This window comes from Carassius carassius, chromosome 9, assembly GCF_963082965.1.
Source record: "Carassius carassius chromosome 9, fCarCar2.1, whole genome shotgun sequence".
NCBI lineage: Eukaryota > Metazoa > Chordata > Actinopteri > Cypriniformes > Cyprinidae > Carassius > Carassius carassius.
Window position 1 is genome coordinate 35,311,776 of NC_081763.1, and position 72,089 is coordinate 35,383,864.

The 72,089-nt window shown below is 39.5% G+C and overlaps 2 protein-coding genes and 1 long non-coding RNA gene across 3 annotated transcripts in view; 2 read left to right on the forward strand and 1 right to left on the reverse strand.

The window, feature by feature from the left end:
* Positions 1-8,614: 8,614 nt before the first annotated feature.
* LOC132149791 (uncharacterized) lies at positions 8,615-9,939 on the reverse strand. The gene is made up of 4 exons (XM_059559189.1): positions 9,778-9,939; positions 9,152-9,475; positions 8,740-9,048; positions 8,615-8,625 (listed from the first exon to the last, which is right to left on the reverse strand). The coding sequence occupies exons 1-4, from the start codon at positions 9,836-9,838 to the stop codon at positions 8,615-8,617; spliced, it is 705 nt and encodes a 234-aa protein (XP_059415172.1). The 5' UTR covers positions 9,839-9,939.
* Positions 9,940-20,235: 10,296 nt separating this feature from the next.
* On the forward strand, positions 20,236-41,122 carry LOC132148697 (uncharacterized). Its single transcript, XR_009434961.1, has 5 exons — positions 20,236-20,329; positions 40,260-40,298; positions 40,616-40,699; positions 40,875-40,903; positions 40,996-41,122. It is a non-coding gene; the product is annotated as an uncharacterized LOC132148697 (long non-coding RNA).
* A 29,395-nt stretch (positions 41,123-70,517) lies between these two features.
* Positions 70,518-72,089, forward strand: part of LOC132149792 (uncharacterized) — a 9,677-nt gene continuing 8,105 nt past the window's right edge. The window contains exons 1-3 of the mRNA XM_059559192.1: positions 70,518-70,813; positions 71,167-71,490; positions 71,594-71,962. Coding sequence (XP_059415175.1) covers positions 70,753-70,813; positions 71,167-71,490; positions 71,594-71,962 — 754 coding nt within the window. The 5' untranslated portion in view covers positions 70,518-70,752. The remainder of the gene's footprint in view (positions 70,814-71,166; positions 71,491-71,593; positions 71,963-72,089) is intronic.

Genomic DNA, 72,089 nt, shown 5'->3' on the forward strand with positions numbered 1-72,089 from the left:
TCAGAATCAGAATGAGCTTTTATTGCCAGGTATGTTCACACATACGAGGAATTTGTTTTCATGACAGAGCTCCGCAGTGCAACATAACAGCGACAGAACAAAACACACAATAAGGAATAAAAAATACAAAAAAATACAAATAGGTGGGTAAGGATTGACAATATACAAATTGACAATGTATGGCAGGTATATTAAAATGAGGAAAAATTTTAACTGTACGCTAAGTATGTGTGTTGGATAAATAAGTGTATGTGTATATAAATATAAATATAAGTAGTGTAGTGTGTTCCATGTATGTACATGTATATTATGTGCAAAAGATTTACGTGTACGCTAAGTATGTGTGTTGGATAAAAAGTGTAGTGTATATAAATATAAATAGTGTAGTGTGTCCCACAGTTATTATCAGCTGTTCATAAGATGGATTGCCTGAGGGAAGAAACTGTTCCTGTGTCTGGTCGTTCTGGTGCTCAGTGCTCTGTAGCGTCGACCAGATGGCAACAGTTCAAAGAGGGAGTGTGCTGGATGTGAGGGGTCCAGAGTGATTTTAACAGCCCTTTTGCTCACTCTGGATAAGTACAGTTCTTGAATAGATGGGAGGGTTGTACCGATAATTCGCTCAGCAGTCCGGACTACCCTCTGTAGTCTTCTGAGGTCAGATTTAGAAGCTGAACCAGACAGTTACTGAAGTGCAGAGGATGGATTCGATGATGGTGGAGTAGAACTGTTTCAGCAGATCCTGTGGCAGGTTAAACTTCCTCAGCTGGCGAAGGAAGTACAACCTCTGCTGGGCCTTTTTCACAATGGAGTCAATATGAATGTCCCACTACAGGTCCTGAGAGATAGTGGTGCCCAGGAACCTGAATGACTCCACTGCAGTCACAGTGCTGTTCATGATGGTGAGTGGGGGGAGTGCAGGGGGGTTTCTCCTGAAGTCCACGATCATCTCCACTGTTTTGAGCGTGTTAAGCTCCAGGTTGTTGAGAGTGCACCAGACAGCCAGCTCTTTAACCTCCTGTCTGTAAGCAGACTCGTCACCGTCCTGAATGAGGCCGATGAGTGTGGTGTCATCTGCAAACTTCAGGAGCTTGACAGAGGGGTACTTAGATGTGCAATCGTTAGTGTACAGGGAGAAGAGCAGTGGGGAGAGAACACAGCCCTGGGGAGCTCCGGTGCTGATTGTACGGGTGCTGGATGTGTATTTTCCTAGTCTCACTAGCTGCTGCCTGTCTGTCAGGAAGCTGTTGATCCACTGACAGACGGAGGTGGGCACGGAGAGCTGAGTTAGTTTGGGCAAGAGGAGGTTTGGGATGATCGTGTTGAAGGCAGAGCTGAAGTCCACAAACAGGATCCTCACATAGGTCCCCGGTCTGTCTAGGTGTTGCAGAACATAATGCAGTCCGATGTTTACTGCATCATCCACAGACCTGTTTGCTCTGTAGGCAAACTGAAGAGGATCTAGCAAGGGTCCAGTGATGTCTTTCAGGTGGGCCAGCACCAGTTTTTCAAATGACTTCATGACTACAGACGTTAGAGCCACAGGCCTGTAGCCATTTAGTCCTGTAATTTTGGATTTCTTTGGGATAGGGATGATGGTGGAGCATTTGAAGCATGAAGGGACTTCGCACAGTTCCAGCGATCTGTTGAAGATCTGTGTGAAGATGGGGGCCAGCTGGTCAGCACAGGATTTCAGACAGGCTGGTGTAACGCAATCTGGGCCTGGTGCTTTTTTCCTTTTCTGCTTCTGGAAGACCTGGCGCACCGCATCCTCGCTGATCTGTATTGCAGGTGTGGATTAGAGGGGGGATGCAGGAGGTGTGAATGGTGAGAGCGCTTGATTGGAGAGGTGTTCAGGGTGGGTTGCAGGAGTTGTGAGTGGTGTGAACAGTTGTTTGGAGAGGCATTCAGGGTTGGTTGCAGGAGTTGTGAATGGTGAGAGTGGTTGATTGGAGAGGTGATCAGGATGGGTTGCAGGAGCTGTGAATGGTGTGAACGGTTGTTTGGAGAGGCATTCAGGGTTGGTTGCAGGAGTTGTGAATGGTGTGAATGGTTGTGTGGGGAGGTGTTCAGGGCAGGTGATGGGTGTTCTTTCAAACCTGCAGTAAAATTCGTTCAGATCGTCTGCCAGTCGTTGATTCTCCACAGTGCTGGGGGGTGGTGTCTTGTAATTGGTGATCTTCTTTAGGCTTTTCCACACTGATGCGGAGTCGTTCAAAGTGAACTGAGTCCTTATTTTTTCAGAATAATTCCTCTTTGCCACTTTGATCTCCTTTTCCAGTGTGTATTTAGCCTGTTTATACAAGACATTGTCCCCCTTCCTGTAAGCATCTTCTTTGGCCTGACGGAGCTGTCTGAGTTTTGCAGTGAACCACGGTTTGTCATTGTTGTAATTTAGTTGAGTCTTGGTAGGAATACACATATCCTCACAGAAACTGATATATGATGTTACGGTCTCTGTGAGTTCATCCAGATCGGTGGCAGCAGCTTCAAAAACACTCCAATCAGTGAGGTCAAAACAAGATTGTAAATCCTGCTCTGCTTCATTAGTCCATCTTTTTACAGTCCTTAATACAGGTTTAGCTGATTTTAGTTTCTGCCTGTAGGTCGGTATAAGATGAACCAGAAGGTGATCAGAACGTCCCAAAGCTGCTCGTGGAACAGAGTGAAATGCATCCTTTATTGTTGTGTAACAGTGATCCAATATATTACTGTCTCTTGTGGGACAAGTAACATGCTGTCTGTATTTTGGCAGTTCACGGGAGAGATTGGCTTTATTAAAGTCCCCAAGAATGATTAAAACAGAGTCTGGGTGTTGTTGTTCTGTCTCTGTGATCTGCTCAGCGAGTTTCTGTAAAGCTGAGCTCACGTGCGCTTGAGGAGGGATGTAAACACTAACCAGAATGAACGAATGAATCTCCCGCGGCGAATAGAACGGCTTGCAGTTAATGAAGAGCGTTTCGAGATTTGAGCAGCACGTCTTCTTTAACACAGTTACATCTGTACACCACCGTTCATTGATGCAAAAGCATGTCCCGCCGCCGCGCGATTTCCCCGTTGATTCTGCGTCGCGATCCGCTCTAAACAGCTGAAAGTCCGGCAGATAGAGCGCGCTGTCCGGTATGGTGTCATTCAGCCAAGTTTCCGTGAAACACAGAGCAGCAGAGTGAGAGAAATCTTTATTTGTCCGAGAGAGCAGAAGCAGTTCGTCCATTTTGTTGGGTAGAGAGCGGACATTTGCCAGATGGATGCTAGGCAACGGCGTTCGAAATCCGCGTTTTCTGAGTCTCACGAGCGCGCCAGCTCTTTTTCCCCGTCTGCGCGTCCTCTTGAATCGTGTGATCAGCGCAGCCGCTCCGCCGACAAGAATGTCCAGCAAAACATCAGAATAGTCGAAAACCGGTGAAATATCGGGAGATGTGTTGCCGAATATCCAGCAATTCGTCCCTGGTGAAACTGATTGCAGGAATATAACTAAAGACAGGACAAACTAACAAAAACACAAAAACAACTGCAGAGCACGTCACGGAGGCAGCCATCCTGTATCGGCGCCACTCGTCGTTTGAGTGCTCAACCTTTAAATACATGACTTGTGCTTGCCGTACCAGTTGCAGCTTGCTTTAGAAAACCTCCACCTTCCCCAGCTCCACCTGTTTAGATCTGCTATGAGTTGATTCATATATGCTATTTGGGGGTTAGTTCATGTATGTTATATTTGCAGCAGTAATATTTCTTACATTCTCACAGCAGCATGTTGTGGTTCTCTTGGCAGTATCATGTCTCTGTACTTGCTCTGCCTCAGCAGCAGGAGCAGCAGCAGCGTAGCAGATCTACTCCGCCAAGACCAAATACATTAACATTGTCATGTACATTACCATGCCAATCCCTCCGAGAGTAGTCATGACAGAAATGTGTTTAAACCATCACTGCATGATAGGGCTGGGGGAAATGACAATACATATCGTGGCAATGATATAAATCTTTATCAAAATCGTTTTCATAGACAAGCCAGTCAGAGTAAGCAAATCTATCCATGCAGCTTTTAGTGGGCAGGAATTATTGGAACATTGGAGTGAAAAAAGAAGCATGGGCAAATATTATAATAATACACTTTTGGCAGGCAGTTTTTTTTTTGTGTGGACATGCTCTGAGACTGAATGGAATGCAGACAAGCATCTGCTGTGATGCCTAACTGTATTTTCAGCATCATTACTCCAGTTTTCTGTCACATGATCCTTCAAAAATCATTCTCAAGCCATATTCGCACGTGATTAGTATTACCTTGTGAACTCCAGTCATTTGTAATAATAGTGCAGGTTGTTTGTGATATTAATTCCCTGCAAATCAGTCATGTCTGTCATTTGTAACATAAAAATTCCCCCGCAAATGACTTACCATATTTTGCCGAATACCAACCTGTGATAGTATTAGACTCGTGCAAATCGGCATCTCTTAGCTTTGGCCAGCATCTTTCTTTCCATCTTGTGTGATTTTCAAAATCACTCAAGGTCCCCAGATAATACTAGTCCAGTGTGAATAGGGCTTAAAATGCTGGTTTATTATCAATGTTGGAAAAAGTTGCGCTGCTTATTTTTTTTATTTGAGGGTGAGTTATCACAACTCTTTCCTGGGCGCTTGTTTTCTGCTAGGGATGGATGAGGACACAATCTGTTGTACTCTTCCTGGTGGTGATTTCCCTTGATCGAGCTTATTAATCTAGTCCTGTGGTTGAACAATTCAGACTTCGAAGTAGAAGTTTATGATCGACCAAAATCTCCTTGTCCAATCCCCTCAGGAATGAGCCATGTTACGCCTGTGCTCATGGTGCCGGGACCCCCTGCATACCGGGGATTATATATATTTATATATATATATATATATATATATACAGAGCTGTTGCTATTAATTCAATTCATATGTATTTGTATATAGATTTTCACAATACACATTGTTACAAAGCAGCTTAACAGAAAATCCATGTGTCTAAATTACAATTTAGAGTGATCTGGTATCAGAACGAATATGCCCAAGTTTGAAGGGTTTGGATTAAACCATTTGCATATATTATGAAGCTGGTTGGCCAAAAATGTGGTGCTTTGGTTCTCCTTGTGTTTTTTTGGTTTCTGTAGGTCAGTCAATTTAATTCAATGGATCTTATTTTTTACAGTAGAATTCTCAATAATTGATAGTGGTAAGTTCACCAAGCATCGAAGATCATCATTTATTGTTTTAAATAATGGAGTGAAATTAAGACTAAACAACCCTAACTGCCTAAATGTTGTGCACCAAGCAATGTACAAAAGCCATATTTTCCATTATAAAGATTCTATTTCTACGGCCAAATCCAACTATTATGCAGATATAATCAACACAGGGGAAGGTAACTCCAGAACCTTGTTCTCCATGGTCAACAACATACTACAAGCACCAGACTCTACTATGTCTCATCTATATTCATCTGCTTATTGTAATTCTTTAATGTCATTTTTTAATTCCAAAGTACAAAAGATTAATCAGCAACTGAATACTAATACCTCTCACAGTCTGTCTTTTTCAGCTTCCTTGACAACACCTTCTTGCCCATTTTCAAGTTTTACGCTTCCTTCTGCTGCTGAAGTATTAGGCATTATTAGAGAATCGAAACCAACCACTTGTGCACTTGATCCTGTTCTTACCATCTTAGTAAAAGCCTGTTTACCCTCTCTTTCTTTTAGAATTACTAATATTATACATTCCTCTCTCACCTCTGGTATTATTCCTTCATCTTTAAAATCAGCTGCAATAACTCCTATACTCAAGAAACCTGGTGCAGACCCCAACAATTTCAATAACTTTCGACCAATATCTAATTTACCCTTTCTTTCCAAAATTCTAGAAAAAAACAATCGCACATCAGGTTAATGCACACATGTCTGACAATAAGCTTTATGAACAATTTCAATCTGGTTTTCGTTCCTGTCATAGTACAGAAACAGCTCTGTTGAAAATCACCAATGATCTATTAATGGCAGCTGATTCTGGACTACTCACTATACTTATTCTCCTTGATCTAAGTGCAGCTTTTGACACTATTTCTCATAACATCCTCATTGACAGATTAGTCTCTATTGGTTTAACTGATACACCCTTGGAGTGGTTTAAATCATATCTTTCTGGCCGCACTCAGTTTATCCAGCTTAAACATTTCAAATCCGAATTATCCCCTGTCACTTCTGGTATTCCCCAGGGCTCTGTCCTGGGGCCCCTTCTGTTTATCATCTATTTGCTACCACTTGGTCATATCTTTCGCAAATACAACATTAGTTTTCATTGCTATGCGGATGACACCCAGCTCTACATGTCCACTAAACCTACCACATCTCTCCCGCCAAGTTCCCTTTCCGATTGCCTAATAGAAATCAAATCCTGGTTCTCTTTCAATTTTCTGAAACTAAACAGTGACAAAACTGAGGTTCTCCTCATTGGCACTAAAACTACATTGACTAAATCTGACAGTTTTTCTCTTATTATTGACAGTTTCTCCTTCCCCTCAGGTAAAGAGTCTGGGTGTGATCCTAGATAGCACACTTTCTTTTCAAGCTCACATTAATAACGTCACTCGATCTGCATTCTTTCACTAACGTAACATCAATCGCCTCAGACCGTCTCTTTCACTCACTAGTACAGCAATTTTCGTTCATACACTGGTCACATCCCGTATTGATTATTGCAATTCCCTTCTTGTTGGTCTTCCTTTCAAAACTTTACATAAACTTCAACTGGTTCAGAACTCTGCTGCCCGAATTATCACTCAAACTCCTTTCATTAACCATATTACTCCTGTACTTCAGCAGCTGCACTGGCTCCCGGTTAAATACCGCATTGATTTTAAGATTTTACTTCTGGCCTTTAAGGCTATCCATAATCTTGCACCTTTGTACCTCACCGACTTACTTCACATTAACACACCGACCCGGACTCTTAGGTCCTCTTCTTCTATAGATCTTACTGTACCTTCTGCCTGTTTGACCACCATGGGGTTTAGAGCCTTCAGTCGCTCAGCCCCTCGTCTCTGGAACTCTCTTCCACCAGATATCCGTAATATTGACTCACTTTCTATTTTTAAATCCCGCCTGAAAACTCATCTCTTTAAGCTGGCATATCACACATGATCAATCTGCTCTTAATTTTGTTTTTTAGTTATGTACCCTGATTTTATGCTCTGTAATTATTGTTTTTTACAATTTCATTGATTTATAAATGTATTGTACTTGTATGTTTTGTGAGGTGACCTTGAGTGTCCAGAAAGGCACCATAAATAAAATGTATTATTATTATTATTATTATTAATAAATATGTGATGAGATTGATGCATAACGGGATAAGTGGTGTCTGGGTTGTCATATTCAGGTTGTTGGGATGCAGTGAAAGAATAGATTATTTACTTCAGGTGACTGATTCAGAGATATTAGAAAATCAATACGATTAATTGTTTTTGTAATGTTGATGGGGGGTCTTGTAGATACAGTAATATGTCATCTGCGTAAATACTGTTTTTTTGTGCTTGAACTCTAATGTACCTGTTTTGGTTAGATGGCTGCTACTAACAGTTCAATCAAATTGTTAAATAGTGAGGGCGAGTCACGAGTCCAACACCTGTGGTACTTTGCCACACATAGTTGTAGAAGCAGACGATGACGAAGAAGATTTGGTTAAAAGTCTTCAATAATACACTCAAGAGGTAAATCTACAAGCAAAGCCTAAATGGTTCAACTGAAGAATTAATGAGAATAGACAATAAAAGTTTGTGACAATATTGTAATTAACAGACATGTGTTGCATCATCAATCTATATGGACTATTAAAACATTTAAAACATTCAGTGTAACAATCAGATGAGTCAAGGATACAAAATTACTTAGAAAATGTGTATTAATATTAGTATTTCTGTAAAAACCATTCATGTATATTAAAGGTGCCTGTCTTGCATTGTTGATCGCTGTATTTAAAATTATATTTAAAACAATCAATACAGTATGGAAAATATCCATATAAACTGTATGCAAATATCCATAATATCACTGGCATGAAGATACATATTGCTGTAATCTGTTATTTGTAAAGCATTTTATTCTGACATCGAGTCCTTCCTTTCTGCAAAATAATTCAACACAAAATCATTTACTGAGCTCTCCTGAGGGCAGATTGTTGCAAATCAATGTGAATCATCTGAAAAACTCACCAGCTCTTCTTGCACAGATGATCTGCAGAAGAATCACAGTAGGAGCAGTGAACACTGCAAACTCAACAATAATCACAATCACTGCAGGAAAGATGAGAGACACAATCAAGAGAAAACAAAAAGACACAAACTGTGAAACTGGGAATTAAATCAAAGCTACGAAGCACTGAACAATATAAAGACGTGTGGTACCTCTGAATAATGATCCAGCAATCATATTGACTTTAGCTTCTGCTGGATCTGTGATCATACATGTTAATTCAGTTCAAACATAATGAACATAGAAAAAACCATCATCATCACATCATACTTGAGCTTCACATTACAGAAATGATAAATATGTAATGGAGCCTGTGAGAATTTCCACTGCTTCATGAGTCTGTCATCTATCATCGTTCAAGATTTTCCTTAGGAATCTTTTATGCTCAGAAATAGCACTGACAACATATGATTACATAAAGCAATTTATACCTTGTATTTTATGCAACCCGTCCCTTCCCCCAGTAAAATTAATTTCTCACCTGAACTCTTGACAGTGTATGTGACTGAGCTCTTGACTTGATCTCTGTGAGTAACTTCACATCTCCACTCTCTGTTGTGATCTTCATTCAGGAGTGTTGTATTCAGAGAGATGATACAGTGATCTGATGAGGATGATATCTGATATCTGGAGTCTGATCTCGTCAGTTTAACACCAGCCTGATTCACCCAGAACAGATGAATTCTCTCAGAATCGACCGAATCATCACAAGAGACTCGATGATATGAATACAGCTGACAGAAGAGAGTCACAGAGAGATCTGCACTGATCTCAGTCTGTGAGGATGAGACTGAAACACAGAATAACACACACATCACACACTCTTCAATCATCATGAGAGATTAAATCAAGAATTTACCCTTTTTAAATGGATCACATAATCATAACATTACCATGAAGAACATGCAGATAAACATGAGCATCAGGTCTTAGTCGTGGTCCACCCACACCAGTCCATTGTTGGCAGATGTAAGATCCATGATCTTCTGTTGAGATGTTCCTGATGTTCAGAGAGCAGTCAGACCCCAGACTCAGTCTCTCATGTCTCTCTGTGTCTTTCTTTCTCCCTAAAGCAATCAGTTCAACTGCTGCTGAATGACTGAATGTGTTATAGCTCCATGTAGTTGATGTACAGTCATGAAGAGCATTATTACAGGACAGACGGACATCTTCACCAGAACTGATGAACACATGATCATCATCCACTCCGCTGACACCTGAAACACAACAACATTGATAATTATTTTATACAGGTGCATCTGAAGAAGTTAAAATGTCAAAAACACATGTTGAAACACAAGAACATGTGACTGATCAGTATACTATTAATTATATTAATGTCAGCATAAAAAGCAGAAGATTCAGATCATACAGTATTTTTGTATCATTTAATACAAACAACACATATTGCATTCAGGAATAATCCAGTGTGTTCTGTATGAAACACAAGAATAAACTGATCATCTTTCTCAGACTGATCACACTGAGTGTCTTGAAGAGAAAACACAGATTTCTTTACCTGTGAGAAGTGAAGAGAGAAAGATCAGTCCCAGCAGACACAGATGACACTCATCAGACATTTTCTCTTTCTCTCAGTCTTTCTCTTCAGTATATGATCTCAACTCTTTCTTTAAACCCTCCCAGCTCCTCCTATGTTTCTTTACTTCCTCTGATCTACAGACTGAGTGTTGAAATGTACTAGAGCTGCTATATAGTGATGCTGTGCCAGTAAGCAAGCAAGTGTTGCTTCACATTTCTCCTGTAGATATTGATGAAATATTTTATTTATTCTATAAACGACATGTGTAGAAGTTGTTTTGATATTATGAAAGCCAGATGTATTTTGAAGGCCTTGTGGTGTAGGTGACTGTAAAAGGATGAGTAATGTTTATGTTGCAAACAAAAAACGTTGGCAGCTGATGTGTAATATGTGTTTCTCTGGGCATGTGGAAAGGGTTAAATAAAAGGTTAATAGACCAGCAAGTAAAATCACACAATTAAAGAAGAATCAAAGAGCTAAAAAAAGAGCTTTCCACCTCAACAGGTTAATCTCCCCTCGAGAGCCGAGCATTGACTGACGCTGGTGTTGTGTTGAGCTCAGGTCCTTCTGCGTTTTCTATAAACTGTCTAACCATAACCATAACCATAATCACTAGCACTGAGAAACGCATGGGAACAGACTTTGACATGACAGCCGTTGTGAAATATTTTCTTCAGTGTGATATCTGCATATTGTCAGCCACACTGACTCAAACCTCATCTGCCCTGAACACAATAGGCTATTCTTCACATAACTGTTAGTTTTACTTCTTTCTTTCAGTCTGCATTTCGTCAAATAGAAATAAAATCATTAAATTATTTGTGATCAAAATTGTTAGTTACTGAAAAGGTTTCCATTATCCAAGACTCACTTGTAGAATGAATTCTGAAACAGTTTTTAAGTATATTGAAATTATTAACATGAGCATCTCAGGAGAAGCGAGTGTTTCTATACATGGATCATAATGTGCTGCTTTTCCCTTTCCAGCCCTGAGAAAACACATCAGATCTAGAATCCTTTATTAACACCACAAACTTCAGCACATCTTCCCTTCAGCCGGTGGATTCGTCATTCCTCCATCCGCTATCGCAACCGCTCGCTCCTTATGTTTGCCTTAAATGCTCATAATTGATGGATGGACATATTCCAGCTAGAACTTTTTTTGTTCTAAAAATGTTCTAAGAACATTACCATTGTTCAAACAATGTTTTTAGCGGGTAGTATTATTTTTGTTCCCAGAAAATTCCCATAGCCTTGGATGGAATATTGTTCCCTCTGCCTGAGACAGAAGGTCCCTCCTCTCCGGAATTGCCCATGGCGAGCCATCGAGGCGAGATATTATTTCAGAGAACCACACTCTGTTCGGCCAATGTGGTGCTATCAGCAAGAGGCAAGACCCTTGTTGGCGAACTCTGGCTAGAACCCCCGGGAGCAGAGAAACTAGAGGAAACGCATACGGGCGCATTTTGGGCCATGTGTGCGCCATTGCATCCAGACCCAGGGGGAGAAGTAGAGGGGACATTGCGCTGTCTGATGGGAGGCGAAGAGTTCCACCTCCGCTTTGTAAAATTTTCTCCAAATCTGTTTCACTACTTCTGGGTGGATTTTTCATTCCCCCGTAGGCAGTGTCTGTCTGGACAGTAAATCTGCTCTCACATTCAAATGCCCTGGAATGTAAACTGCGCTGACTGACAGGAACTTGTCCTGGGCCCAAAGAAAAATCAATCAGAAAATTTAGATTTTCCTGACCTACATGTATGCATTTTAAGATGTCTTAAGGCTCAAAAATTGGATAACAATATATGTTTAAAACTAAGTCAGTGGGCAGTAGTAGCATAAATATTTTTTCCTTCTTTAACTAGTCAACATTTTTGTGCAATGAAAGGTTTAGTTACCCACACATAAAGAGTCATTCATCACCACCTACTGTTTTAACTTTGAGAGCTAAGAGCTAAACTCAATGCTATTTAGACTTTCAGTATGAAAGGTGCAAATGCTGACCAAGGAGAGATACAAAAGTGAAAAATTCCAGATCGATTGGTGAAATACTGGTGAAATATCAGCATTATTGGAATATCTCGTTAGGTTGCACTTACAAAAATATATTTATTCAATAATAGTATTATGTTTGTGGTGTTGTTAAATTGAGCCCACAGTTTTGAGCTTTGACTGATACAGTCTTTTCATTGTTATCTGTGCAAGTGAAGAAATTAAATAATGGGTCAGCCAATATTCATTTTTTATAATTTTAGATAAGTGATTTTATTGAAGGCTACCAGGGTAATTCTAAGTTTATTAAATTAATTTACAGTATGTGCACTCACTTTATTAATCCTATGCCCTGTCCAGGGGCAGCCCTCACCAATTTGGTGCTCTAGGTAAGATTTTAGCTGGTGCCCCTCGATAAGCCCCTCCCCCTCCCTCCTTAGTTACTGTTGCCCCCTTGGACAAACAAACTGAGTCTCCAATTACAATCGTCATGATCGCAGATCACGACATCCCAGATCAACACTGTTAATATATTGCAGAGTATGATTAAATTAATGAACATTTAACCAGTTTAATATGGAGAGACACTGAAATTTAGACCTTTGTTTAGGTGTTTTTGACCTACATTGTACGTGAGAACAGTGTGTTAGCATGGACTTTAACATTATTTTTAGCCAGAGATACCTTGCTGAAATGCAAGATTAATGTCCTGCTTGAGCAGATTAAAACTTTAACTTAATTGGAGTATGACAATATTAAAAGATATTAAAATTAGCATTTTTTTTGAGAATGGGATTGAATGCTTAGGAACATTTTGCTAGTTCTTTTTTTTTTTTAGTTTAGGAAATGTAATAAAATAAATGTCATTGCCTGGAATCAGTGTTAGTACCACAGACACATTGATTTACATTTTCATAGCATAAACATTATCAAACCAATGTGAGCTTCGCATCCCCCAATGTTTCTCTATGGCGCTGAAACCATAGACATAAATATACATATATATATATATATATATATTATGTCTATGGCTGAAACCTACAGATGTCCGAGTTTTGCTCCCTGTGCAACTGATACTCAACTGCCATTGGCTCATCTGTGTTTGAGGGGAGGGGCTTACCGATAGGTCAATCCCACCACCGATCATTCACACAGAAACTGCATAGCTTTACGACATGAAACAAATTACATATGAAATAAGGTGGTTGCACAATAAATAAACTGACATTAACTCATCAAGCAATTTAAATCAGAGAACTTTATCGTCCAAAGGCAGCTGCAATAAAAAAGCAGTCTTTAGGACATTTTATTTGTCCACATGCATCTTCCCATTCTTTTCTCCTCTTCTTATCGCTAGGAAATCAGTGAAGTCTTATATTGCTTCTCTTGTTGCCCTCTGACTGAAAATTATATCCAAAAGCCACACAATGTGGTATCGTATCAGTATTACATTGTCTTCAGTTGTGTATTCTGAGTTGTGTCAGTAAAAAGTGTCAGGAGCTCACTGAGTGAAACCATTTGACGTCATCAACGCAGAATGTACTGTGCACATAAAATAATGGAGCCCCCCATAGTGTTAAAACAATGTACATTTTAGGATTGCACTACATGGATTACGGGGATATGGGACAGTGAAATCATTGCGTTTGTATTTGAGCCTAGTGTGACGTGTCAGTGAGGTAACATAGTCGTTCACATCCTCCCACAAACAGGCTAATATCATCTTTCATTGTATATGTCAATGGCAGAATTGAGGCCTTGAGCTTATATCTTTAAAATCATATAGTGAGCCATTTATATAAAAAAAACAAGTCATCCACGTTGTAACCTTCCAACCGAGAACTCTCAGAAGGACTCATCACAGATACATTTATAACGGAGGACTTCATTGACTTATGGAATTAACCAGACTCAGAAACACAAACCAAGTACAAATACCCAAGTAATTGCATAAATGTTTATAATAATAATTAATTCCTTACATTTATTTAGCGCTTTTCTAGGCACTCAAATCGCTTTACATAGTCAGGGGGTATCTCCTCATCCACCACCATTATATCAAATATGTCACACAAAACCATCAAAACAGTGAATCAACAATTGAAGAGATGCATTTTCTAAGTTGACATAGTGAAAAGGGATATATGGTAGCAAACTTATCTGGTCATTGTCCATACCACAGGTACAGATGACGACAGGAGATTTGTCAAACAAGAAAAGAGCAAGAAAGTCCAGGAGTTCATTTCATATTCATATTCAGTCAATCCAGGCTTCAGTTCAGCTTACATTGCAATGGTGGTATCCTTGTAGCCCTCAACCATCTCAAATCTCAGTTGATCCAAGTCATCCAATGGTGATACTGGCATGACTAATTAGAACCCATTAAGAGCCAGTACAGCATAGGATGGGAGCATCAAGTAGAATAAGAAGGATAACTCCGTAGATGAGGTATCTATAAGAAGTCCTTCTAAATAAAAACATACAGGCTAACATTAACACCAAACATATTACATGAATCAATGTAACCCACCAAAACAATGATCACACTTACTTGGATGAGCTTAAAACCACAGTTTCTCAACCCAGACTCTATACATAAAGTTAGCAGAAGGAGGCCATGCTCCTCTCCAACCAAACAATACTCCTACTATACTTCTTCCTGCCTTTTATCCAGAGAAAGAGTAGTCTGGAGAGCCCCCTAGAGCATGGTAGTGGTACTACTGCTCAAAAACCAAAGTAACTGCTCTAAAGGCTGTTAAAACGTGAGTGTGAACAGCTTTCAGCAGCGTAACTGAGACAGAGCCACGCTGCACTACAACAGTTATAATAAATCACTCTCAATTTGTAAAAGAAATGATTACATGCATGAAAGTATGATTGTTCTATTTCTATTTTGCTTAAATAGTTATAATGTCAACTACAGAAAGTGCATACTTTTAAAAACCGGAAACAAACTTGATGAACAAACAGCATCTAGTCAGGAAGCTGATTTACTTTCCAGTGCTCTGGCATTTTCTCCTTTTTTCTTCATTTTTCCACTCCTGATATGTAATTGAGCTTCCTGATGATGAAAAACACTTTGAGCTTCAACTATTTCCTCAGTTTCATTTTCCTTTCTGCCTCGGGACACATGTGGGTGTCTTATAACTGAGCCGTAACCGCTGCCTGAGTCTTAATGACAGCTTTTAATTTGCTTTACTGGCGGTTCAGAGACCTAAACAACCAGTTACAGCTGGAAACAGCCTCGGTGGAAACACCTCTCTTCACAATAACTGCCACTGCAAACTGATGATGGAGCACAAACTGCAATTAGGAAAACTACAAGCCAAACTACAGCAGCAGCTCCTACACAAGCTTCAACATCTCTCTCTCTCTCACACACACACACACACACACACACACACACACACATATCAGCAGCCTCTCACGTCACTGTTTAACACTTCTTGCCACAACTGATCTGACCACAAGAAAATCAGCCTGCTATTCCATTAGATCAGTGCTAAAACCTCAAAGGATTCAGAAATATCTGTGCATTTGAAATGTTTTCATATAAGGCTTTCAACTGTCACTACAAAGGTAGTCTACATTTCAGGGTTTATGCAAACTTATACGTAGTCTTTACATATGGATATCTGTGAATAATAATGAGAACACATTGGACAGAAAGATTTACTTTTGCAAAAAGACAACCATCGTTTTTCTCCTGATTAAAATAACATGACAATCGATGATGGACTCGTGAAGCAGTTTATCTTTTATCATTTCTGTGATGTGTATGTGTTTCTGTGTTCATTATGTTTGAACTGAACTAACAGATATTTCTTTCAGATCTGGTGATTTCCCTTCATGAGCTGGTAATGTGAGAATGTTAAACTGTCAAGCAAAGCAACAGAGATGAAGAAATAATGAAATGATTAATTCATGATCATATTAATTCATTAATTTGAATAAACCAATGATCTCAGCAAACTTCACCTTTTCTCACAGCTGGGTTACAAGAGCAGATTTATTGGGTTAGGAATTATTATTGCCCAAAAATAATTAGCAAATGTAAAACAAACTTTGTTTGAGTATAAAGATATTTGTCCACACTGCGTGTTAATACAATATAACACAGAGTCTGACTCAAGCCCCGCCCATCCAGACACAAAGGACCAATGGGAGCAACATTTAGTGAGCAGCCAATCAGAATGAACTAATTTCAGCTCCAGCCACTTTATACATCTTCATCAGAGGTTTGTTTTTGTTGATTCATTTCTATTGGCTCTTGAAATCAGATTCCACTTCAGTCATGATCTAATTACTAATCATTTTACTTCTATGAGCCCTAAGAATCCCTCAGATATTTTGCTGTGAATTTAATGTAAATCTAATGTATACAATTATTGACCATAATAAAAGAGAAGATTTGAAAGGAGGACTTGTGGAAGTTAAAGTAAACTGCTCACATACTTTTATTCAGAAGGATGTTGATTTAATTTAAATTAGGGTTCAGATCAGTTCATTAAACAGTCTGGACTCATTCCATAGTTAACTGAAAGCAGCAGCTCGCTTACAGAAGGAAGAGGAAGTGACATCAGAATGAAGCAGATTCACACCTATCAGTCTAAACTGGGCTCAGAGATGAGCTCAGCTCTACTGCGGTCAAGCTGAGTTCTGAGTAACATGAGTGACGTGTTCCCAAACACAGCTGCTATAATTAGTGATGAGAGTCAACCATCTCATCTTAGTGAGAAGGTCTGGACTCTGAATAGATGCAAAACATCACCATTAAACTGTGTATGATACGATGATTCAATAATCACTATTTTCATAATCATTCACAGAAACACAGCACATAAATGACCTTCATATGTTCAATCAAGCAAGTGTGGAGACTGTAGTGAACACTTTGTTCTGAGAGTCTAGAGTTTTGTGAGAAGTTTGTCTGATGTCACTGTTCTGTCACTGAGTGGCACGTTCATCTTTATGCTCATAATGACAAGCCAAAGCATTCATAAAATATATCTTTTTACTACCAATTCAAAAACAGCATCTGTTTAAACAGCTCAGTCTGTGTTACAGCACACAAATCCAGCTCTCTGTGAATCATCAGGCGTCTGAGACTCGTGCTGCTGTGAAATCCACCGGCCGAAGGGAAGATGTGCTGGAGTTTCTAGTGTTAATAAAGGACTCTGGATCTGATGCAGAACAGCAGCATGTTATGATCCACGTGTAGAAGCACTTTAGAGACGCTCGTGTAGTTTTAGAATTAATTTCTTACAAGAGAGTTATGGATAGTGGAAAATAATAATGCAATTATTATTTTTTTCTAGAATTGAATGGCATGCAGGAAACTGCTAATCTTACAGTGAAGTAAAGAATGGCCTATAGATTGGGCTAAGAGCAAATGTGGTTAACACTATGCAGTTTACACTGAAGAAAGGAAAAATGTGACTATTATAACAACTCTAGCATGATTTAAACACTCAGTCGATCAGATCAGAGGAAGTGAACAAACACAGGAAGACCTAACGGTATTTAAAGAAAGAGTTGAGATCATATGATGAAGAGAAAGACTTTCAGGTCAGAACGAGAAAATGTCTGATAATAATGATCTGTGTCTGCTGGGACTGATCTTTCTCTCTTCACTTCTCACAGGTAAAGAAATCTGTGTTTTCTCTTGAAGACACTCAGTGTGATCAGTCTGAGAAAGATGATCAGTTTATTCTTGTGTTTCATACAGAACACACTGCATTATACCTGAACGCACTAAAACTAGACAGTTTCACACTCAAACATCTGATGCTGAGTTAATTTCATATTGAGAGTGTATCATTAAGAACTGTTAGTGTCACTGAAGCAGAACAAACCAAGAAACAAAAGCTTCTTTCAGTCTGACAGAAGAAACTCAAAGCACTGCTGCAAACTAATGAACTGCAGTCGAGTTTAACAGTCCAGAACCTGCTGCTGGGAATAATGAAGAAACTGAGACTGATCTGATCTGAACTAACATTCATCTTTTACAGCTCAAGCTGATTCAACAACAGCACGGACCTCAGTCCACCACACAAACTCAACTACAGCAGCAGTAACTTCTACAGAAGGTACAGTCGAAAAACTGAACTTTCACTGTTGAGAGTTTTACTGAATCATCTCGTGTCCGGATTAAAAAATACATGAAATAATTTAAATGAATGGTTTCAATGAAATAAAGTTAAAATCAAGTGTTAATTGTGAATTTTGAAAGTCAAGTCTTAATGTTCAGTTATTTGGACTCTGAGAGTTTCTGTAATGTTGAAGTGAAGTTTTAGTGGTTATAACTGTGCTGTAGAGTAGAGCTCGTGGTTTGGTTGTAGATGATGACTGTGGTGTTTGTTACTTCATGTTAATTCCAGTTCAGTGATAAACAGTGTTTTATTTGTTCACTGCATGTGATCTATAAGCTGCATATTTCAACTGTAGTCAGTATGATCAGCAGGTTTTGGTATTTTTGCTCTGTGTAGGTCTGTTGACCCGTCCTCCCCATCAATCATAGACGACACTCACTTACAACAGCCGCCCACAACCTGAGCTCCACGCTTCACCACAGTGGAAACAACTGACATGAACATACTAGAATCTGCTCAATATAGCTGAGCTATAGAAGTGACAAAACATTGACTAAGTTCAACTAAAACTAAACTTTTCCTTTTAATTCTAACATTATCAAGTAAAACAAATATACACAAGAAAGAAAAACGTTTTTTTCAGAGAATTTGTCCATTTTACTTCAGTTTATCTAGATCCAACAACTGAATTGTTGATTGTAGGAACTACTTTTTATTTATTGATTGATCTGTTGGAGTAGTTGGGAATGTGTATGTGGAAAATATCTGTTGTTCATGTTTAAAGGCTGTTTCCCAAAAAAAAGACAAAGCGAAGTGTGCTCTGATTGGCCATCTCTCCAGTGCGTTGTGATTGGCTGAATTCCTCAAGTGTGTGATGGAAATGTTACTCCCCTCACCATACTGTGATGCGTCTCCCAGCAGCACAACCAGACAAAAGCAGTAAAACCCATTACAAACTAAGCATTTGCTGCATCCAGTGGGGGACATAATTACTGATTATAATGACTTACACTGTCTTTTTACAAGTTGCGTTGCGTATCTCGCTGCATAAACATAAAACCTTGTCTGCATTTGTGATCTGAGAAACAAGTGCTACTTTACACTGCTCAAAACTCACGTTTGAATCATCAGTAACAAATTCTTTAAATATGAAAAATGTACTTACAGACAATGAGTCAGAAGCACCTGACTGTCCTCGCAAAGTAGAAACTGCCCCACTTTATAGAAACAGCTCTTGTGTCACAGACGTCATTGTATGCTACTGGTTCAGGAAACAGTCCTCCGTAAAATGTGCATTAAACGATTTGAAAAACAGCGGTTTAATTCACAGCTAGCCGTTGATTATCCCGCTTATGCAATGGTCATTTGTCAGCATATTAAAGATGTTAATAATATTCGCACTGCCATATTTGACTGGAACAATAAAAATGATGGTTATTTTCATCAGTTACAACTTGTTAGATGTTATTATGGTTACCAATGTTTTTAGGAAGGACAATAATATAAAACATGATTAACTGACCTGGAAATTCCCTGGGCAGTTAAATTAATTTAATCGACACCTGCCAGCCAATCAGAACTGAGTATTCAGTCAGACCATGGGTTAAATCTGAATATTTGGTTCTGGAACAGTGCTGTAAATACAACTTAACCACTGATTTCTAGTGTCTTCTTTTGGAAGAACAAACAAAGTAGTTTCACTTTCACAGTGAAACACACAGCATCTCCATGGCATAGCAGCGGCGGCAGCAACAATACTACAGCGGGAATCAAAGTTACACCTTCTTTCTTTGCATGAACATCTGGGCAGCATCATGCTAATTTTCCCACACAGTGATGTAGAAATGTGGGGGGGTGTTTAAACAAGGTGTTTTAGGGGGCATGGACAAGTCTTAGCTTTTATAAAGAATATCTCTTTGGGTTTGAGACTTTAGTCTTTGCAACTTTAGGGATCTCATCTATTCACAAACAGCTTGTAACACTCCAAAGAGAAAGGAACAATAATAATTGTGTCATATGACCCCTTTAAGTTATATTTTTGTTCACATATGGTTAAAATGTGTTTACTGTAGTGGTAACCACAGAAATCTACAAATACTATAGCTAAACTATGGTCACTTTAGTAAAACCATGGTTCATATTTATGACGGACTACCAGTGAAAGGGTGTTGCACGTATAAAATGCAACCTTTTTATTCTGACAGTGTATGATTTATACTAACATTACAGAATAGAACATGATCAATATAATCATGCATCAGTATCGAAATATTGATACTTCAGGATTGATTTGCCCATCCCTACTGATTAGCTTGTTCAGGTGTGTTTGACAGTATTATGATGCATCTGATGTTCATCTTCTGCAGCTCCAGTTTCAACACTGAATCCAGTCAGCAGCTCAAACTCTGAGACGACATCGAGCCGGACTACAGCAGCAGCTCCTACACAAGGTTCATCATCTCTCTCACACACCAGCAGTCTTTCTCACAGACGGGTTAATCATCACATCAGATTTGTGATCTATTGTAGCACCTCTCACACACACATTCCAGCTCCAGTGTTAAATGGATCTGATGCACACATTAGGAACAAAGCCTTCAAAAAATATTTATTGTTTTCTTTTATCTATCAGACTCTCAGGGATGTCGTTATCATAACGCCTTGATATGAGTTACGTCTTGTTCAGACTTGAATGACAAACTGGCACCACAAGCTTCAAACAAAAGGGGCTTGAGCACCTGTCCTTTTTCTTCCTCGAGACATAGTGCCCTTTTTCTGGGGAGTTTATATATATATATATATATATATATATATATATATATATATATATATAATTTTATTAATTAATTAATGTGTGTGTGTGTTTCCGTTTGTGCACAGCTTTCCCTATCAAACTAATAAAGAATCTAAATATCAGGTCAGTTCGGGAAATGAGCCACAAAATTGTCAACATACCATAGTTTGACTTGTACTTCGCTGCGCTGGTTTCTAAAGACTGCTGTACAGTAGCGTCATGAGCTCAAATAACGCTAAGAGAGAGCTACGAATGGTCCAGACCAACCTTACGAAAGTATGACTTACAGAAGATATACTGAGCGTACGAACGTGTCGGGAATCGTGCCATAACGTTAGGAGAGAGGTTAAGGAATAGGTTAAGAACTACTTAGCGATAAGAACGTTTTGGGGAACCGGGCCCAGGTCAGTTCGGGAAATGTTGAGACTCTGGCCTCGTTCAGACAGCAGCAGAATACGGTTCTCAGTCCTGTATTTGACACGTTAATACGCTCACATTCACACACAGTTCTTATGGGCCTGAAAACCTCATTGTCTAACGGACAGGGGCGTCGATTACCAGGGCCCCGAAGGAAGAGAGGGCCCTTTAAAAGTCTGGAATATATTTTATTTTACCTGGATATTTTAATTTCCTAATTAAATTTCATAATAAATGTCAGATGAAAGAGCAGAACATACACTTTCAGATGACAATTTGGTTGTACATGTTATCTCAGGTAAAGGCTACTTAAATAAACTGTACACTAACAATGCTGTTTGCATACAACACACCATTATAACAGCGTGATTTTGAAATGTTTAATTTTAAATTAATAAGCTGTAATATCTAAAATTAGCAATAGTAGGCTAATCAGTGTCATAGGTAGCTTGTTATCTCATCGGTAGCTACAGGTGAAACTCAAACAATTAGAATAGTGTGCAAAAGTTAATTTATTTCAGTAATTCTAATATATAATATAGTTAATATATTCATATATTGGTATAATGGTATAACTAATATATTATATAGACTCATTGCATGCAAAGTGAGATATTTCAAGCCTTTATTTATATAATGATGATTATTTATGACTTACAGCTTATGAAACCCCAAATTCAGAATTAGAATATACTGTTGTTATATAATATTGTGAAAAGGTTTTCATAGCTGTAAGCCATAATCATCAAAATAAAAACAAATAAAGGCTTGCAATATCTCACTTTGCATGCAATGAGTCTATATAATATATTAGTTATACTATTATATTGAACAACATTATATTTGTCAGACTTAGTAGAAGCAGATCTTAACATTGTGAAACACATGGCCCTCAGTTTCAGAAATTGTCACATCAGGGAGTGGACTAACAACAGACCCTTCATCCTGTTCCTTGGATTTGAGCTAATATAGTTCAAAACGAAAGCAAACCATGTTTAGCCATTCTGACTGAAAGGTGTTAAGTGACACTAACATCACATGTGTCTTATTATAGTAGGTTATAATTAGGATAAGAGGTTAATATCAAATGTATCCTTCATGTAGAGAAAGATAGTGAAGATGTGATTGAGGATGATGGTGGAAGTGAAGAGAGCAGTGAGTGTTGCTCTGAGCACAGTGTGCAAATGAGAGATGGAGATGGAGCAATTCAGACCATCAAGTCTTGTTTGGTTATTATACAGTGCGCAGTTTGTTGATGTAGGGATTAAGAAAAGTAAAATAGTATGGGGGGGCATGGTGGCCCATCAGGACTGCACAGGGCCCGAGATCTTGTGCAACGCCCCTGATAACGGAACTCACACCTGTACATTTTCAGAACTCACAACTGAGTTCTCGGAACACACGTGCTGTATGAATGGAATGAAACAGAGAGCCGCAGAAGTGAAGCCCTCCCTTCCTTTCAACTGTTTGTCTTGGTCTGGAGGAAACCATAGAAACCATTACAGGAATTCTAATGATTTCCACTACAAACCATCAACCTTAAACCATGAAGTAACATGTAGTGTGTTTTTGGGACATTTTACATTTAATGGTTTTAACAAAAGCCACCAATAGAAGGCGACCAAATAACAGAAGAGACCAACAGACACCATTACAGTTTCCATTAAAACCAATACAATTTTATTATAACCAGTAAAACCATTACAGATGATTTGATGCTTTCTATTTTATTTTATTTTTTTTATTTTTTTTATTTTTTCTTTCAGTAGGGGATTGAAATAAATGTATTATTGTATGAACTAAAATACTTTAAATATATAGAAAAAGACCAGAATGCAAAATTTTAAATATGCATAGGCATAAACCTAGAATCTATATATATATAAAAGGCTGGGGAGTAATGAAATACATGTAATGGTGTTAGGTACTTAAAAAACTAAAAAACTAAAAAACTGTATTTCGTTATAATTACATTCTAAATAAGGGGTAATCAGATTACAGTTACATCTGAAAAGTATTTAAGATTACCAGTGATTACTTTTATTTTGATGTCATTTATTAATTTAATATTTAAGTAAACAGTTTGGGGATTTTAACCAATACCTCGACTGATTCTCCGTTGAAACAAAAACTTAACACTTAACATGACGCGGCGACAGCCCCCCCCCACAGTGACATAATTTATATAGTATAATAATAAATTAATAATAAATTATTGTACTAGTTTTGGGTTTAAATGAATTTATAAATTAATTAAAAATGGAAGAAAAATAGAAATACACATCTAAATTAAATGATTAGACAAACAAAACAAAATCATAAAAGGAGTAATGTGGGACATACAGTATGCTTCAAAGACCGGGCAAAATAGGGATGAATTCCAAAAAAAATCCTTTATTGGGCATTTCATGTCCTCCCAAATGTTTTGTTTTTCCTTATTTCTATGGTGTCCTTAACATCTATTAAAAATAGCATCTTTATTTCCCTCTTTATTTTTGAAAGGTATCTTTTCTTGTGTTTTTGTTCAGCCATTTAGTCAGTGCCTCCGCCTGTAGGTATGAGCTTTATTATAGACTTCTGTGATTGCTAATCCACAACAGATGACGATTATTAGGTTGAACATTCAGAATATGATTCCATAGGTTATATTTCAGCAAGAATTTCGCGAATTGGCAGCGAATCTTAAGTAGCACGTAGAACGCATTCATGTCAAGTAAATCTTTGGGGAAAAACGTATGGAATTGCGGTGAGAGTTTGTAACCTTGCACGTAGACAGCGCTCTTCAGAGCTAAGATACATCGTTATCAGGAAACTCGACCCAGATCAGATTTAAGCATCCATTAAAAAGCGGTTCAAAGTAGGGCTGCTCGATTATGTCAAAAATCATAATCACGATTATTTTGGTCAATATTGTAATTACGATTATTTAACAAGATAATGTTAATGATGATGAGGGAGTCATATGACCAAAACTTTATATGAGTGATTTATTTAAAGATAGTGATATTTCCTGTAAATAAGGCTGCTACAATCATTATATCTGCACTGGTTACTTCACTGGTTTGCACTCTGTCTACCATGTGCTGCTTTACACAACTTTCTTTTTACATGACCTATTTGTATAGTTGTACTTTATATTTTATCATCTGTGTTTAATGTTCTACTGTTAGTGTTATCTGTATGCACCGGGGGTCTGAGAGTAACACAATTTAAATTCTCTGTATGTATGTACTGTACATGTGGAATAATTGACAATTAAGCAGACTTGACTTGACTTACTATGACATCTACATTATAGAGACCAGCGGAATTTCAAACAAACAAAAAGTTATCAAAATTATTGAAAATAATTAAACTGTCAGTAATAAAAAAGCAAAGGAACAAATACAAAATAATAAAAAGATACAAATTAAACAAACTGTGCTTAAATGTTTTTTGTTTTTTTTATGCAAGTCTCAAGCAGTATGAATATTTCATTTATTCGCTATACCATTTACTATTAATGTCTCTGTCTCGTTTCAGTTTAAGTTTGGCTTTAGTTTTGTATTTATTGCAGTTTATATGAAAAGGTTCATGTAGCGTTGTACACCCAACTGCAGAAATTAATAATTACATGTTAAATAAAATATAGCCCACTGTCACTTTAAGAGCCGCACGGATCCAAATTACTGTTACACGCGTGTTTTCATTCTCAACTCTTTACATTCATTTATTACATGACCGATGAATGTATACATGAATAATCACTAAGCGCAGCATTTTGACACATTTTTGCATGTATTGGAGCGTTTAGGCGCGCACTTTGAGCTAAAAGATGACTTTAAATGTCCGTGTTCTGTTCTGTCTCTGAGCGCTTATATCTTCCTGAGCAGCAGCGCATGTTCTCTTTCACACTTTTAAAAACATGAATAAATATACTTTGATAATTCAAGCATGATTTACATAATTACATGATTTTACTGATTTGCACGGGAAACTGGGCTTTTATGGAGGAACGAAAGCGCAGCACTGCAAAAGGGGGAGGAATGCGGCGCAATAATCGTTTTATCTCGATTATTGGATTTTCCAAAATCAAAATCGAATCGTTTTTTTTTTTTTCAATTAATTGCACAGCCCTAGTTCAAAGGAGTCATTAGTTCGCAAATCGGATGTGTCATTAGTGGACACATAATGCTCATATACTCCGCACATATAACGTTATTCCCAAAATATATTTTTAGGTCACACAGATTAAATTCAGAGGCACAAAAAATTCAAAAATCAGAGGCACAAAAAAACGTTGACAGCAGTGAGTGGTCATTATGTTTACCAATACCCGACTCACCGCAACCGACACAACTATCAATACTTTGTTGACCAATTACCAAGCAATGCTTAATTTTGTTCACTCATGGTTAATTAGCAATTAAAGAAGAACCACTTAAGCAAACACAGTCAGGGCAAAGTGTCTGAATAGTTTTTGGTCCCAAATAGTTAATCAATTTCATTGGTAGTCCATAGTATGAAAAATATTGGGGTATAATATTTCACAGTTCTTTTTATTTTGCTGTAGCCTACTCACTTACATAAATTGACTATAGTGTCCTGCACCCACTAATAAAAAATGTCAAAAAATTATTAAATCTAGTTAAAACTACAAAGTAATTCAGTCAAGAGTCTTGTAATTCAGTCTTTCATTTTCTTGGATTAACGTTAAAATTAGGCGCGGTCACTTTAAGAGACAATGCATCATTATTCAGATCCGATTTCTTTCTCCTCTGTTTACTTTCAATTAAGACATAATACAGACAGTTTTTTCGAACAAACTTTCCAAGACAGGTATTTTAACATCATTTTGTATGTATTTGTCGGTACGGAGCAAGAAGAGGCGAATTCAGTGTTCATGGCTTTGAGACGCGCTCTCTGCATGTGCCCTGTGCACACATAACTGATCATGCTGACATCTCTTTTCGTAAGTATATAATATGGATAAGAAACAAAAAATAAAGTTAAGTGATTAGATGTTTTATTATTAGATAAAAAATTGTATTCCCTACCAGTCAAATATTTTCGAACAGTAACATTGTTTTTAAAGTGAAGTGACATTCAGCCAAGTATGGTGACCCATACTCGGAATTTGTGCTCTGCGTTTAACCCATCCAAAGTGCACACACACAGAGCAGTGAACACACACACACACTGTGAGCACACACCCGGAGCAGTGGGCAGCCATTTATGCTGCGGCGCCCGGGGAGCAGTTGGGGGTTCGATGCCTTGCTCAAGGGCACCTAAGTCATGGTATTGAAGGTGGAGAGAGAACTGTACATGCACTCCCCCCACCCACAATTCCTGCCGGCCCAGGACTCGAACTCACAACCTTTCGATTGGGAGTCCGACTCTCTAACCATTAGGCCACGACTTCCCAAGTCGTGGCCTAAAGAAGTATGTTCTGCTCATCAAGCCTGCATGTATTTGATCCAAAGTACAGCAAAAACAGTACAACTTTGAAAGGTTTTTTACTATTTAAAATAATTGTTGTTATTTATATATATATTTTAAAATGTAATTTATTCCTGTGATTTCAAGGCTGAATTTTTAGCATCATCACTCCAGTCACATGATCCTTCAGAAATCCTACTAATATACTGATTTTCTGCTCCAAAGAAACATTTATTATTATTATTATTAATATTATTATGTGTATTATTATTATTATTATTAATATTATTATGTTGAAAACAGCTGAATACAATTTTTCAGGTTTCTTTGATGAATAAAAAGTTCAGAAGATCAGCATTTATTTGAAATAGAATAGAATATTATTTGCCGATTTAAAGCATCCTTGCTAAATAGAAGTATTAATTTCTTCAACAACCCCTCCCCCCACCCAGATAAAAAATAAAATAAAATAAAAAATTATATTGACTCCAAGCTTTTGAATGGTATTGCGTATAATGTTACAATAGCTTTTTATTTCAGATACATTTTGATCTCTGGATCTTTATAATCATCAAAGAATCCTGAAAAAATGCACTCAACTGTTTTGAATATTGATAATAATAATAATAATAATAATAAATGTTTCTTGAGCATTAAATCAGCATATTAGAATGATTTCTGAAGATCATGTGACACGGAAGACTGAAGAAAATTCAGCTTTGACCACAAGAATAAATTACATTTTAAAATATTTTTAAATAGAAAGCAGTTATTTTAAATCATAAAAATATTGCACAATATTACTGCTTTTGAAAAAAAAAAAACATTAAAAATCTTAACGTTACCATTCAAAACCTTTTGACTGGTAGAGTAATCTCTCTTAAAATACCTTACTGGGTTATGATAATCAAAACAGTCCTGAGCTAGATTAAGCTTTACTTTAATCAAATATTCAATAATAATGTTTTATACCATAAAGCTGCTTGATTGAAAGTATTGCATAAAACACTATAGACGTGAATTGAATGCTTTACTGAGCTTGTGCAAACATCCACATCGGTGTAATAAGATGCATTTTAACTGCTGCTTTCACACTGCTGTGATTTTTGTGTTGTTGTTGTTGTTGTTGTTGTTTGTCTCGATATTGAGGGTAAAGCGCGTTATATATTTTCATATCTAAACACCTTTCGATTTCTCTGAAGCAGCGCTGAGCAAGGGCTATGTCTCTTCTTCTCTTGAATTGCATCGAGGAGGGCTGAATTACAGTCTTGCGCTACAGCGCCACACTGGTCAAACTGCATTATTGCAGGCTCTAAATTAGGTTGAATTAAATCAAACTACTCTACAACAAAAATATGTGTCGTCAATTTTTTTGTCGATAATGTTGACTAATCGTTTCAGCCCTAGTTGGAAAGCATAAAAACAAGACATCCAGTTAATATGTTCCTTTATGTTACAAAGCTTAAGTATTTTAAAGTATTTTAAAGTATTTAGATTAAGTTACTTAACCTGAGTAATCTAACGAAATACGTTACTGATTACTTTTTAAAGCATGTATTTTGTAATCTGTAGTGAAATACGGTTTAAAAGTAACCTTCCCAGCCCTGAATATAGTGCTTGCTCTATAGCAGGGATGCTCTAGAGACGAGCTCCAGCATTTTTTCTCCTTTATACCAAGGGGACTTCTCCAGATCGTCCAGATGGCAGTCTGCCCCTGGTGGTGATGAACAAAGACTAACCTGTGCCCCGAATTTACAGCTAATTGCCTAAAAGACAAAGGGCAAATATAGTTAATTTTTCTGGCTAACATCCATGATGACTCATGATGAGCTACCATGAAAGTTAACTAAAGTTAAGCGAAGGCAATAGGAAATATTGTAGGTTAGACCAGTGCACATTTCTTACACTGCATTATTACAAATGTAATATACATTTTTATACAGCTGTTCAATAAACAAGAATTCAATATTAAAACAATTACGTCTTAGAGCAAAAACAGTGTCTCTGGTTAAATACATTCATGTCCTGCATTAAACTGTGATGGTAATGAATGTGATAGGAAGCAAAAGCAGTGTGAACATATATTTATTGACGACAAATACGGTGAACACAAACTCCGTGAAGACAATGATGAACTCCGTGGGTGATGATGTTATCTCTCGGCTGGGTGGCGCAGTGGCTTGATGGCTGGTGATGACGTGGCGTGAATCTCCCGTGATGAATACAATCCAGTGACGATCAACGGCGAAATAAACAATCCAACACGAACAAGATCAAGACAACCCAACAAGACAGTCCAACATCCGGAACAACTATCAGACAAGGAAGGAGAGAATGAGGTGAGTATATGTAGCTGACGGTAATGTGAGACACCTGGTGCGGGGACTGATTAGCAGCTGATACCAATGAGCATGATGTAACCACATGAAAGACACCAAATCACAGGACCTGAGAACACAGCCGATCCATGCACCGTGACAGTACCCCCTCTCTTAGGAACGTCCCCTGACGTTCCCAGCCTCCTGTACCTGTTGATTGAAATCATCAATAAGAGAGTGATCCAATATATCTCTAGCAGGAACCCAACTTCTCTCCTCCGGACCGTAACCTTCCCAGTCCACCAAGTACTGGAATCCGCGTCCCCTCCGTCTAGAGTCCAGAATACGATTGACCGAATAGGTTGGTTCCCCGTCTACGAGCCGTGGCGGTGGGGGAACCGGGGCAGGCGGATTAATACGAGCAAAAAATACAGGTTTAATTTTTGATACATGGAACACGGAATGAATCCTCCTGTACGCTGGAGGAAGATTGAGGCGGACTGCCACCGGACTAATGATCTTGGTGACAGAAAACGGGCCAATAAATTTGGGAGCAAGTTTATTAGCAACGGATCGGAGAGGAATGTTCTTGGTAGAAAGCCATACTTTGGAACCAACGACGTATACGGGAGGCCTCGACCGGTGGCGATCGGCTTTGGCCTTGGTGCGCGCTCCCACCTGGACCAGAGTCTCACGGGCTCTGGTCCATGTGCGACGGCACCTCTGGACGAAGGCGTGAGCGGAAGGGGCCGCGACTTCGGATTCCAGACTGGGAAAAATAGGTGGCTGGTACCCTATACTACATTCAAATGGGGACAGGCCCGTGGCAGACACTGGTAAGGAATTGTGTGCGTACTCCACCATCGACAGCTGCTGACACCAGGAGGAAGGATTTCGAGCGACCATACATCGTAGTGTTCTCTCCAAATCTTGGTTGGCTCTCTCAGTTTGCCCATTGCTTTGAGGATGGAACCCCGAAGAGAGACTAACAGTGGCCCCCAGAAGTTTACAAAACTCTCGCCAAAATTTGGACACAAACTGGGGTCCTCTGTCAGAGACCACGTCTATCGGGAGGCCATGTAACCGAAAGACGTGATCAATGACTGTTACCGCTGTCTCCTTGGCTGAAGGTAACTTGGGCAAGGGGATGAAATGAACCGCCTTCGAGAACCGGTCCACCACGGTCAAAACTACCGTGTTACCCAGAGAGGGTGGGAGGGCGGCGACAAAATCTAGCGCAATGTGGGACCAGGGTCTCGAAGGGATTGGCAGCGGTTGTAGGAGCCCATCTGGGGGTCTGTTAGAAGTCTTACCAGTGGCACAAACTGAGCAAGCCAAAACAAAACTGCGAACATCACGAGCCATGAGTGGCCACCAAAATCTTTGCTTGACCAAATGTAAGGTGCGACTTACCCCTGGATGACATGCCACATTGGAACAATGACCCCATTGGATAACTTCGGACCGAAGACTTTCTGGCACAAACAAACGGTTAGGTGGGCAACCGGCCGGAGGCGTTACCCCATGTAAGGCTGTCTTTACCTTCGATTCGACCTCCCAACTGAGAGTAGAAACAATAAGTGTCTCAGAAAAAATACTCTCGGGAGTGGACGGGCGATCGGAGCGGTCAAAAATTCGAGATAAAGAATCGGGTTTGATGTTTTTGGAACCCGGGCGGTACGAAAGTGTAAAATCAAAACGTCCGAAAAAAAGTGCCCACCTAGCCTGCCTAGAGTTTAGTCTTTTGGCAGTTCTGATGTATTCTAGATTCTTATGATCGGTCCAAACCATGAAGGGTACCCCTGACCCCTCCAACCAATGACGCCATTCCTCCAATGCCAGCTTGACTGCCAACAGCTCTCTGTTACCAATATCGTAATTTGACTCTGCTGGCGACAAACGATGAGAGAAAAACGCGCAGGGATGCATCTTGTCGTCCGAGGGTGAGCGCTGTGAAAGCACCGCACCTACCCCCACCTCTGACGCGTCGACCTCTACCACGAACTGACGTGACAGATCAGGGGTAACAAGGATGGGGGCCGAAACAAAGCGGCGTTTGAGGTTGGCAAACGCAGCTTCCGCTGCGTCTGACCACCTGAACGCCGTTCTGGGAGAGGTCAAGGCAGTCAGAGGCGCGGCTAGTTGGCTGTAATTGCGAATAAAACGCCGGTAAAAATTGGCGAACCCCAGAAACCTTTGTAGGGCCTTACGGGAATCTGGACTTGGCCAATCTACCACAGCCTTGATCTTCTCGGGATCCATGCGCATACACTCGGCTGACACGATGTACCCTAGAAAAGGAACAGACTGTGCATGAAAGTCGCATTTCTCCGCCTTGACAAAAAGCCCATTCTCTAACAGCCTCTGAAGCACTCGTCTGACGTGTTGAACATGTTCCTGGAGAGAAGAAGAAAAAATCAATATGTCGTCCAGGTAGACATATATGAACTGATCGACCATATCTCTCAACACATCATTAACGAGTGCCTGAAAGACACCTGGGGAGTTGGACAAGCCGAAGGGCATGACCAAGTACTCAAAGTGCCCCCTGGGGGTATTAAAGGCAGTCTTCCATTCATCTCCCTTCCTGATGCGAACCAAATGATAAGCGTTTCTTAAGTCCAATTTAGTGAAGATCGATGCTCCCTGCAACCTCTCGAAGGCTGAAGATATCAACGGCAAAGGATAAGTATTCTTTATCGTGATATTATTCAGCCCTCGGTAATCAATTGGTCAAAAAAGGTCACAGAGATCCATCCTTCTTCCCCACAAAAAAGAACCCCGCCCCCGCTGGAGAAGAGGAGGATCGAATGAACCCGGCTGCTAGAGAATCAGAAATGTATTTCTCCATAGCCTCTCTCTCAGGAATAGAAAGTGAGTATAACTTGCCCTTAGGCGGAGACGTACCTGGCAGTAATTCTATAGCACAGTCATAGGGACGATGAGGAGGGAGAGAAGCAGCCCGAGACTTACTGAACACTTCCTTCAGGTCGAGGTACTCCGCGGGCACGTTACACAGATCCGCCGCCTTCTCCTGCAACACAGACTCAGATACAGACGGACAGGCAGACACAAGACAAGACTCATGACATTTAATGCTCCACTCAGACACCGATTTCAGCTGCCAATCAATCTGGGGGTTGTGTTTGATGAGCCAGGGATGTCCTAAGACCACGGGTGCGTGGGATGAGTCCAGGATGTAAAAGGAGATGCTCTCACGGTGGTTACCAGATACCGTGAGAGTGATGGGTTCCGTGATGGTGGTGATGGTGGGAAGCGTCTGACCATTGAGTGCGTGGACTGCAATAGAACTGGTGAGGGGGAGGAGGGGAACATGATTTTGATGCGCAAAAGTAGAATCCATAAAGTTACCTTCAGCCCCTGAATCCAACAGTGCAGTGCAGTGCAGGTCCAGACGATGCCATCTAAGCCTGACCGGGAGGAGCGTGGAGGTAGATCTGAACGAGGACTTGATAGCGGAGATCCCACCCGACAGTAGCCCCTTCCTTACTGCCGGGCTGGCCCTTTTACCGGGCAGCTAAAGGCGAAATGTCCCGCCGCCCCGCAGTACAGGCAAAGGCCGTGAGATCTCCGCCTCTCCCTCTCCTCCCGAGTCAACCGAGCTCGACCCACCTGCATGGGCTCGTGATCCTGGAATGGGCCGACCGCGTCGTTGCCACTGGCTCGAACTGGAGGTCCCTCCCCAGGGGGAAACCGAGCGGTTAAACACCACCGCTCGGTTCGGGAGAGTCGAGCGTCCACCCGTAGTGCCAGATCGATGAGGCCGTTGAGATCAGCGGGTAGATCCAGGGCGTAGATCTCACGTTGGACACGGTCAGCCAGCCCATGCAGGAACATGTCCCACTGCGCCTCCTCGTTCCATCGGCACTCCGCCGCCAGGGTGCGAAACTCGATAGAAAAGTCTGAGACGGATCTCTCCCCCTGTTTGAGATCCGTCAAACGCCGCGCGGCCTCTCTTCCAGTGGCCGCGCGGTCAAACACCCGCTTCATCTCGGCGGAGAGCGCCGAGAACGAGGCACAACACGGATCTTGGTTCTCCCATACCGCCGTGCCCCACAGTGCCGCCTTCCCCGTTAACAGTGTGAGCGCGAACGCCACTTTGCTTACCTCACTGGTAAACGTGAGAGGTTGCAATGAAAAGTGCATGGAGCATCTAGTGAGGAAAGCCCGGCAGAAGTCTGGCTCACCGCTGTAAAGCTCTGGTGGGGGAAGGCGGGGTTCGGGTGACTGGGCAGCCCCGGATGGTTCCTGGTGGGCGGGCGGCATGGGTGGTGGGGTTGGCGCAGTGGGTTGTTGCCAGTTCTGCATCCGCTGGGTGAGCTCAGATACCTGCGCCACAAGAGCTCGGATCGCTGTTCCCGTATCCGCCGAGCTCTTCTCCTGGGTCTCCAGCCGAGAGATGCAGGAACGTAAAGCCTCCTCAGCCGTGAGTGGGGTGGAGCCTGCTGCTTCCATAAGTGGTCTGATAGTTCTGTGATGGTAATGAATGTGATAGGAAGCAAAAGCAGTGTGAACATATATTTATTGACGACAAATACGGTGAACACAAACTCCGTGAAGACAATGATGAACTCCGTGGGTGATGATGTTATCTCTCGGCTGGGTGGCGCAGTGGCTTGATGGCTGGTGATGACGTGGCGTGAATCTCCCGTGATGAATACAATCCAGTGACGATCAACGGCGAAATAAACAATCCAACACGAACAAGATCAAGACAACCCAACAAGACAGTCCAACATCCGGAACAACTATCAGACAAGGAAGGAGAGAATGAGGTGAGTATATGTAGCTGACGGTAATGTGAGACACCTGGTGCGGGGACTGATTAGCAGCTGATACCAATGAGCATGATGTAACCACATGAAAGACACCAAATCACAGGACCTGAGAACACAGCCGATCCATGCACCGTGACATAAACAGCGTGTAAATGCATCTTAATGTCCCTTCTGATGCAGCTTCTGTGTTTTCTCTGCATTGCAAAGATTCATTTTGTCAATACTGATTTTATTTGCTTGGTGACTTATTATTATAATTGATTGGTTTAATTTAATAATTAGACTGAAAAAAAAATGATGCACAAAAAAAGGCTTTATAAAGGTAAAAATGCCTATGAAGGATTATATATCTATCTATATATATATATTAGGGGTGTAACGATACGCGTATTCATATTGAACCGTTCGGTACGAGGTTTCGGTTCGGTACGCGGTACGCATTATGGACCGAATGGTGCGTTGGACTAATTAATTATATTTGGAAAATAAAAATAATTGTGAAATATAATGATATGCGTTCAACAAGGTAGCCCAATAACCCAAAAGACGTAACAGGCAACGCCCCTGACACCCAAGAAGAAGAAAAAAACACCAACTTATATGTTTATGTTAGGCTACTCAGTCAGGCGCTCGCTCACTCAGTACGCGCTGAAGGCTCGTTGCAAAATGGCCAATGCGTTTAACAGACCAGAAATAGAAGATCCTCCAATAACCAACAGGTCTGGTGTTTGGGTGCACTTTGGATTCCCTGTAAGCTATAATGGTGATGGCAAGAGAGTGGTGGATAAAAAAAACAATGATATGTCGCGTCTAGGGTACACCAGCGGGAATACAAAAAAAAAAAAAAACACCAGCGGGAATACTTGAAACATGTCAACTCATTTACGCCGACATCACCTTAGTGTGTCAGTATCTGGGAAAAGACGGAAAAAAAGAGAAACATACAAGCAACAAACTATCCCCGCAGCATTTAGACAGACATTTCCAACGGATTCAAACAGGGCAAAAGACATCACCACGGCGTTCGGTAGGCTACATTTACGTTATAGCCGCGGATATGAGACCTTACTATTTACCATTCATTCTATCATCACCATTATAGCTTACAGGGAATCCCACGTGCACCCAAACACCAGACCTGTTGGTTATTGGAGGATCTTCTATTTCTGGTCTGTTAAACGCATTGGCCATTTTGCAACGAGCCTTCAGCGCGCACTGAGTGAGCGAGCGCCTTACTCTGTAGTGGAAAACGTAGGTTTTAAGAACATGCTTAATGTAATTGAGCCCCGTTACAACATTCCTTCACGAGCCCATTTCAGACCGACCGTAATTCCTGCTTTGTTCCAAAAAACATAAGCCCTATAGAGAACCAATTGAGTAAAAACACACTCAATATAAAGAGTTATAGAGTTCCATATAAAAAGTTACATCTTTGTATTTGTTCATAACTTATACATGTATAATATTTCTTTTTTTTATTTTTTATAAGGAGCTGTTTTTGTTTTATACAGTATGCTGCTAAGAAAACACCATAGAAGATGGTTAAAGAAAAGCTCCATCATTGTTCAATGTAAAAAAAAAAAAAAACATACTTTGTTAGTTTCAATAAATAAAACATTTTTTTAAAATCAAGGAAATTTATCTGCCAATTTTTTATTTTTGCTGTATCTAAAACGTACCGAACCGTACCGAACCGTGACACCAGTGTATTTTATCGAACCGAACCGTGAATTTTGTAAACCGTTACACCCCTAATATATATATATAAACTTCTTGGAAAAGATGAATTTCTATCAGTGTGAATTGATCACCACACAGAATATAAAGAACATCAAAAACTTAAGTAAGTCACAGTAGTCCTTAAGATATCAGCACAATAACACACTCAGCAAAATACCATCTAATTATATAATGTAACACATTTGAGAGGCAGGGGCTCAAGTGGAAGAAAGGACACTTCTCATATATATATATATATATATATATATATATATATATATCAGAGGTGGAAAGAGTACAAAAATATTCTACTCAAGTAAAAGTACCATTACATTAATGAAATTTTACTTAAGTACAAGTAAAAGTACCAGTCTAAAAAATCCACTCAAGTAAAAGTAAAAAGTAGCTCATTTAAAATTTACTCAGAGTAAAAATTACTTAGTTACATTTTAACCAGTGGGAGGGAGTCAAAAATGGGACAGACCAAGGGTGTCAAACTCAGTTCCTGGAGGGCCACAGTCCTGCACAGTTTAGATTTAACCCTAATTAAACACACCTGATCCAGCTAATCTAATCATTTAGGTTTATTTGAAAACTACATGATATGTGTGCTGGAGCAGGGTTAGGGCTATGGCCCTCCAGGAACTGAGTTTGACACCCCTGGGATAGGTCTATTAATCTCAAACTAGTTGTTTTTAATTAAAGGAATCAGTTATTTAGAATAATAAAACATTTGGGCTGTTATCTGGCAAATCAGTATCAACAAACTCATCTTTTCAATACAGAGGAAATGCAAAAGCTTCATCGGACGTGGCATTTAGATGTATTACACTGTTTAGTGCAGGACAAGAATGCATTTAACCTGCAGTTACAAATGCATGAATAATGTTTTGATATGCCAGACATAAAATGTTGAATACTCATTTGAAATGATAAAAACTTAATTATAAAAAAAAAAAAAATCAAAAGATACTTTAAATGTGAAATTAAAATGGCCAGTATGTGTCAGCAAGTCACTGTTAATAAGTGAGTCATTGCGATTGAACCAAATCATTTAAACGGTTGATTCATTCAGGAACGAAACACTGTCACGTTGATCAGAGATGCAAAATTTTGCTTTGGTGGCTGTGTTTGGAATAAATTTTTGTTGTAGAAATAGAGCAAAAACAATGGCAATATGGTGTCTAAAACGCAAGTCTCTTAGTTTACTGTCCTGTTGTAAAAAAAAAAAAAAAAAAATATATATATATATATATATATATATATCAGTGGCGGCTGCTGGTCTTTCAAAGAGGGGAAGCTCATTTTCGGCCTACATTATAACCCTCTGATGGTCTTCATTTGTAGTGACACTCGGGGTCTTTTTGACCCCAGACAATAACATTTCATTTTGTAATAGTAAAATATTTAAATTTTTTACAAATATAATTTTACTCTGTTCATTTATGTTTTTACTAAACTTTGTACAGTTTTTGGAGGATTTAAATCTTTTACATTTCTATAAATAAATAAATATTTATTTAAATAGGCTTTTTTTTTTTTTTTAAAAAAGAAAAAAGCATTTCAGGTAAAATTCACTTCATAAAAGACCCAGATTTCTAACTTTCATACATGGGGATACCATGGATAATTTTATAAGGTTTAATGTAAGATTTTTGCCCATTTTTGGGGAAATTCAGTTTAAAAATTGTAATAAATCACTTTAACCACTAGATGGCTATAGTGTGTGTGTGTGTGTGTGTGTGTGTGTGTGTGTGTGTGTGTGTGTGTGTGTGTGTGTGTGCGCGCGCACATTTTCAATCTGTCTTAGTTACCAATTTAATTTTGTGGTGGTTCTGCATTTTACAAATATCAAGAAATATTGCCGCAGTTTGTCTTTCGAATACACTTGAGAAATCCGCGATCATGGGACTGAGCGTGAAACAGCTTCGCCGACTTCTTATGGTGCAGACCGCTGTCAGTCAAAAGGAGATCGACAGATCCTCCAATCATCACGCGGAAGCCCAGTCTTCATTCACCTCCAGAGACGCTGAGCGTCCGTGGGCGGGACATAATCGCAGCATTTATCCAATGACCGTCTAGCTTCGGAGCACTGAAAAAAACTGTTCAAAGCAGCCCCATCGAAGTCAATGGACGCTCGGCTTCAACAGGGAAATGCACTGTGACGCTACGGGAATGTATGAGAAGAAAATCGAGTCAGCCGACATGTAGCTGATTAACACAATACATAATACACAATAGTACATATTTGACCGTTGGGTTTTTTTACATTAGAGGGGAAGCTGAGCTTCCCTTGCAGTCTTAAAGAAATCCCCACTGATCTATATATATATATATATATATATATATATATATATATGTGTGTGTGTGTGTGATTATGATTTTTAGAGGAAAAGACAGTATTCTTTGTGTGATTTTGATTCTAAATGATTTTGATTGATTTCATTCTAAATGCATTTCAACAGACTGAATCACACAGTGAAAAAACACTCTAAATGCGCGCGTACATCATTAAAACAACAATTATGATATTATCGCAGACAATATATATCGCACACTCCGCACCAGTCTTTTTGGCTAATTTGTGCAAAACCTCTTGCTAAAATGTCAAAGCACCATTTTAACCACCAATGCAATGACGCAATTATTTAGCTCACCTCTATATGCTTACGTGGGGTTGATGTCTTGTCGAGATTTTATAAGCTGCTAGTTTGGTCTTCCTAGGCAAGCACAGCATACACAGCATAATAGAGCATACATATGGCCAGGGGTTCACTTCATTTCCTTGAGTTCAACTTCAGAATATGACTGGGTTTCGTTTTCAGCGGTGTCTGCACCACTAACGCCTGTTTTGTCCGTCTGCATCTTTCTTGTGATTTTAGCGCCAGTTTGCCATACCTTCCAGGGAGCGATTTTTTTTTTTACTCAGTAATTAATGTGTTTTAAAATGTAGCGAAGTACAATACTTCAAACAAAATATACTTAAGTAAAAGTAAAATTACAGATTAAAAAAAATACTTAAAAAAGTAGAAGTACACAAAAAAGCTACTCAATTACAGTAACGCGAGTAAATGTAATTCGTTACTTTCCACCTCTGATATATATATATATATATATATATATATATATATATATATATATATATATAGTACAGAGCAAAAGTTTGGACACACCTTCTCATTCAAAGAGTTTTTCTTTATTTTCATGACTATGAAAATTGTAAATTCACACTGAAGGCATCAAGGGCTATTTGAGCAAGAAGGAGAGTGATGGGGTGCTGCGCCAGATGACCTGGCCTCCACAGTCACCGGACCTGAACCCAATCCAGATGGTTTAGCGGTGAGCTGGACCGCAGACAGAAGGCAAAAGGGCCAACAAGTGCTAAGCATCTCTCGGGGAACTCCTTCAAGACTGTTGGAAGACCATTTCAGGTGACTACCTCTTGAAGCTCATCAAGAGAAAGCCAAGAGTGTGCAAAGCAGTAATCAAAGCAAAAGGTGGCTACTTTGAAGAACCTACAATATGACATATATTCAGTTGTTTCACACTTTTTTGTTATGTATATAATTCCATATATAATTCCACATGTGTTAATTCATAGTTTTGATGCCTTCAGTGTGACTCTACAATTTTCATAGTCATGAAAATAAAGAAAACTCTTTGAATGAGAAGGTGTGTCCAAACTTTTGGTCTGTACTGTATATATATATATATATATATATATATGAGAAGTGTCCTTTCTTCCACTTGAGCCCCTGCCTCTCAAATGTGTGTGTGCACGTCTCTGCTCTCTGGAGGTATAGAGCAGCTGATCACAGACTTTGAATCAAGTCACGCTTCATCTGTAATTTAAATCACATTCTCATTTCATTCTCTAGTGCATCATCCTTAAACATGAAAACTGTACTGTCATCTGAAAAATAACTCAATTTAATGTAAAAGAGACCTCATTCTCACTCAGACGATCATGTGTCATGGGCATTTAATTAATGTGAGGTACAGTCTGTTAGCGTGCAGATGACTTTCAGCTCAAATGAACAACTCAAGGAAATACTGACTGGTCAATGGCATCATTCAGCCATCAGATTTCTGCATGGCATCACTGTATATCAGACACCTGCCTGATTATTAGTAACACTGACACCAGCACTGCTTTCATACAAACACAACTGAATCGTCCTGTGTCTCAGTAATGGACTTGGTTCATTCACGTGTGCTCTCAGAGTCTCGTCGTGTTACACACAGAACACACTAGATTATTCCTAACATAGTGTTTGAGATTCCAACAGCTCTCTGATGAAGAACAATAGTTTAATCTCGAGTGTGTGTTGTTCAGGAAAAATATTATGTTTTTAATATTCTGATTTTATGCTGGTATTTTTTTTTTTTTTCATTTATAAATATATAACATTTATTTATTAATATATAAGATAATGATCACGCCCCTGGTTTAGTCCCGCCCCTGACTCTGATTGACAGGTATCCGTGTAATTCAAATGCAAAGGAATTGTGATTTCACTCGAGTTTTGGCAGGTTACATTCACAACACATAGAGATTTAAATATGACAGGATCATAACTCGTAAGACATGGTGTTATATACAATTGCAAATGAACCTTCCATTTGAAATTTGGCAGTCACTGTGAATTTGCAAAACCGAAATACAAACGGTAATGAAAGATCTGCAATTGTGTTTGGATTATGTCTCAATTAATGCGTCCATGTATGGAAAACGTAATTGAAAATATAATTTGCAATTCCATTTAAAAATAGTCAGGAATATTTTAAGGAATCGTAGAGTATCAGATGATTAAATCTTGTTTGTAAAATATGGTATAGAAAAATATTTCATGAACACTTTAAAAACCACTGTTTTACAGTTTGATGCATCTAAACTAACATTAATCTTTCACAGCTCAAGCTGATTTAACGACAACAGTGAATACTACAGAAGGTACAGGCAAATTAACTTTATCTGTCATTTTACTGAATCCTCTTGTCTCCACATTAACAAATACATGCAATCACTTAAAATAAAAGAGTAGTTCCAATGAAATAAAGTGATGAAAATGAAGTGTTATAATATAGATGTGTTAATACCAGTGCAGTGATAAACAGTGTTTTATTTGTTCAATGTTAGCTGTATATTTGAAGGATAATAATGCTTGTATTAAATTAATCATTTATCATTTTATATGTAGCAGTTGTATGTCTATATTTGGTTAAACACAGTAATGCTGATTGTGTCTCTCTGTATCGTCTCTCTCTCAGTGATTATGATTGTTGTCGGCGCTTCATTCATTCTTCTCCTTCTTGCTCTGATTCTTTGGCTGATGATTCGTAAAAAAAGATCCGGTGAGTTTCTAGAGTTCAGTCCAGAACATCTGACTCAGTATTAAACAGAGTTAAACTAATGTTTGTATTCTGCAGCATGAGAGTCTTCTGGACTCTTTCAGAAATCACTTGTCATCTGCTTTAGAGACTGTGTTGAGTGTTTGATCATAACTGTTCCCATCTCATTATTTTTCAGCTGTCAGAAGAGCGACTGATGACTTTGTGGTGAGTTTTGTAGGTTGATCATGAGCTGTTAGTGTTCATGAGCTCCACAGAGGTCTGATTCTGAAATATCATACTCCTATTACTCACATTAGATGATGACAAGAATATTTCTACTGTTTCTGCTCTAAAGATCAGCGATAGAAATAAATATAATGGACCAGTGACACAATCAACATTTCCATTCATCCTGCTCCTGCTGAACAATATGATTCATCTTCAGTGATTTGTGTATATTTTCATATCTGTGTATATTTGACAGTTACGCTGTTCATGTTACAGTAGGATCTGTCATCATAGCAGGGGCGTAGATTATGGGAGATTAATCTACCCCCCCCCCCCCCCACCACACTTTTACTATCATGGAAATTCGTCCCCCGCACTTTTTCGGCCAAGTGTTTTTCAGGAGCTGGTGTAAATAAATATAGATTCAAACTCAAAGTGAGGATAGTCTGCACATGATCTGATATTTTATTCGGACCCAGAAGGCGAGATGAACATCACAGAGCGCTAAACTCTCCTGCAGTGTGTGTTTCATTCATACTCGAAGCTGGAGGGCGCTCTCGCGCAGAAAGTCATACCAGGAAACTCCTAATATGGACAACAGCGTTCAGCTATCGCTGTATGAAAACAGTTGTTTTCACAGAAAAACAGAAACTTTTGGAAACACGATGACATTAAACATACAATTGCGACAAAATATAGTTTTTCAAGTCATCTCCAGCAGGTGATAAATGAAGTATATGAACAATGCAGTGCTAACTGACATAGCATTTATTACAATATAGAAACTATTCTGCCTTATTGTTTGAAAAAATAGTGTTGTTTGTTATTGTTCAGCGGTTATAGATTTCTAAGACAATTAAAAGCTAGAAATTAGAGACAAATTTAAGTTGCTTATATCCACTACCAGTCAACCGTTTTTGAACATTAAGCTTGTTAATGCTATTTAAAGAAGTCTCTTCTGTTCACCAAGCCTGCATTTATTTGATCCAAAGTACAGCAAAACAGTTACATTTTGAAATATTTTTACTAGCCTCTTTGAAATAACTGTTTTCTGTTTGATTATATTTCAAAATGTAATTTATTGATATAGCAAAGCTGAATTTTTTTCATCATTACTCCAGTCACACGATCCTTCAGAAATAACTCTGATATTCTGATTTGCTGCTCAATTATTATTATTTTTTAATAAAATAAAATAAAATAAAAATGTAAGTAGATTTTTTTCAGGTTTCTTTGATGAATAAAAAGTTCAGAAGAACAGCATTCATCTGAAATAGATATATTTTGTAAAATTATGTCTCTACCATCACTTTTGATCAATTTAAAGAATCCTTGCTAAATAAAAGTATTAATTTAATTTATTATTAATTCCAAAAAATAAATGTATACTAACTCTAAGCTTTTGAATGATAGTGTATAATGTTGCAAAAGCTTTTTATTTCACATAAATGCTGATCTTTGGATCCTTCTATTCATCAAAGAATACCAGGGAAAAAAAACTCATCTGTGTTAAATATTGATAATCAGTAAATCATCATATTATTCTGATTTCTGAAGATCATGTGACACTGAAGACTGGAGGAATGATGCTGAAAATACAGCGGAGCATCACAGGAATACGTTACATTTTAAAATATATTAAAATAGAAAACAGTTATTTTAAATAGCAAAAATATTTCACAATATTACTGATTTTTCTGTTCTTCGGATCAAATAAATTCAGGCTTCGTGAGCAGAAGATACTTCTTTAAAAACATTAAAAATTGTGCTGTTCAAAAACTGTTGACTGGTAGGCTATTGCAGAAATATTATCTTGTAATGTTTTATATATATATACATATTTCTGTCCCCCTCACTTGTGAAAAGATGGCTATGCCCCTGCATCATAACATCATATCTGTATAATAGACTGATGAAATGACTTCCCAACTCAATCCGAGCAGCTGAGTCCTTAGCCATCTTCAAGAATCGGCTGAAAACACATCTCTTCCATCTTTATTTATTTATATATGTGTGTGTGTTTGTATATATAATACCTCTAACACTAGCTTGCTCTGTTCTTTTTTCTATTCTATCTGTTTTCTTTGTATTTATTATATTATTTAAAAGCCCATGCTACGTGTACTGTGTTAAACTAACTGAGACTTGTTATAGCTCTTATATATCATTGCTCTTTTTGTTGTTTTTGATTGCTTCTATTGTCCTCATTTGTAAGTCGCTTTGGATAAAAGCGTCTGCTAAATCAATAAATGTGAATGTAATAGATGTTCACTAAACCTGTAGGTGAGATGAACATGACTCTGTTTCTCCTAACCGTTTGCAGCAGCTGTGTGTAATGAGTCTGCTTCACACAGCAGTGATAGATGGGCCTTTAACAGCTTGATTTACTGTATTTTCACTGATGTTTAGGAGCAGACAGATGATGTGACTTATACTGAAGTTACTGTGGTCAGTAAAAACAGAGCCAAAAAGAACAAGGTGAGCAAACACTTCTTGTCCTCTCATGAATGTGCACCTTCTCTCAGTGTGACCTGTATCTCTCTTATTCTGATATAAATGTGTGGTGAACTGAGCTCAAACCTCATGCTGTAATAACTGTGGGTTGAAACAGTCTCTGTGATGTTGATTCAGGTTTGCTGTGATGATAAAGTGACTTACGCTTCCATCGGAGGAGCAAAAGCTGAAGACTGCAGTCAACTTTACGCTTCTGTGAACAAGAACCATCACAAATCAGGAAAATAATCATAAGATAATCCCACCAGCAGAGCAATATGAGCCTTAAATAGCTGACTCTTAATGGTTTCATTCAGTGCCATTATATACAGTATATTCAGTGCTGCGTATATTACTTACAAATTATAATCCATTACCAATTACAAATTACTTTTGTTTGTTTTTACAGTATCTTTCTGTGTCTTTATTATTAATTCAGACTCTGTTTGCACAAAGTCTAGAGAATGGAGTACAGTTTTACTCTCTTAGATCATTCTCATTAAATCATTGATTGTCTCGAGTGTTTAATTAACTGTCAGCTTGCACTGATTATGGCAAAGCTACTGTAAATGATGCTGTAAGCGTTTATCACTATATGACAGGAATCATCATTTGGTGTTTGAACCGTTTGAACAGCTGCTTTCAGCAATACTTGTAATCTTATATTTTGTCTGTCAATAATAAAATACCGGTATCTTTTGTCAAACCTGTATATTTATGGTAAATATATTTTCCATCATTACAAATATTTTATTTGTAGACATGACAGGGAAACGGGGCGTTTGTGACTGATGCAGAGGTGCTCAGAAATGCTTTATTTAACAGAGCTGTAGAAGAACTGAGAGACCGCGGTCAGTTTAGCAGAAACAGAGATAATGGCTAGAGATGGGGATCATAACTTCTTTAATGGTTCCATTAATGATTGTTTTGGTTAAGTTTAATTTTAAGGAAGAAATATTTAGCTAAATTTTCATTTCACAAATAATGAACATTTTGATGATAAATAGATTTTTCAATACAGTTCTTTTAAAAGGTGTTTACACAGACTTTTAAGTGGCATCATAAAGGCAGCTCCACTGATTTATGTGTTCAACTAACTAGAAAGTATCGGAAAGTAACTTTCACTTCACTTTTCAAATCAAGTCTGTTTGTATTGTTTGGATCTTGGATCACTTCATAAATAAAGCTGCACATGGGTTCATCTTTAACCTGCTGTTCAGCGGACGACTCATTATAACTGTTGAGGTTTGGGAACAGGGCCTAAACTAACTTTCTGCCACATCTGCTAATGATATCATTTATTATTATTATTTTTTTATATAAATTTTTTATCTGGCCATGAAACAATTTTTGCAAAAACAGGCAGTTATTACTACTACAATGACTAAACATACAATATTTTTTATTTGTCCTTTACTTAAAAGATATAAAAAACAACAAACAAATGTAATTATTATATATCTTTTTTTGGTTTGTTTTGTTTTTGTTTTTTTGTCCCTGAGAAACGTTGAGATGCATACTCCCATACGTTTGCAGTGTGAATGTGGTGCGTATTGTTTTCTGCACCCATGTTAACAGATTAGAGTAGGGCTGTTCAATTAGCTTCATTTCAGGGCCGGATTATCAAACAGAACATTTGATGGGGGCCATCTGGATCTCTTTCTGGGGGACCTATACAATTAAAACTTAAATTGAAATCTAAAATCTATTAAAGGTTAACATTAGTGTTGTCTGATAAAAATCAATTAAAAAAAATAATCAAATTTTTTTGTAATTAATCATGATTAAACACATTTATATTGTCATAATTTCAGATTGAACCTCCTGATTAATGTGGAAAAACAGCAAAAAAGCATGTTTTTAATGGTATATTTTTACTAAGTGACCTATTATTAATGAAGTTTTGATTCCAATACTGCTACTGGTGTCTCTATTAAATACATTTTCCCTCAATTTTAACTAGCCTATTAATTATAGCCATTCAACATTACAATATAATAGAAAGACATTATTTTTTATGTTTAATAGGCTCTGAAATATAAAGTGATTTAAAACAATCTTTACATAAACTATAAATTGTATATGCATAAACTATAGAGATTACCCTATATTTAAATACAAAAGTTAATCAGCGACTAGAGCAGTCAAGTGATGTCTCTTTTTCTTTTGTTCTTTGATTTACATCAATGACAGACTTTAATGGTTTTTACTTTAAAGCAGCGCTGTCTCTTTAAAACCTGATACACATGGCAGATCTGACACATACCCTATTTTCTCTAAACTCTTTACAGTCATTTTAGACTTTATAACTCATTTAAAATTATGTTTATGAGGTAACTTGCAAAAAAACTGCATATTTAGACAATTGTGTGTGTGTTTTCGTCTGTTGAAGTGCTACTGGTGTGCTGTCTAAATCGGATCGGTGTATGTGTACGTTACAGCTGAACAGCAGCCTTTCAAACTATGCATACTTCACCCCTGGGTTTAGACAGCATAACCCCAGGTATGTGGGGAAGTCGGGGCCTAGTGGTTAGAGAGTTTGACTCCTAATCCTAAGGTTGTGGGTTTGAGTCTCTGGCTGGCAATAACATGACTGAGGTGTCCTTGAGCAAGACACTGAACCCCCAACTGCTCCCTGGACACCACAGCATATATGATGACCACTGGTGTGTGTGTGTGTGTGTGTGTGTGTGTGTGTTCACTGCTGTGTGTGTGCACTTTGGATGGGTTAAATGCAGAGCACAGATTCTGAGTATGTGTGACCACACTTGGCTGTATGTCACTTCACTTTCATGTGTCTCCACATTCTCAAGTTACGAAGAATAAATCTTATCCCAGGCAGAACCGATCACCTCTGAATCCAATTTGGACTAATAGGTGTGAATTCTCACAAAATTTACATGACTGCAACTATCCTCTTCCACAGACACCGGCTGATTGTTGACTCTGTCTGGGACCTGAACAAGGCTGTCTCCATGGCAACTTGCTGTGACGCTATCACAATCTGTTTACTGAGGCACCTAGATTGTATCGCAACTCTCCAGGCCTACAAATACATGAACTCTTACACACACACACACACATACGCACATATATACAGATATGCAGTCACCCACCACCCCCCAACCCTCGCCTTCGCCGCTTTGTTCTGCCAGTCTGTCAAGTGAGTCTGTGACCAGTGCTTTAATAGCTGCAGGGTAGGACGGCTGCTGCCTACACTGGATTACCTCCACCCCACCAATCTCCATCCCCAGTTGCAAAGTCGTGTGTTTATGGTGTATTGACTATGTGCTTTTGTTGCTTAGGTGTTTTTCCTGTTCTCAAACTGTACTCCCAAATTAGCATAGCCTGGGTGTTGGTATATTCTCCTCACTTCCCTTATGTTATGCTGTATTTCTTCCTCAATTCACTGTCTTCCTGTCCTGTCTACACCCTTGTCATATTATATGTATGTTGTGTATATGTATATATGGACAGGTTGATGGCTAATTTCGCTGGTACTTGTGACTAGCACTGTTGGGAACGTTACTTTAATTAAATTCAATTCAATTCAAGTTTATTTGTATAGTGCTATTTACAATACAAATCGTTACAAAGCAACTTTACATAAAATTATGTTTCTACAATATTTAGTAGTAGCTAGTAGTTTGTGCACGTTTGACAGGATTTAAAAAAAAATAAAAAAGAATAATAATAATACAAGACTTAGTCAGCTAGACTATGAACTATCAATATTATTAATTAATAGTTATTATATGATGCAGTCACACATGTATCAATATTTGTTAGTTCTGTTTGTTGATTCAGGGTTAGCATCATCTGGGGTCCTCTGAGGGTCAGCATCATCTCTTCTCAGGTGTTCTGGATCCAGACTGGAGCTTGTGAATCCTAGTTACCACGGGATGTAAATCCCGTGGCAAAACATAGAAACAAAATAGAGACATCATAAGGATAGCTGCTGATCCAACAAAGTAATATTAGTTTAACCCAAGCTAATGAATAAAAATGCACATTTGATCAGATGCAACTACACTCACAATTTAAAAGATACATTATATATCATTATATACATTATATATATTATACATTATCCGTATGCTTGGCGAAAGAGATGTGTTTTTAATCTAGATTTAAACAGAGAGAGTGTGTCTGAACCCCGAACATTATCAGGAAGGCTATTCCAGAGTTTGGGAGCCAAATGTGAGAAAGCTCTACCTCCTTTAGTGGACTTTGCTATCCTAGGAACTACCAAAAGTCCAGCGTTTTGTGACCTTAGGGTGCGTAATGGGTTGTAGCAGGCAGGAGTTGCAGATTGTAATCTACAAGATTCTGTGTAGTGTTTTTTGGTCCAATAATTAATATCTGTCCTATCCGAATTTAATTGGAGAAAATTATTTGTCATCCAATCTTTTACATTTTTAACACACTTTGTAAGCTTAGATAATTGGGAAGTTTCATCTGGTCTCGTTAAGATATATAGCTGAATATCATCAGCATAACAGTGTATTTTCTAATAATATTACCAAGGGGCAACATGTATATTGAAAATAGAAGGGGACCTAGGATGGATCCTTGTGGCACTCCATATTTTACTGATGATAAATGAGATGACACCCCATTTAAGTAAACAAAATGGTAGCGATCGGACAGGTAGGATCTAAACCATCTTAGAGCCTGCCCTTGAATACCTGTATAGTTTTGTAATCGATCTATGAGTATGTCATGATCTATGGTGTCGAACGCAGCACTAAGATCAAGTAAGACTAGAAATGAGATGCAGCCTTGATCTGAAGCAAGAAGCAGGTCATTTATACTTTTAACAAGTGCAGTTTCTATGCTATGGTGGGGCCTAAAACCTGACTGAAATTCTTCATACAGATCATTTTTTTGCAGGAAGGAGCTCAATTGAGCAGACACAACTTTTTGTAAAATTTTAGACATAAATGGAAGATTTGAAATAGGCCTATAATTTGCCAGTACACTAGGATCTAGTTTTGGTTTCTTAATAAGAGGCTTGATAACCGCCAGCTTGAATGGTTTTGGGACGTGACCTAAAGATAACGACGAGTTAATGATATTGAGAAGCGGTTCTTCGGCTACAGGTAACAGCTCTTTCAGTAATTTAGTGGGTACAGGATCTAATAAACATGTTGTTGGTTTAGATACAGTGATAAGTTTATTTAGCTCTTCCTGTCCTATATTTGTAAAGCACTGCAGTTTATCTTTGGGTGCGATGGATGAAACTGAAGTGTTAGATGCTGTAGAATCTACATTCGCTATTGTATTTCTAATGTTATCTATTTTATCTGTGAAGAAATTCATAAAGTCATTACTATTTAACGTTGGTGGAATATTTGAATCAGGTGGCGTCTGGTAATTTGTTAACTTAGCCACTGTGCTAAATAAAAACCTTGATTTGTTTTGGTTATTTTCAATGAGTTTGTGTATATGCTCTGCCCTAGCAGTTTTTAGAGCCTGTCTATAGCTGGACATACTGTTCCTTTTCAGGAACTCGAGCTGCGTCGAAACGCTTTTGGGGAATGACCCTGATGAGACCGACTCTGAATATCGTATGCAATCAGTCCATCGGAAAGGCGTGACGTCACGGGGGAGGTGACGTAGCGACCAGGAAGCTATAAAAGCACGTGCCGTGCAGCTGGCCTCAGCTTCGCGTCTGTCAGCAAGCGCTCTGTGTGTGCATGTCAAAAGTCTGTCCTGTTGGTCCTATTTATTGTTGTCTGTCCCTTAGCCATTAAAAGATCGCTAAAACAGCTCAATATGCCAATACAAAAGCAAAAGACCAAACATATGAAGGGCGATTCCAAGCCACGTTATAGATTGTGTGTTCCTCCCTGCCCTCGCTACATTACGAGCGGGGATACACACAGTCTGTGCGTGGCTTGCCTGGGATCGAAGCACGCTAAATCGGCTCTCGAGGGGGCCGACTGTCCGCATTGCGAGCGATTGCCAATGCTGACGCTTCGATCCCGGAGGGTTCTCTTCGAGGAGGTAGCCTTCACCAGCGTTCCTCGCGGTGCTGGCCCCGCTTCTGCCGAGGCAGGGCGGCTGCTGCACTCGTGGGGTTCGCAGGTGGATCTGTCAGAGGGAATGGAGACGGGCCACTCCTTATCTCCTTCCTCATCTGCCAGATCCGGCGCCCAAACCCTGGGTTCGGAAGCACGCTCGTCGGTTTCTTCCCCCCAGGGTGAGGGATCAGCTCTTCACCTCTCATCCTCCGAGGAGGTCGATGTGGAGACTGTTGCTGGGGATTCGCCACCCCTGTCGCCCCAGTATGAGGAGCTATTGGAGGTGGTCATGCGAGCAGTAGATAAATTAAAAATCGACTGGCCTGCTGAGAAACAAACTGAGCCGCAGAGAAGCAAGTTAGATGAACGCTTTCTGCGGCTGAGGCAACCACCTCCACGTCGGAGCCTTCCGTATTTTCCCGATCTCCATGATGAGTTATCGAGATCGTGGAACCATCCATATTCGACCCGCCTCTTTGGCCCCAATTCACTATATTATGGCAACGTGATGGGGCTGGGAGAGCGTGGTTATAGAGCGATGCCACGGGTCGAACAGACGCTCACGGGCTATCTGTCGCCCGGTTCGGCATCGTCTCTAAAGGCTCCGACATTGTCCACTAAGCCTCTTCTTGTTACATCATCGCTAGTGGGCAAAGGTTATGTGGCAGCAGGTCAGGCTGGGGCGTGCCTTCATACTATGGCAGTCCTGCAAGCTTATCAGGCTGACCTGCTGAGAGATATTGATGAGGGAGAGGGGATCAAGTCTGAAGATGTAGAAGAACTCATAAAGACCGCTGATCTCTCCCTCCGCGCCACTAAGGAGACCGCTCGCGCAATTGGGCAGTCTATGGCAGCCTTAGTGGCCGCGGAGAGGCATTTGTGGCTGACCCTGTCAGAAATAAAAGAACGAGACAGGGTCTGCCTCCTGGATGCCCCGCTTCAAGCCTCGGGCCTGTTTGGCGACACAGTCAATACTGTCGTCGACAGGCTCCAGGAGGCACACAAACAGGCAGCGGCGTTCCAGAGTTTCCTCCCTCGTCGCTCCCGTGGTGCATCTGGGCGGGAGATCCCACGTCGGGACCGAGGGCAACGACGCTCTGAGTCGGGGGCTTCTAGGGCTAAAGCCGATTTAAGATCTGTCATCGAAGCCCGGAAGTCCTCGACGAAGAGATCCTGACGCCAGGATCCAGAGGGTAGCCCCTGCTGGGGTAGAGCGCGGTCCACCTCATTATACGGTGCCCATCTCACCTCAGTACCCTCAGGAGGTCGGTCTGCCAACCCTGCCAGAGTTTCAGGGCGCAGCGGCCTCCAGCTAGCGCCACTCCCAGTTACTTCTGCCCATGAGCGTAGCGGAGCTGGGATGCTCGCCGCCCCTTCGGGGGCCTCTTACACCAGAGGTCAGTCTCGAGAGACTGATTCCCTTAGTAGATTATTTAGCAGCGTGGAAGCTACTGCCAAATGTATCTCAGTGGGTCCTGCGTACAATAGAAAGAGGCTATTGCATTCAGTTCGGTCGTCCACCACCGAAGTTCAACGGGGTTACACCGACTGTGGTCGGCCCCCAGCAGGCTCTGGTTATGGAACAAGAAGTGAAGACCTTTTTAAGGAAGTAGGCCATCGAGGTGGTCCCTCCTCTAGACAGGGAATCCGGATTTTACAGCCGGTATTTCATAGTTCCAAAGAAGGATGGGGGGTTGCGCCCGATCTTAGACTTGCGTCACTTGAACCGCTCAGTTATGCCACTGAAGTTCAAAATGCTCACTGTCAACCAGGTTGTAGCTCAAATCAGATCCGAGAACTGGTTTATCACAATAGATCTCAAAGACAAATACTTCCACATATCCATCCTTCCGGTTCGCTTTCGGGGGCAAAGCTTATCAATATCGAGTACTTCCCTTTGGCCTCGCACTCTCACCCCGCACGTTCACGAAATGTGTAGATGCGGCTCTGGTATCCCTCCGTATGCAGGGCATACGCATTCTAAATTATATCGACGATTGGTTGATCCTAGCTCAATCAGAGCAGATGGCGGTTCAACATCGGGATGTCGTTCTCGCACACATGGGGGAGCTGGGTTTGAGACTAAACGCCAAGAAGAGTGTACTTTCTCCAGTTCAGAGAACCACCTATCTAGGCGTAGTGTGGAATTCGACCACGATGCAGGCACGTTTGTCTCCTGCTCGGATCGAGTCGATCCTCACATCAGTCGAGAGAGTCTAAGAAGGCCAGTCACTCACTGTCAAACAATTCCAGAGATTGTTAGGGCTGATGGCAGCTGCGTCCAACGTGATACCTTTTGGCCTGCTGCACATGAGACCCCTACAGTGGTGGCTCAAGTCCAAGGGCTTTTCCCCGAGGGGAAATCCACTTCCAGTAATCAAGGTCACGCGGCGGTGCCTTCGTGCCTTAGACATGTGGAAGAAACCTTGGTTCTTGAATCAGGGCCCGGTGCTGGGAGCTCCTTGTCGCCGTGTAACGCTAGCGACAGACGCGTCCCTCACCGGTTGGGGTGCGGTCATGAGTGGCCACCCTGCCCGCGGTCTGTGGAGTGGTCGCCATCTGACATGGCACATCAATTGCCTAGAGATGCTAGCAGTCTATCGAGCATTGAAATATGTTCTCCCAGACCTGAGAGGCCACCATGTGCTGGTGCGCACCGACAACACATCAGTGGTCTCTTATATCAATCGCCAGGGGGGTCTGCGTTCGCGCCCCTTGTACAAGCTGGCACACCAGATACTTCTGTGGTCCCAGGGCAAACTCCTCTCGATCAGAGCAGTGTATATTCCTGGGAGATTGAATGTGGGAGCAGACATACTGTCGAGGCAGGGGCCGAGGCCGAATGGATGCTTCACCCCGAGGTGGTGAAGCAGATATGGAGAGTATTTGGCACAGCCCAGGTGGACCTCTTTGCGACTCAAGAGACATCGCAATGTCCCCTCTGGTTCTCTCTAGTTCATCCAGCTCCTCTGGGACTGGACGCTAGGGTACAGACCTGGCCGAGGCTTCGTCTGTACGCATTTCCCCCTATCGCTCTGCTCCCGGGAGTTCTGGCGAGAGTACGCCGGGACGGGGCCCGTCAACTACTAGTAGCCCCGTTCTGGTCGGGCCGAGTATGGTTCTCAGATCTAGTCTCGCTCCTCTACGGCTCTCCGTGGGAGATACCGATCAGGACAGACCTACTCTCACAGGCGCAGGGCACGGTAATTCACCCTCGCCCGGAGTTGTGGAAGCTGTGGGTGTGGCCCCTGAGGGGGAACAACTGTTAGCAGCTGCTCTCAACCGAGGTTGTTGAGACCCTACTCCAATCCAGAGCTCCCTCTACGAGGAAACTGTACGCCCTGAAGTGGAAACTCTTCACTTCATGGTGCAGAGACCGCCAGCTTGACCCAGCAAACTGCCCAGTTGGTACAGTTCTGGAGTTTTTACAAGCCAGGCTCTCTGCGGGGTTATCCCACTCCACCTTAAAGGTGTACGTGGCGGCCATAGCTGCTTTCCATGTCCCTTTAAATGATCAGTCAGTGGGTAGGCACCCCATAGTTACACGTTTCCTCCGCGGTGTGCTCAGGCTGAGACCTCCAGTACGATCCCGTGTTCCCCCCTGGGATTTGGTTGTTGTTCTAGAGGCTCTTTGTAAAGCTCCATTCGAGCCAATACAAGATATCTGGCAATCACCTCACTAAAGAAAGTTGGAGATCTTCAGGCCCTTTCGGTGGCCCCTACTTATTTAGACTTTGCCCCTGGTATGGCCAAAGCATTCTTATACCCTCGAGCGGGTTATGTTCCGAAGGTTCCCTCTGTTACACCACAGCCTATCGTACTGCAGGCCTTCTGTCCTCCTCCCTTTTGGGAGCCAGACCAGGAGAAGCTAAACTGTATGTGTCCAGTGCGAGCACTGGACGCATACGTCCACAGAGCTGCCCTGTGGAGAAAATCCGACCAATTGCTGGTTTGCTATGGTCCTTCTAGCAAGGGTTCTCCTGCCACCAAGCAGACCCTTAGTCGTTGGATAGTCGAGGCTATCAACGTCTCCTATGAGTCCTCTGGTCTTCCCCCTCCTTTGGGGGCCAAGGCTCACTCTACTCGGGGTATGGCGGCCTCTAAGGCCTTCTCAGCAGGTGTGTCCCTCTTGGACATCTGCAACGCTGCGGGGTGGTCCATGCCCTCCACATTTGTCCGATTTTACGATCTTGACATGCGAGCCACGCCGGGCTCTTCTGTTCTCTCGTCTTAGCTGTGCTCTTCGGATACACACTAGGCAGGGATTTGGAAGTCTGGCAGCGTGGGCACATCGTTCCCCAAAAGCGTTTCGACGCAGCTCGAGTTCCTGAAAAGGAACGTCCCAAGGTTACGAATGTAACCCTAGTTCCTTGAAGGAACGAGACGCTGCGTCGCTGAGCCATAATCCCGGCACCCCTGTCGGCGCTTGCTTCCCAACTCGAGGCTGAGGCCGGCTGCACGGCACGTGCTTTTATAGCTTCCTGGTCGCTACGTCACCCCGCACGTGACGTCACGCCTTTCCGATGGACTGATTCCATACGATATTCATAGTCGGTCTCGTCAGGGACGTTCCCCAAAAGCGTTTCGACGCAGCGTCTCGTTCCTTCAAGGAACTAGGGTAAATTCGTAACCTTGGGACGTTTTTCCATGCAATTCTAAAAACTTCCAAGTTAGTTTTTCTCCATTTGCGTTCAAGACTACGAGTTACTTTCTTGAGAGAGTGAGTATTACTGTTATACCATGGTACAATACGTTTTTCTCTAACCTTTTTCAATTTGATTGGGGCAACAGCTTCTAATGTATTAGAGAAAATAGTGCCCATGTTGTCAGTAATTTTGTCTTATTCATGTGTATTTTTGGGTACAAATAGCAGTTGAGATAGATCAGGCAGGTTATTTGCGAATCTTTCTTTGGTGGCTGGAACAATAGTTCTGCCCAGACGGTAACGCTGAGACATATAGTTAATATCAGTTATACGCAGCATGCCAATACAAGGAAATGGTCTGTAATATCATCACTTTTGGGTACAATATCTATAGCAGTAAGATCGATTCCATGCGATATAATTAAATCTAGTGTATGATTAAAACGATGAGTGGGCCCGGTGACATTTTGCTTGACTCCAAAGGAGTTTATTAGGTCAGTAAACGCAAGTCCTAATGTATCATTTGCATTATCAACGTGAATATTAAAATCTCCCATGATTAGCGCCTTATCAACTGTAACTAGAAGGTCTGAGAGGAAATCTGCAAATTCTTTTAGGAATTCTGTATACGGCCCTGGTGGTCTATACACAGTAGCCAGAGCAAGAGATACATTAGATTTCTTTTGCATATCTGACAGTGTAACATTTAGCAGAAGTATTTCAAAAGAGTTAAACCTGTATCCGGTTTTCTGGGTAACATTGAGAATATCACTATATATTGTTGCAACACCTCCGCCATGACCAGTCTGACGGGGCTCATGCTTATAACAGTAGTTTGGTGGAGTAGACTCATTTAGACCAAAATAATCATTTGGTTTTAGCCAGGTTTCAGTCAAGCATAGTACATCAGAGAACTGTTATCTATGATAATTTCATTTACAATAACTGCTTTGGGTGTGAGTAATCTAATATTTAGGAGCCCAAACTTTAAAATTTTTTTTTGTTCATTTACTTTACATTTTTCTGGTTTAATTACATTAAGATTTTTTCTAGATCCTACATTATATTTTGACCTCACTATTCGGGGAACAGACACAGTCTTAATAGTTTTTACAGCGCAAGTACTTTTATCATTTAAGCGGGTGGAACAAAATTCATCATAATAGTTATCTGAGAATTGTCGGCCTTCAGGATCACGGGTATCTGTGCAGAAACATCGACAACACGAGCACCAGGCAAACAATGAGTGTGCACTTTACCTTCGGCTAACGTAGCACTTACATGATGATCCGATGATTTAAATCCGATGATTTAAAAAAGTAATTAGTTATAGTTACTCACTACTTATTCCAAAAAATAACTGAGTTAGTAACTGAATTACTCTATAATAAAAGTAACTCGTTACCAGGGAAAATAACTATTTGCGTTACCTTAAAAAAAAAAAAAAAAAAAAAGTTGGCGCCGCTGTAAAAACACTGGCTCTGCTTGGCTACCATGAAACACATGAATCTGCCTTAGCCAATCATAATTGCTTATCTTGTTTATAACCCACCTGCTCACACGCTGTGTGAGCCAGGGGTGCGTTCGGATTGCATAGTTTATTAAATCAATGCATATTAACGCACCACATTTAAAGTTCAGTAATGTTAACGTCGTTGTAACTACGGGAAAAGTTATTAGTTAGATTACCCTGTTACTAAAAAAATGACGTCGTTACCTAACGCCGTTCTTTTAAACACCGTTATTCCAAACACTGGTGACTAGTGACAATAAAGGGCTACTACTACTACTTCTACTACAAAGACGATGAAAGACAAATCTACTACATATGCTGATAATGGTTTATACAGTAGCTAAATGTTTTAATTTACTTAGTTAATATTTCTCTTGTGGTCCGAAACATAGGCTAGTGCAAAGTCAATAAATTGTATAAATAAAGAGAGTTTTTTTTTTTTTTTTTTTTTTTTTTTTTTTTGATGATGATGATTGCAGTGTTAATAATTTTAATTATAGGCCTATAATCAATAAACCTGTTTTGAAATAACTTTTAAAAAAACATTTTAAATAAGGAGTAAGCTGCCCTAATCCTTACCTTGCAGTGTCTGTTTTGTGGTGATGCACAATGAAATTATTGTGGGTAAAAAAATAGGCTAATCATGAAGATGACTGGCAACAGCTGGTCTTAAATTCTTTAGACACTGCACACCAAACGACTTTAAATGCCGACTGAAAACACTGACTAAGCTCAAATAACATTCATAACCGGCCTGACAGTATATTTCCCAGCTTCACAGAATGAACCGGTTCACATGTGGAACTGTCTTACCGTTACATGCAGACTTATGGACAGGCTTTCTCCCTCATCCCTCATCATTTTTTACAGAATTATGCATTGCTGCTGTTGTTCTAACATTTAACACACAGCTACAAATTACAGTCCAACTGAATGGGAGAACGCACAAATTTACATGCGCGACATGCCCAAAATAGCCTGGATAACAATTGGCTAACACTGAGTCAGTCAAACTGATATAGAATTATGCAAAAACACATTTTATTTATTTTAGTTATTTGAGATGTTATAATAGTTCTCTAATTGTGTTAAAATAGATGAAACAGTAATTATTTAACAAATACTATATTTGTATAATAACCTGTGGGTTAAGGGGGGGCTGTCATCAGAGTGGATGGGCCTGTGCCTGTCAGGCCCTCTGCTACTTACGAAAAAAACACATAATAAAAGTAGCCAAAACTACTGGCAGTTGTCCAAGTTATACAATACATTTGTTTAATGAATGGACCAAACTTTAAATGATGATAATCCACTCTATTGAAAAGCAATCAGAACAAAATAATCGCTGAGTCAAAATTTACAGGGCTCGTTTCCCATGGTCGCAAGCAATGTCATTATAGTTCAATATTTAACAACCACAGATCGCTAATGATGCTTTTGGGAAAGACACCTCTGATCTATCCAGTTTGTGAACCATTGGTTTCCACACTGGTTTCATTAAACAAAATAAATTATTATTTTAAAAGACTGACTAAAAAGAATAATCTGTTCGTGAATCGGAACATGAATTCGCATTGTCGCGCCAAAGATGATTTATTCTTGAAAATTTCAGATGAATAAAGACATCTGTACATCTGATCAAAATTCATCTGTAAAGCACATAAAGCTATCATTTGAATAGCTAAAATACATTTTGTATATAACTGTAATCTGATTACCCCTTGTTTAAAATGTAATTATAATGAAATACAGTTACTCATATTTTGTATTATAAATCCGTAACACTGTTACATGTAATTCGTTACTCCCCCAGTCAGTGACTGTCAAACTGATGTACATATGACAGAAATGTGTGGTAAAATTCAGTTAATGTCATAATCAAACAGACGATGAACGCTATTAAGAGCAATGATCATATGTTGGAAACAAACTTGAAGCAACAATTGTTGTTTCAAGGTTGGCATCATCTGAGGTCCTCTGAGGTGTTTGCATCATCTCATTTTAGTTGTTCGGTCATCTTATGACTTTGTAAGGGCTGGATCCAGATTGAAGCTTGTGTAAATCCTAGTCACCACGGGATGTCAATAGAGAAAGCAAATAGAGACATAAATAGCGTAGCTGTTCCAATCAATCAAAATTATTTTTCAACCCAAGCTAAGGAATAATAATGAATATTTGATGAGATATAAATGCAGTCCAATATTATGAGATGCTTTATTTGAATGTCTGGCTAAAGAGATGTCTTTAATCTTGATTTAAACAGAGAGTCTGTGTCTGAATCCCGGATGTTATCAGGAAGGCTATTCCAGAGTTTGGGAGACAAATGCGATAAAAAAAAAAATAAAAAAAAACCTGCTTCCTTTAGTGTACTTTGCTATCCTAGGTTCCACCGAAAGTCTTGAACGATTGTAGCATGGTAGAAGGCTAGTTATGTATGCAGGAGCTAAACCATTAAGGATCTTGTAGATAAGTAATAATATTTTGTAACTGATACGGAACTTCATAGGTAGCCAGTGCAGAGACTGTAAAATTGGGGTAATATGATCATATTTTCTTGACCTCGTAAGGACTCTAACTGCTGCATTTTGGACTACCTGTAGCTTTTTTATTAACGAAGCAGGACAACCACCTAGAAGTGCATTACAATAGTCCAGTCTAGAGGTCATGAATGCATGAACTAGCTTTTCTGCATCAGAAACAGATAACATGTTTCGTAGCTTGGCAATGTTTCTAAGATGAAAGAATGCAGTTTTTGTAACATTGGAAATATAATTTTCAAAAGACAAGTTGCTGTCTAATATAACACCCAGATTTTTGACTGTAGAGAAAGTAACAGTACATCCGTCTAGTTGCAAATTGTAATCAAAGAGATTCTTTGTACTGTTTTTTGGTCCAATAAGTAATATCTCTGTCTTATCCAAAATCAATAGTAGAAAATGATTGGTAATCCAGTCTTTTACATTTTTAATACTCTCTTTTTGCTTAGATCATTTAGAAGTTTCATCTGGTCTCATCTGAGGCAGCTGTGGCCTAATGGTTAGAGAGCTGGACTAGTTACCAGAAGGTCACTGGTTTGAGTCTTGGTGCTGGCAGGAGTTGGAGGTGGGAGGGAGTGAATAAACAGCGCTCTCTTCCACCCTCAATACCCATGGCTGAAGTGAAAGTGAAAGTGAAAGTGAAGTGACATTCAGCCAAGTATGGTGACCCATACTCAGAATTTGTGCTCTGCATTTAACCCATCCGAAATGCACACACACAGAGCAGTGAACACACACACACACTGTGAGCACACACCCGGAGCAGTGGGCAGCCATTTATGCTGCGGCGCCCGGGGAGCAGTTGGGGGTTCAGTGCCTTGCTCAAGGGCACCTAAGTCGTGGTATTGAAGGTGGAGAGAGAACTGTACATGCACTCCCCCCACCCACAATTCCTGCCGGCCCGGGACTCGAACTCACAACCTTTCGATTGGGAGTCCAACTCTCTAACCATTAGGCCACGACTTCCCCTGCCCTTGAGCAAGGCACTGAACCCCCAGTTGCTCCCTGGGTGCTGGATATATAGCTGTCCACTGCTCCGGGTGTGTGTTCACTTCTTACTGCTGTGTGTGTGCACTTGGATTGGTTAAATGCAGAGCACCAATTCTGAGTATGGGCTACCATACTTGGCAAATGTCACGACTTTCACTTATTGAGATATATAGTTGAGTATTATCAGCATAACAATTGAAACTAATTTCGTATTTACTAATAATATTGCCAAGGGGCAACATGCATGTTGAAAATAGCAGAGGATCTAGGACAGATCCTTGTGGCATTCCACAACGTTACTGGTGATAACTGAGATGACTCCCCATTTAAATAAACAAACTGGTAGCAATCGGACAGGTAGGATATAAACCAACTTAAAGCCTGCCCTTGAATACCAGTATAGTTTGTAATAGATCTATGAGAATATCATGATCTGTGTTGATCTCTATGTGTTTCGAACGAAGCACTAAGATCAAGTAAAACTAGCAATGAGATGAAGCATTGGTCTGATGCAAGAAAGTCATTTGCAATTTTAACAAGTGCTGTTTCTGTGCTATAGTGGGGCCTGAAACCTGACTAAAATTCTTCATAGAGATACATATTATTATTTTTATTTTATTTTTGCATTGAGCACAATTGGGCCGACAAAAGTTTTTGACATAAACAAAGATTAGATTTTTTTTTTTAAGATATCTGTAATTTGCATTTTATTAACAATTTATTTTGCTTTTTTTCATGTCATATTTTGAGATTCCTCAGAGGGAAGGATTAGTTTGTGCAAAGTATAAATAGGCAGTTGATAGTTCCAAGGCACCCTGGCACCATATGACCACAGGGCTGATCTAACGCATAAATACATTTAAAAAAAAAAAGGTGTCTGGTAGATTACATTTAGTTCTGAAATTCTGGAAGGATTGTAAACCACTATCATCATAGATATCTCCAGAGTGTCTACATTATTATGAGTCCAATGCGGACATTGAAATGGAGTACTTCAACATCCCTCCATGTGGAGAGGAGGTGGGTTACAATGGGACCAAACCGAGATTTGCTCTGCGTAAGCGGAACCCAAGGAAAAACAAGATGGTTCAATTTATACGGATAAACAATAGATTCCTCAATTGCTCTCCAAAGCACAGAAGCTTCAGGACCAAACCAAACTGATAAAGGGTGGAGGGAAAAGGCTTGAGCATACAGTCTAAAGTTTGGGGAAAGAAGGACCTCCATCTAATCTACTTCATTGTAAGGTAGCCAGTTTAAAGTGTGTTTCCCATCTCAATATATACCGTGAAACACATGCATCAAGATTGTTCCAGTAGCCAACCTGCCTGTGGAGCAAGAGGAATCATGGAAGAAAAGAGAGAACAAGAAGAAAGAAAAGAGGGAGAACATTAATTTTAATCACCGATATACAAGCCTGAAGAAAATTAGGAAGACAAGACCAGTTTTCCAAATCTGTAGATACTTTGGCTATAATACTAGTGAAAGTGAAAGTCGTGACATTTGCCAAGTATGGTAACCCATACTCTGAATTGGTGCTCTGCATTTAACCCGTCCAAGTGCACACACACAGCAGTGAGAAGTGAACACACTGTGAACACACACCCGGAGCAGTGGACAGCTGTAGATCCAGCGCCTGGGGAGCAACTGGGGGTTCAGTGCCTTGCTCAAGGGCCATGGGTATTGAGGGTGGAAGAGAGTGCTGTTCATTCACTACCCTCCACCTACATCTCCTGCCAGCACCAAGACTCAAACCGGCGACCTTCAGGTAAGTAGTCCAAGTCTCTAACCATTAGGCCACAGCTGCCCCCAAATTATTATTACTATTATAGTTTTTTGAGAGAATTTCCTGTAGGAAAGGAAAAACATCTATCCCCAAGTACTTAAAGTTTTGAACCAATGGAATAGATATATAAAGGGAAATAGGATCAATTTTAGAATTGAGGGGAAGTAGACATGTTAAACCCCTGGAGAGATCCAAAATGGTCAAATAAATTAAACACATGAGGAATAGAATGTGACGGCTTCTCCCAAAACAATAAGATATCATCCACAAACAAAGAAATATGATGATGAATATTCTGTATAATTATTGGAGAAATAGTTTCAGATTGTCGAATAGTCCGTAAACAGTGGTGTGACATTCGTTCTTTTCGGCTCATTAAAAATTAATCTTGCTGGCACAAATTATTATTAGACAGCAAATGTCCAACTGAAGTTCACTGATAGTTGGTGGATGAATGGGATCTGAGGAAACTTTATTTTGTTCTCTCAACTTCCCTGTAAGAAGATCCAGTTTAGAGCAGTCTTTCCGCATCGCTGTCAACTTGGTTCTGAAAATGTCCTTGAAGTGCGCAACAGTGTTCGCCATCTTATCCACCATATCGCCCATGGTCGGTGGCTTGGATTTCTCCTTAATTGGAGAAGCCAACAAGGACAACTCCAGCTGTTTCCGATTGTGAGCCATCCGGGAAAGTGTTATTAATGAATAAAACTTAAAATAAAATGAAAAAAGGGGGCCAAAGTACAGAGCTCACAATTTATTTAAGTGTTTCATACATATCCTTAGTACATGTAGAGGCAATTATCAATCTTTTGTGTATATGATTAGAGTTCAACATGGTGATTGTGAAATAATCAAAGTTTCTGAAGCATCCAACAGGGGTTGCTACGGTGAGTTAAATGTCAAAGGCAGCTCTGCTTTTCAGACTGTGCATTTTGGGTAGCTGAAACTGTAGTTCGGAAAAAAAAATAAGTATGTTAAGAAAGACTTAACTCTAGAAAAGTACCAAGAAAACTTAACTTAAATCCTCCATTCAGAGCCTGAGTTCCAGTGTTTAACTGACAATTACTCCACCACAAAATCACAAACTTCAGCACAAATGTCCCTACATCCGGCCTTCTCCATGGCGGATCTTGATTTGTCTTCTCTTAATTCTCCAAAGAGTTTGACCAGCACTACATAGTTTTCCCAAAGAGCCATCACAGACGTGCAGGACAAGGACAGAATCAATAAACATCTGAAAACGACTCTCCTCTGTAATGTGTTTTACAGCATCATGGAGCCTAAAAAGCTCTAACTAATTAATGATTAATTTAGTGACTGACTGATGTTCAGGTTATGGTTATTTATCTGCTCCTCTATATCAGTCCATCAGAGCAGTAACAGCAGAGGAAAAGCCAGCAAGCCACCTGCTCCTGGAGAACCACTTTACAGCTCTAATTAATAGGACCTGAATCAATTAATTAAGGTCTTTGGGATTACTTGAAACTCTCAGACAGATGTGTGGATGAGGAGCCCTGCTTCACATAAAATCACTGAAATAAACGCTTTAGATACACTGGGCCAGTGAAAATAACAGTGAATATGTATATGAATTACAGCAAACATTTGTACAAAAGGAAAGAAGTTGAGTTTTAGTTGTTAAAACCCAGTTAAAGAAAAGAAGAGGAACTGTTATCTGAATGTGGGAGAATTCACAGCATGACTTTCACCTTTTATTTAATAACACACTTCATACAATACTGATCGTCAAAGCAACTTAATAGTGTAAACCAGGAAAAGCATGTGCTGATAATGCAAGAAGACAACATTAAACAGCCATTGTTTTAGCTAAAGTCAGTTCATTGATGATAATGTGATGTCATCATCTACTTCAGCTCTCTTCAATAGTGTCTGTGTAATCAGTCAAGTGTCTCCAACCAAGCAAGCCAAAGGAACCAGAACTCCATCAGTGACAGAAATGGAGAAAAAATAGTTTATTTAAAAGACCAGGCTCAGTCAGCATCTGCTCAAACTGTGTTCAGAGATTGATCTCAGATCTGTGTGGGTTAAACCAGTGCAGTCAACCTGAGTTCCCAGCAGCTAAACACTTCTGAAAATACTACAAAGCAAAAAACGTTGGGTTGTTTTTTTTTAACCTAACTGTTGGGTTACACATATTGAGTCAATGTGTTGGGTTATCTTAAAATTTGTTGGGTCATTTTTTTTTTCCGTTGTTGGGTTATTTTTAGTAATAACCCAACTGTTGGGTTAAATATGTTTCCCGCTTCACTCCGTTCAAATTTTAACGGTCCAGTCAGAGACTCAGCGCGGACATCAGCGGCAGCCTTCATGATTATGAAGGGTAAGTAACTGTTAATATAATCGTATGATGTATATAACTGTTATAACATTAAGTAATGTGTCTGATACGTTAATGATTATTTTTATGTTAAAATAAGTTTTTATTCCCTTTAGTCCGTTTGTTTCCCCCAGAGAATCATTTGTAAATTAATGCTATTACTGTTTGTTCGCCAGCATTAATACATTAAAAGATTAGCTGCAAAACTCTTCAGACAAGCATTACTTAAAGTTTATAAAAATGTCTGGTGAAATGTGAAAGTTTGACGAAACCATTAGAATTAAGCTAGAAAAGCCGCACAGACCATTTATCGGATCGGACCAGTGAAAGAAGCTCCTCGAGCGATCTGAGCTCACAGATCAGTCATGCGACAGACAACAGACTCCGTGAGAATCGTTTGAATGAACCTGCACTTTTCTGTTATAAAAGTTCAAAACCCAGACGAAAGAAAAGCGCACAGTCGTGAGGCAATCCGCTCTTTCAGCGGAAATTTATACCAGTGCCCCATATTTACATAACGTTACTCCTACAACCAACCTTTAAGAGGGGAGCGTAAAACAGAAGCCATATTCGTCTTAGCGCACCAGTCCAGCACTTATTAATTGTGGTAAAAGTGTTTTAATGGTTTATTCTTATTGAATATTGTTATACATATATTAGAATACCCTATAATTACAGCGATTTCTCTTATGAAGCTAGATTGATTGACATGTTTTTTTAAATGTGTTGTACTAAATGTGTTTATACTTATGTATGTAATGGACTTTTTTGTGAAGGAAAAATTGCAACAATAGAATTTCTGCCTGTTAACTGAAATATTTCAAGGTAAGTAACCTATTTAAATTAATGATACATAAGTTAGACCTTATGTTAGACCTTACTTAGACCTATGACTTCCAAAAATTATGAAAAAAGACAAATGAGGTGAAATAAGTGTATTACCACATTCAGTCCAACAAAGCTTCCTTTCATTTACAATGTACTTTTGTTCCTCCCTATACAAGTCCAAATCAGTTAAAGGGTAAAGGGTAGTAAAATTTACTAAAATTTTATCCGCAAATGTTGCCTCAAGTTTTCTGGAGGGACTAAAAACTGGTTTAGTCTGTCTCTTAGTGCAAATGATAGTACATCCCCACAAAGACTGTAAAAAAATTATTAAAAATGTAAACTGTAAGCTTTCTTGTGCTTTCTCTGTACTTTTGTGGCATTTAAAGGCCTTACTGTCTTTAAAACCCTTCCTGCCATCTGCACCATACCACACAAATGGAAAAATGGTGTGCACATCATACACGGAAATGAAGCGGTCCTTCATTGACATTCAACCTGTAAGTAAAAGCAACACTTAAAATTACAGTGCCCTGGGTAGTCAAGTCACCTTTATTTGTTTTGTATGAGACACACATAGTACAATACAAATCATTCCAAGAAGATTAAAAAAAAAAAATGATGACAGAATTTAAATTTTTAAATGAATTATCACTAACCAATTTAAATTCGCTACAGCTTTTAACTCATTTAAATTCACTCATTTGTAAAGTGAGTGTATCAATGAAATATCATCACAATGCATGTTAACTGAACTTTTTTTTATTCCTTTAAGGTTGGCACTAATTAGTGCTTTACTTGTATCACGAGACAAGCCAGAATCCACATGTCCTGGTTCTTGGTGACAAGGAAAACTCCTCCCAAGTTTTTATTATTTTAAACGGGGAGGCGATGGAACAGAATACGATACTACAAGCAGTCGATCTGTGTTTCAAACTTTTCTTTGTACAACCCGAATTCCGGAAAAGTTGGGACGTTTTTTAAATTTTAATAAAATGAAAACTAAAGGAATTTCAAATCACATGAGCCAATATTTTATTCACAATAGAACATAGATAACGTAGCAAATCTTTAAACTGAGAAATATTACACTTTTATCCACTTAATTAGCTCATTTAAAATTTAATGCCTGCTACAGGTCTCAAAAAAGTTGGCACGGGGGCAACAAATGGCTAAAAAAGCAAGCAGTTTTGAAAAGATTCAGCTGGGAGAACATCTAGTGATTAATTAAGTTAATTGATATCAGGTCTGTAACATGATTAGCTATAAAAGCTTTGTCTTAGAGAAGCAGAGTCTCTCAGAAGTAAAGATGGGCAGAGGCTCTCCAATCTGTGAAAGACTGCGTAAAAAAATTGTGGAAAACTTTAAAAACAATGTTCCTCAACGTCAAATTGCAAAGGCTTTGCAAATCTCATCATCTACAGTGCATAACATCATCAAAAGATTCAGAGAAACTGGAGAAATCTCTGTGCGTAAGGGACAAGGCCGGAGACCTTTATTGGATGCCCGTGGTCTTCGGGCTCTCAGACGACACTGCATCACTCATCGGCATGATTGTGTCAATGACATTACTAAATGGGCCCAGGAATACTTTCAGAAACCACTGTCGGTAAACACAATCTGCCGTGCCATCAGCAGATGCCAACTAAAGCTCTATCATGCAAAAAGGAAGCCATATGTGAACATGGTCCAGAAGCGCCGTCGTGTCCTGTGGGCCAAGGCTCATTTAAAATGGACTATTTCAAAGTGGAATAGTGTTTTATGGTCAGACGAGTCCAAATTTGACATTCTTGTTGGAAATCACGGACGTCGTGTCCTCCGGGCTAAAGAGGAGGGAGACCTTCCAGCATGTTATCAGCGTTCAGTTCAAAAGCCAGCATCTCTGATGGTATGGGGGTGCATAAGTGCATACGGTATGGGCAGCTTGCATGTTTTGGAAGGCTCTGTGAATGCTGAAAGGTATATAAAGGTTTTAGAGCAACATATGCTTCCCTCCAAACAACGTCTATTTCAGGGAAGGCCTTGTTTATTTCAGCAGGACAATGCAAAACCACATACTGCAGCTATAACAACAGCATGGCTTCATCGTAGAAGAGTCCGGGTGCTAACCTGGCCTGCCTGCAGTCCAGATCTTTCATCTATAGAGAACATTTGGCGCATCATTAAACGGAAAATACGTCAAAGACGACCACAAACTCTTCAGCAGCTGGAAATCTATATAAGGCAAGAATGGGACCAAATTCCAACAGCAAAACTCCAGCAACTCATAGCCTCAATGCCCAGACGTCTTCAAACTGTTTTGAAAAGAAAAGGAGATGCTACACCATGGTAAACATGCCCCGTCCCAACTATTTTGAGACCTGTAGCAGAAATCAAAATTGAAATGAGCTCATTTTGTGCATCAAATTGTAAACTTTCTCAGTTTAAACATTTGCTATGTTATCTATGTTCTATTGTGAATAAAATATTGGCTCATGTGATTTGAAAGTCTTTTAGTTTTCATTTTATTAAAATTTAAAAAACATCCCAACTTTTCCGGAATTCGGGTTGTATATGACATCTACTACTTAAATCCCTCTGCTCCCATTTGAGAGTTTTTGGAACACACAGTCTTTAATAGTTTCTTCTGCACACTGTCTCCTCTTTAAAAACTTTGTATTTAGTAATCAGTAAAAAACTTGTTTATTTCATTGATCATCAGTAGGTCCAGCAGCTGGTATATTTTTATTATTATGACTTGATTTTATGATTATTTTTTTTTTTAATTAGTATTATATGTTATGTTTATTTTATTTGAAAGTCGTAATATTTGCCAAGTATGGTAACCTGAATTCAGAATTGGTGCTCTGCTTTTAACCCATCCACGTGCACAAACACAGCAGTGAGAAGTGAACACACACCCCGAGCAGTGGGCAGCTATAGATCTAGCGCCCAGGGAGCAACTGGGGGTTTATTAAACAGTGCCTTTATTAAAACAAAATATGTAATTTACAACAAAGTAGTTTCAAAATATGGTTGTATTAAGCAATTTTTAATAAAAATACTGATGTTAATTAATATAAATAGTTAACTCAACTGTTGGGTAACTTTTAACCCAACAGGATTTTAACCCAATGGGTTGGGTTGAAATAACCCACAGATGGGAAGGTGCTATACCAACCCATAGTTGGGTTACAGGTTGGGTAATTTTTTTTAGTGTGTAGAACTCAGAGACAAGAGACAAACATCAGTGTTGAGAGGACAGAAAAATACACAGTGCTGTAAAAATGCAGGTGTATGCACATGTGAATGTCTGTTTAGTAGTCTCTGTGTAACCGTGTTCAGTAATTCTGGTGCTTATAATTAAGTGATTGGACAAAAATACATGCATCTTCATACATCGGCTATGTCACCTTTGTCAATGTCAATGTCACCTTTATTTATATAGCGCTTTAAACAAAATACATTGCGTCAAAGCAACTGAACAACATTAATTAGGAAAACAGTGTCAATAATGCAAAATGATAGTTAAAGGCAGTTCATCATTGAATTCAGTGATGTCATCTCTGTTCAGTTAAATAGTGTCTGTGCATTTATTTGCAATCAAGTCAACGATATCGCTGTAGATGAAGTGTCCCCAATTAAGCAAGCCAGAGGCGACAGCGGCAAGGAACCGAAACTCCATCGGTGACAGAATGGAGAAAAAAACCTTGGGAGAAACCAGGCTCAGTTGGGGGGCCAGTTCTCCTCTTACCAGACGAAACCAGTAGTTCAATTCCAGGCTGCAGCCAATTCAGATTGAGCAGAAGAATCATCTGTTTTTCTGTCTGTCTGTCTTTCAGGGATGTAGAGGTCCTTTCTAGGTGCTGATCCAGCATCTGGTCTGGATACGTACTGGATCCGGGTGACTGCAGTGACCCTCTGATCTGGACACAGACTGGATCTGGTGGCCACGGTGACCTCGGAACAAGAGAGAAACAGACAAATATTAGCGTAGATGCCATTCTTCTAATGATGTAACAAGTACATAGGGTGTTATGGGAAGTGTTTCCGGTTCCGGTTTACCTAATTAATGCAGCCTAAAAATCCTTTAACGGATTTGGATAATAAAAGCATATTAGTATGTTATGTGTATGCCAGGTTAAAGAGATGGGTCTTTAATCTAGATTTAAACTGCAAGAGTGTGTCTGCCTCCCGAACAATGTTAGGTAGGTTATTCCAGAGTTTGGGCGCCAAATAGGAAAAGGATCTGCCGCCTGCAGTTGATTTTGATATTCTAGGTATTATCAAATTGCCTGAGTTTTGAGAACGTAGCGGACGTAGAGGATTATAATGTAAAAGGAGCTCATTCAAATACTGAGGTGCTAAACCATTCAGGGCTTTATAAGTAATAAGCAATATTTTAAAATCTATGCGACGCTTGATAGGGAGCCAGTGCAGTGTTGACAGGACCGGGCTAATATGGTCATACTTCCTGGTTCTAGTAAGAACTCTTGCTGCTGCATTTTGGACTAGCTGTAGTTTGTTTACTAAGCGTGCAGAACAACCACCCAATAAAGCATTACAATAATCTAACCTTGAGGTCATAAATGCATGGATTAACATTTCTGCATTTGACATTGAGTAGCGGCCCTAGTACTGAGCCTTGAGGTACTCCATACTGCACTTGTGATCGATAGGATACATCTTCATTCACTGCTACGAACTGATGGCGGCCATATAAGTACGATTTAAACCATGCTAATGCACTTCCACTGATGCCAACAAAGTGTTCAAGTCTATGCAAAAGAATGTTGTGGTCGATTGTGTCAAACGCAGCACTAAGATCCAATAAAACTAATAGAGAGATACACCCACGATCAGATGATAAGAGCAGATCATTTGTAACTCTAAGGACAAAGGCTATTCATCTTTGCACCAATAAAATGTGCAAATATTTCTGTTTTACAACCAAATTATATGTAATTTGTAAATGAACTTAAATATGAAAGTGTTACTTACTGTGTCATACACGCTCTAAAGTGCCCATGACTGGGATGGGCCTAAAGTTTGGTGTCAATATTCTAAAGCATTGCAGAGATAAAATCGTTTTGTCTTTGTGCCATCAAATTTGTCAATGTGTTAAACAAAAATGGTTTTGCTAAAAGTCTAACCAATGATCTAGAAGGAGTTTGAAAAAGAAGATTTTTAAAGATTTTTCAGAACGGCGCACTGCTAGTCTTAAGGGGGTCACACACCGGACGAGAAGCGCAGCTCCACGTCTTTAAAATTTGAACACATTATTCTCTATGAGTGTACACACACTGGTGGCGCCATTCGGCGTCTGTCCGTGGCGCACAGCTACGACTCAGAACACTGTTCAAATTCCTGCCGCGCCACAGAGCTCCATCTGCATAGTTTTATATTAAAAAACATCATATTTGTTTCAAATCGATCTTCATACAGTATACCAAGATACCACTGCTGCAAAATACTACTTATATTAGTTGTACAGCTTGAATAAAATGTAAACATATATAATTAAATGTATAATAAACATAGTCCTTTTAATCTTTTATTTTTCTCTTGAGACATTTTTACATATGCAAAATATTACAGTATTTGATGTGATTACATTTAATGTCGTCGGCAGCCACCTAGTGGATTTACCAGGTCACAACCGTCACAACACACAATAGATGAAAAACGAATCAACAACGAAGGGAAATACCCAGAATTATATGAAATCAACCATAGATTCTTCAAAGACAACATGAGGAAGTCAAAAACGTGGAGGAAGATTGCGTTTGTCATCGTTATTTCAGGTAAGAATGTCTAATTTTCAATCTGAAGTAAAATGTTTAGTGACAGTCCTTAGAAACGTTAAGAAATAAGCATACCTATATAATTCTTTTTAGCTTCTTTGCTTTTATTGAACAAACAAATCAGTATTAGTAGCTACAGCATTAGAAATTTTGAAATTGCTTATAATAATACAAAACAATTGATGAATGGCGATCTAGAATGATAATCTAGACTAAATTATAACACAGATTATTTTCATTAATTAACGTTCAAAACTCAGTAATTATTATTTAAAATAATAATAATAATAAATGAATTAAAACTCAATAATCTTGCTGCTCCCCAGACAGCAAGCAGTTTCGGCCCAGATCTGGCCCACATTTGGCCCGCATGGATTTCACACGGACCAGATGCGGGCCATTACTTGGCCGAAACTGCTTGCTGTCTGGGTCAGAACTTGATTCAATATTGAGCTCCAGTGTATAGAATGTGCGCGTCTGGTGTGCGATACCTCCAGTTGTCCTACATGTGGCGCGACACGACGTGACTCTGCGTTTCTCGTCTGGTGTGCGACTGCCTTTACTGTCTGTGGCATAATCAATATGTTAATGTGTTAGTGTGTTATGTTATGGTTAGATTTACACTTTTCATAAGAAACACGGGAGGAACAGAGCTCAACACAACACTTACATCAGTCAGCGCTCGGCTCTTGGAGGAAAAGTTTGATCTGTTGAGGTGGAAACAGAACAACTAAACTGAGCTGATCTCAGTTCTCCATTACGACTGGCATACTGTTACTAGCTACTTTAGCAGCATTTCAACACTCAGTTGGTCAGTTCAGAGGAAATGAACAAAAACGGGAAGAGCTGATAGTGTTTAAAGAAAGAGTTGAGAACATATAATAAAGAGAAAGACTGAGAGAAAGAGAAAATGTCTGATAATAATGATCTGTGTCTGCTGGGACTGATCTTTCTCTCTTCACTTCTCACAGGTAAAGAAATCTGTGTTTTCTCTTCAAGACATTCACTGGACACTTCAGTCTGAGAAAGATGATCAGTTTATTCTTGTGTTTCATACAGAACATACTGGATTATACCTGAACGCACTAAAACTAGACAGTTTCACACTCAAACATCTGATGCTGAGTTAATTTCATATTGAGAGTGTTTTTGTGATTTGAACAGCTCTCTGATGAAGAACAATAGTTTATTCTGAGAGTGTGTTGTTTGCATTCAATTATAAAAAAATACTGTATGATCTGACTCTTCTGCTTTCTATGCTGGTATGTTTTATGTTTTCATTTATTAATATATAACATACTGATCAGATGTTCTTGTGTTTCAGGTGTCAGTGGAGTGGATGATGATCATGTGTTCATCAGTTCTGGTGAAGATGTCCGTCTACCCTGTAATAATGCTCTTCATGACTGTACATCAACTACATGGAACTATAACAGATTCAGTCATTCAACAACAGTTGAACTGATTCGTTTAGGTATAAAGAAAGACACAGAGAGACATGAGAGACTGAGTCTGGGGTCTGACTGCTCTCTGAACATCAGGAACATCTCAACAGAAGATTCTGGATCTTACAGCTGCCAACAATGGACTGGTGTGGGTGGACCACGACTAAGACCTGATGCTGGTGTTTATCTGCATGTTCTTCATGGTAATGTTATGATTATGTGGTCAATTTAAAAAGGGTAAATTCTTGATTTAATCTCTCATGCTGATTGAAGAGTGTGTGATGTGTGTGTTATTCTGTGTTTCAGTCTCATCCTCACAGACTGAGATCAGTGCAGATCTCTCTGTGACTCTCTTCTGTCAGCTGTATTCATATCCTCGAGTCTCTTGTGGTGATTCGGTCGATTCTGAGAGAATTGATCTGTTCTGGGTGAATCAGGCTGGTGTTAAACTGAATATATCAGACTCCAGATATCAGATATCATCCTCATCAGATCACTGTATCATCTCTCTGACTACAACACTCCTGAATGAAGATCACAACAGAGAGTGGAGATGTGAAGTTACTCACAGAGATCAAGTCAAGAGCTCAGTCACATACACTGTCAAGACTTCAGGTGAGAAAACATCTCATCAATCAGTTTTAGAGCCTCATAATTTCAGTATCATTAAGGACTGTTAGTGTCACTGAAACAGAACAAACCGAGAAACAAAAGCTTCTTTCAGTCTGACAGAAGAAACTCAAAGCACTGCTGCAAACTAATGAACTGCAGTCGAGTTTAACAGTCCAGAACCTGCTGCTGG

Coding starts and splice junctions, on each gene's coding strand:
- LOC132149791 (XM_059559189.1), bottom strand. CDS start 9,838: ATGTCTGATGAGTGTCATCTGTGTCTGCTGGGACTGATCTTTCTCTCT. Junction 9,476..9,777: donor TCTCTCTTCACTTCTCACAG/GTAAAGAAATCT, acceptor GTTGTGTTTCAG/GTGTCAGCGGAGTGGATGAT. Junction 9,049..9,151: donor TTATCTGCATGTTCTTCATG/GTAATGTTATGA, acceptor TCTGTGTTTCAG/TCTCATCCTCACAGACTGAG.